The sequence below is a fragment of the Strongylocentrotus purpuratus genome, unplaced genomic scaffold (assembly GCF_000002235.5).
Source record: "Strongylocentrotus purpuratus isolate Spur 01 unplaced genomic scaffold, Spur_5.0 spur5_scaffold_5, whole genome shotgun sequence".
Taxonomy (NCBI): domain Eukaryota; kingdom Metazoa; phylum Echinodermata; class Echinoidea; order Camarodonta; family Strongylocentrotidae; genus Strongylocentrotus; species Strongylocentrotus purpuratus.
Window position 1 is genome coordinate 6,685,393 of NW_022145611.1, and position 72,089 is coordinate 6,757,481.

General features: G+C 36.7%; 2 protein-coding genes and 1 long non-coding RNA gene across 3 annotated transcripts in view; 1 reads left to right on the forward strand and 2 right to left on the reverse strand.

The window, feature by feature from the left end:
• Positions 1–2,032, reverse strand: part of LOC115929722 — a 2,951-nt gene extending 919 nt beyond the window's left edge. Inside the window, exons 1-2 of the long non-coding RNA XR_004066695.1 lie at positions 1,355–2,032; positions 1–623 (exon numbers count right to left, since the gene is read on the reverse strand). The exon at positions 1–623 is cut by the window's left edge and continues 919 nt beyond it. This is a non-coding gene — a long non-coding RNA (uncharacterized LOC115929722). The remainder of the gene's footprint in view (positions 624–1,354) is intronic.
• A 3,580-nt stretch (positions 2,033–5,612) lies between these two features.
• LOC592434 (alpha-(1,6)-fucosyltransferase) lies at positions 5,613–49,069 on the reverse strand. The gene is made up of 10 exons (XM_030998712.1): positions 48,919–49,069; positions 46,982–47,248; positions 45,681–45,829; positions 38,985–39,183; positions 30,904–31,018; positions 16,095–16,332; positions 11,193–11,439; positions 9,927–10,103; positions 9,173–9,323; positions 5,613–8,338 (listed from the first exon to the last, which is right to left on the reverse strand). The coding sequence occupies exons 2-10, from the start codon at positions 47,179–47,181 to the stop codon at positions 8,006–8,008; spliced, it is 1,809 nt and encodes a 602-aa protein (XP_030854572.1). The 5' UTR covers positions 47,182–47,248; positions 48,919–49,069; the 3' UTR covers positions 5,613–8,005.
• A 19,592-nt stretch (positions 49,070–68,661) lies between these two features.
• LOC105438538 (protein IQ-DOMAIN 14-like) lies at positions 68,662–70,707 on the forward strand. Its single transcript, XM_030998513.1, has 2 exons — positions 68,662–68,685; positions 70,306–70,707. The coding sequence occupies exons 1-2, from the start codon at positions 68,662–68,664 to the stop codon at positions 70,705–70,707; spliced, it is 426 nt and encodes a 141-aa protein (XP_030854373.1).
• The last annotated feature ends 1,382 nt before the right edge of the window (positions 70,708–72,089 follow it).

Below are 72,089 nucleotides of genomic sequence, written 5' to 3' on the forward strand. Positions count from 1 at the left end.
CAAAGGTTTTGAGGAAAACATCACTTGTCAAATTGTCACCATGAACAATCTGATAAATAGATGCCTCCATTTTGTCTTCTTAGTACAATCTGATCTTTATTTAAACGCTGTCAAGAGACAGTTGTAGTGTTGACTGAAGTATACAGTCATGTTCTATCACAGGCCATCTCTTCTCATCATGCACCATTTTCCTCCAATTGATGGGAACTGGGAAAAGAACACCCTGTGAGAACAGAGTCCTTGTGCCTCATGGAAGAGCAGATGGACTGCATCACCTATTCGAATCCGTTGATGATTTAGAACTATCATTTTTAGAGTCCACCTTAACTCCGCTGCTAGTATCGGCTTCCTCATTTGTAAACGTTCCAGCTCGATCTACGCTTCCAGTCTGTAGCATCTGAAGCTGTCTTTCCGCTCTCCTCATTACATATTCTATCCGCATTAAATCTGTCCGAGGCATCTTGGCTCCCTTCCTGAATTCATACTTGATCTGAGGCTTCACTCCTGGTTTGTTCTCTGCTACCCGCAGGAAAGCTTTATACAGGTGTAGGACTTGGAGCTGTAGCTTGCTGTGTCTCGCCATCATATAAGTCAATTCTCTCTTTCAAGTTTCAGCACCCATTCTGTATAAAAAAAAAATGTACGTACACATGTAATAACTGGCATTTGATTTTTTTTTTTGGTTAAATATCTACAGAGGATGAGTGCACATCTTTTTCTTTTAAATACCAAATTAATTCAATCCAATTTTTCTGAAGCCAAAGCCAAGGAAAATACTTGTAGGTTTAAAATGATTATGATAAACAAAATGCTAGACTTCAACTTTAATATAAGTGATACAAAGTTATAGTATGGGGTCATGAATTTGGTTCAAATGAACATATTGGAAGCATATGCGATCCTACAATATTCAATGATCATTGTCGCAGTTAAAATTGAGTCTAAAGTTTAGTCTGACTAACTCTTAAGTGATGAAATTGTGAATAATAAACTCGTTAAGTTGTCTATAGCTCCCTCTCAAGATTGATATTACTTTATCTTCAAAACAATGTTTCTGGACTAAAGTCGACCCATTTTCTATTCCTGCTTTGAAATCATATATATCAGAACAGCGTAAAACACACCAACAACTGCCAACACCAACCAACGACAACAGAGTACAAAGAAGTCAGCTCAGTTCATTCATATGGATGTCTATCCTTGTACCACACATAAATATAAACATATGGGGATACAATTAAAATTACAAAACAATTTTACATTAACAATCACAAACTACATGTGTATAAGTTTTGCTTGTAAAACATCTTTGACCTAAAATAACAATAAAGAAAGTCTTATTTTTACTACTCACCTAGACGGTACAAAAATCTGAGTTTGGATTTGGTAGCAGGTAGACTTCAAACGATTTCTTTTCACTTTCAAGTTTCAGGGTTTGTTGTTACATCAGAATTAGTCTTGACTCAAGACGCTAAATGGAGTACTAGACTCCCTACAAGAAGTTCTATTTATTTTGTTCAAACGCCAAATACAAAACTGATTCAATCGGTTGTAACAGCCATACATATTTATCATGTAATTTTAAACAATTAGATATTACACATATATGTCAGTTTTTGATACTAAAGGTTTAGTATGTTAAACATCTCGAGTCATTTTGTGGAAGTTATAGATCTAGAGCTTCTATTTCTCATAAGCTCGACCACGTTTCAAAATATTTTCACCTTTGTGGATTTAGTTCCTTAATTTTTTCTGAAATACTTATTTCACTCAGAGGTAGGGGCTGCACAGAGACATGGCAGGTATTGCTAGTTTATTTTTTCTTGGGATGGCGTAGACCCTACTTGAATTGTTGAAGCCGCATCAGCAAATTACTGCTATATTAGAAAACAAAATGAGGACTAGCTGTTCCCCAACTTGTGAGAAATCATTTTGCTAGAAAATGTGAATACCTGATGACACGTTTTTAATCACATCGTTAGTTTGTTTTCTCTTACAGGATATTATTCCCTAACTCAAATTAGTCTTCATGGTGCTCCCTTTATCAGCCGCCTTTAAAAAATGGAAGCAAGCAGCATCCATATACAGCGCTGTACCCTGTTATTTCTCACGATCATCCTCTATCTCTAGCCAAATAAGTAATACAATACACCTTGCTCTTTAATCATCCTTTTTTATTTATTCATTTTCTTTTATTACAGAATCAATACACACCCACACCCATGTGTACTTTATATATACTCCATCACAATTAACAGTACACCTTTATATGGGTCACATGACAAGATACAGGATATACATATAAATATGGTTTCCATGCATGGGAAAAGAAGCTACCATGGCAAATTAACAGCTAGTAATTGCTTCTGACATAATACAAACTGAACATTATTTCATCTATGATTTCCAAGTACCACAAAAAATTGAGATAATCATAATTGTACACATCATAGGATTTCTTTACATGATTTATAATGTCCTATAAAGCTAGGTAATCATTAGATATTAAGAGACCAAAAACTGATATGAAGACAAGAAAGAGATAAAGAAAGAGATAAAGAAAGTGAGGATTGACAAAAAAATAAAAACAAAAACAGTAACAAGGGAGGAGGAAAATATGGCAGAGAAATAAAAGGTATCTAATCTAAAAACAAGAAAATAAGTGCTGACAAAAAATAATAATAATTCAAAACTAATATCAATCTCATAAACTGAAGCACAGATTCTTTTTATCACTAGTCCTCAAATTTATTGAGTGGGAAGAAAAGCAGGATTTTACACAACATGATATAGCAACAACAATAAATTCTTCTTTTTTGTTAATAGCTGGTTGATATTGCACACTAAAATGTGCAACAATCGTGTACTTTTTTACTCTGCTCATAATTGCTAAAGGCAATAATATATGGTATCTAAAACACCAGTGGAAAATGAACAGAAACAAATGTGCAAATATGCTATTAAGATATTAATACATGATAGAAGAGGTGATCAAAAATGAATATAAATGTGAATGAAGCAGACCAGAAAGCGAAAGTTCGTGAATAAGGTTTATCTTAACCAAAGGTTAAAACCTCCATTAATGTAGTATATATACATCCCTATGATCAATGGGCCGCAGGCAATAAATATACCAGTACACTCAAAATTGTCCAATTGAAAAAGTAATAAATAATTTCGGACCAGGGAGGAAGTTAATAAATCATGGTGAATTTAAACCTCTTCAATGGAATTTGAGCTACTATGTCCCATGCACCAGTATAATCATAAGCTGAAATGGAGTAATAGATCAGGAAGCCATTTCAAATCAAATATGGTCGTGATTTTGCTCGAAAAGAACGTTGTTCTAGACTTCATGGTGGAGTTACATACACGTAACTTGTAAGTTTGTTATCTCCGATAGCATCATTTTGCCCTACAGCAAAGACATAACTGATGCTATAAATTCTTCAAGACAAAAAAATGTCTTCATTGTACAAAATATTTTATATACCGGTAGTTGTTTAAGTACACATAAACAATTACATGGAAATAAAATTGCAAAACCAGAAACTTTTGCAGATAAAAAAATGTTGTGATTCAAAATTATACTTTCGATTTCTGCAAAATTTGTGACAATTTAAAGCACACTTCAGTTTTCTGATTTCATGCTACATCAATATTCAAGAACTTCACGAAAGCATGACTTTAGAATTAAAGAAGTACATGATTTTTCCATTTGGGCCGACATATAGTTGATATTGTACATGAATAATATTTGTGACATCACAGCTACATCAAAATACATATAGATTGTGAGAATACAAGCCTGAATGGCCTTTGACCTTGTTATCTCCTCAATGTATAACCCTCCACCTACAAGTACACCCCCACCCCCTCCTAACCTAAACTATTTATTAAAAAACTTGCTTTTTGGAAAAAGTTGCATTGTAAACCTTTATTATCATAATCATACATGCATATCTTTGCATAATTTCTTTAAAGCATATACCTAAGATTTATTCTAGCCTGAAATCAAATAACCAAAAATCTGCTTGTTCAAAGAAGCAAAACAAAGCATTGAAAGAGAAATCCAAGACTATAGTTCCATTCACACATACAATGCCTCTATTTAAAAATGAACAGTGCACTGTTTGATATAATATTCTAATTTTTAACATGCACCATACTGAAGTCACTTAATTTTGCCACAGCGTTTTATCTCTTATTCTTTCTTTTGACCATTGAATGCGTCAGGTCTAAAGGAATCTTTACATGTTATTTAACCCCAATCTCCAACAGTGACAGCTATGAATGTCTGGCAAGTAGAGTCATATATTCATTTTAACAATATTTTTCACATTATAAAACATGTAGAATATATTACCAAATGTACCAAAACAAATCTTTGCTCTCTGACAGAAATCACAAACACATCACATACATGGGGCAATCAATTACAGTTATTCTGATCCTGAGGAAAAACAAAAGGATAAATCTGACATTGCAAATTGTACAATATTTTTGTCAAGACAACGGAATCAATATTAAGTAAAACATGTACGGAAAACTTTATCAGTGCATATTTTCATGATTCAACAAATAATTCTTTTATTTACATGTCTTTGCACAAAAATATGATATAAATATCATACTTTAATGATCATTTACAGTTATTCATATCAATCAATACAATGCACCTTCTCTGTCACTAAGGACAACAATAAACTTAATAGAGAGATGTGGATACACGTTATGTAGGGAAAAATGTCTAACAATACAAGTACCACATGTCAGCTCTGCATCAGCTTCATCTGAATTTTAAAAAAAAGATCTCAGTGAATGAGGAGAGAAAAGGGTTAACCTCATTCTAAGAAAAAGACTAAACAATAATATTAACTTTGTATGGGGCTTAGACACATTGAAAGTACAATACAAATTAACTGCTATTATTACATGTGTCCTTATTAATAGAAAATCTAAACAGTAGACTGTTGTAGCTATAAAAATGCAGGTTTTAATAGCAAACTTGCCAGTATATAATAACTAAAAAATGGACTGAAGTTCAAATTAGCACTCAATATTTTGATCTGCAGTTCATGGTAGTTAATTTATAGTAAAATATTTTCATCATTTATAATTATGTTTCTGAATTTCAGTTTTAACCACGATTAAGCAGCTGAAGCATATAAAAAGCGAAGAAAAATAGAGCTTTATTTCTACTGAAAGATATACATGTACATACACATATATATTAATATGACATCTCAAAAGTGATAATTACAGAGTTGATAAATGTTTTCATGGTGTACAATTTAAAAATTCATGATTAAAGATGCAATATTCATCAAAGGGAATTGTAACATTTAAATGATTTATACAAAATCATCTTTACATTAAGAAACAACAATAACGTCCTTTTTTTAACTCACTGATTAAAATCTTAAGATGAGTTGAGATGAGTGTATGCAAACAAAATTTCATCTCTCATATATGCATCTATAGCTAATATTCTCATCGACCTCTCCATTCTAAAAAAATTCCAGTAGCTCAGTAACAAATTCAATAGACAAAATTAATCCAGTCAAAAATGGAGAAAACAAATTTGACCTCATAATGATGTGATTGTTTTGTTTTCTTCACTGAGTTTAATAGCAACTTGCAGCAACTTTTGTGGCATAAAGAGGTCGACTTGGTGCTTCATAAATCCATAAACTCACTTGACATACTGAACCTTTTTTGGTTTGCTTTAATGAATACAGGTAATAGGGTGAAGAAGTGACAAAGAGAACCCAACTATAATCTTCATGCAAGAACTACAAGTTGTACCATTTATACATGTATAATTTGCAACAGATGAAATGAATTTCATTTGTTCACAATGATTAATTGGAATAAATTGTGTACAAACTTTGTAAAGCTCTAAACTCATTTCAATCCAGTCCCTGCATTAAAACTAATTCCCTCTGTATGTCTGCATCAAAATCAATGATATTTACAAAGCTATAGCAGACAACTCGTAAAATACTTTCTAAATACATCATCTGGCTCCAAAACAAGGAAATTTGGGACCACCACATAGTACATACACAGATCTACATGTACATATAATATTATTTTGTTAAAGATTCTCTACGATATACTTTTATAATGTAGTACAAAATTTGGTATTCACATAATCTCTTTCACAATGAAATTCAATTTACAATCTTACTTCACACTGTTCACAGTCATGATCAATAGAAAATTAGGCACTATCTGTTACATTAACACATGATTCCAAAACATAAATAATACTGAAAATTACTTCCTAATATTGATTTTCTATACAGTCTAAAACTACAAAATCTGATTTGAATCTAGGAAATGAATTCTCCGACTAATTTAGTGAAATAAAACACTTTTAATGAAATCGTTATTTTCAAAAAAATGTGTTGAAATTATGTGAGTACAAAGGTTTGTACATGAAAAAAAAAGCAATTTCTGCTTTATAAGTGCACTCAATGCAACAGCCTTTTCCGGGAGCTGTAAATCTTTTTGCCTAGTTATCATAATACATGAATGGGTGACAAAACGAGATGTTCCTTTTACAATGAGATGATCAATTTGAGATGTTTAAAGTTCGAGACAACATTGCGTTTCTTTTGGCAACAGAAATGCTCATGCAATAAAATGTATATAATCTCAGAATCAATTTCTGATTTCTTCAAAAGATACCAGAAAGTAATAAACTCATATGGTATTTGTATACCCTTATTAAGCTTTGAGTGTATTTCTATGCAAATTTGCACGATATTCTAATAATAGAAGTTGAAGAACAACAAGTATTGCTAAAGGGGAACAAGGTGGACTAAAGAAGAGCAGACTTCAGCCATGTTTTGGTATTTAATACCATACCACACCATGCCAACAGTAAAACCAATGGCATTGATCAAGAGAGTTTGGCCAAGCTGGTTTGAGTTCGGTACAATATGGCGAATACGGCATTGTAGGGAGAAGCACAGAATAAGAGAACATACATCCTGTGGTGACCAGCTGAACTCACAGCTGGCCAAACTCTGTGCATATATGGCTCTGAGTAAAACACCCTTATGATGCCCTCTTTGGCTTCAAACAATTTCAGCATGCTCCACATTACTGTTAAAAACATTGGTTGTTTCAGAATATTTACTTCCAATTTCACGCATTCCTTCACAAATCCAACCCATCACATCTTGTGTTTTATACCAAAAAGGATACAAATTTCCAAAGACATGCTGACACCACTGTGTTGATAATGATGTTTTTTTAAACAGATATATTGCGCCATACAAATGCTGTGAATCATCATCATCATCATCATCAATAGCAAATGACTCGATTTCATACACCATGTATGAATATAATATTCATCACAACACATTTTTAAGGAAATAACAAACCATTTAGAGGTGCACCTCAAATAGTTAAAATTACAAGTGACAAGATATGCAGTTTGGGGTATTCTTGTGAAAAAAAAAGGGTCGTTTTAAAGTAGAAGATCTCCTATCCTTCCACCACCAAACTGGTTGGGAAATGCTATCATAGTCAGCGTGAGTGTTCAGTGGTAAAGCAGGGTCCCGGGTTTGAAACCAAGTCGATGCGATCATGCCTTTTGGTCTGGCATTAATCCTCATTACTAATTCCCTTGGAGAGAACTTAAAGCCGTTGGTCCCCTTGTTGCTTTTTTACAAGCACACATGAGCCATAACGGTCGGGTAAAACAAACCATCAACCATCAACTGTCTCACGCATGATCTAACATATACAAATCATTTAGAACCACTTTCTCTTGGGTTTGAATCACATAATCAGATTGGATTTCCATCTAGATAATTCCCTTAAAACTGGCTTTCAAAAAGGAAGGGAAAAGTGCCAGATTGAAATACTACAGCCCATGTATACTACAGTCCTAGTTCTAATTGTCTATACTACATGTATGACTAAACAAATATAGACGAACACACAGACAAACAAACTTGCTGACAAACAGACAAGCGGCTTTGGGTTATAACTGGAAGTTCTCAGCCTCTGGATAAGTAGGCATCTTGGCAATGTTCGTTTTGTCTTCAACTTTATACGATGGATAAAGACCGGCTCGTCTTGGCGTCGACCTGAGGTTTGACCCTTTGGAGTAGCCGTCCCAGTGGTTGCCAGCCACGCCTATGGAGTCTCCGGGCCGCATCTCTATTTCATCGGAACCTTGCGGCTTGTGCTCGTACAGCACGGTCTGCTCGTGGGCGTTCTGCCCGCCGTAGTAGTAGATGTCGTCAAGGGAACGGAAGTTGGCAGCAGCATCCGGGTGGAGATCCTGCATCATCTCGTACGCTACCCTACATACCTGTTTTCAGACAGGATAGAGATAGACAGAGAGAGAGAGAGAGAGAGAGAGACAAAGAGAGATAGAGAAAGAGAGAAAGAGAGAGATAGAGAATAAGAGAGAGAGAGAGAGAGAGCGGGGGGTTATAAGAAATTCACTTACAACAGATTGGTACACGTAATTGGCTGAGCTTACTGCCCCAAACATGCAAGTAATTACTGTGCGCATTAATGCTAAAGGTATTACATGTTTTAAAATTAGTTGGCATATATTTCTTCCGAACATTGGAAGACTGATATTGGAAATTGTAATTTCAAATGATTATTTTGCACCAAAAGTGAGCCATATCTCCATTCTTTACAGTCAATTTTCTGCACCTAGTCAACCCTGAGAGTGGGATGTGATTATCTACAGGTTTTTCTTAATTTTATCTTGCTTCTCATTTCAAGTGTGAATGATATCATGCCATTTCTTAATTGCCAATGGTATCTTTAATGTCACCATCCCAAACTCCAAGAAGTTTTCTGCAGATAGAGTGACTTATTTGGTAGCATAGTAGTTATATCGAAAATAATAATCTCAAGTGACATTTGTTTGTCTCGCAATGCATGGTCAACAAGGGATATAAAAGATCACGACGTTTCGTGCGCCGCTGCAACACTTCGTCAGGTGACAAAATATATTGTAAATGTCTTGATTTTTTAGATCCCTTGTTGACCATACATTGCAAGACAAACTAATGTCACTAGCGATATTATTTTCGATACTATATCCGCAATGAGTAATATATTTAGCATAGTATTTGTTCACATATTGTGATGAATTCGGCAAGACGAGATGAACAAAGTTACGAACCTGTGATGAAAATGTGCACACAAGAAAATCAGAACGAGACAGGAAATAAATGTCAACGATGACACCACGTAAGGAATCCTCGGAGTACCTCGACGAAAGGCCAGCTGATTTTGATATTGCATTGTCGCTCACAAATGTATATTTGGGGTATCTGTAAAAGGAACAAAAATAAAAATAAGAGAGAAATTTAAACCAAAGTTTCTCTACTCTTTGAGAAGGCGCAATAGCTCAGTCGGTAGAGCAGTAGTCTCGTAATCCGGTGACCCGGGTTCGAAACCAAGGAGGTGCGCTAGTGCCCTTTGGTAAGGCATTAATCCTCATTACCAGGTCCCTTGGAGAGGACCTAAAGCCGTTGGCCATCTGGTTGCTTACCTACAAGCATTTATGCTTTCTTAGCAGTCAGGCAAAATAACCACCACCACCATATAGTTCTTGTCTATTCAAACTTCTAAAACGTACATCATTCCTGCAAATTGCAACAGACGACAAACAAATGACAAAGTCAACAAATTTTTTCAAAAACTAACAACAACAAAATGTCCAAGTTCTAAGCCATGTTTAGTCTCAAGATTATCTGGTATCTAGACTTTAACATCAAATGCATTTGCATCTCGGCACACTGTTTGGGTGAGACTTAACCTTTAATTTTCTTTCTGGTTTAATGGGGATACAAAATACCAAGCACAGTGGGGATTGATTGTTGGTACTGGGCATGGTCATCTGTGGGCAAATCAAGGGCTGTTCCCATACTCACTTTCTCTCTGCTTCTTTGAGAAGACTGGCATCATCCGTTGCTAGGTAAATTTTCCTAACAGGCACTTCTTGTCTCCTCTCCAGTCTCTGGTAAAATTCCTCGGCATGAAACATATATTCCTCTATCCCATGAAAGGCTGCTTCGGTCCCAACTTTGTCTGTCCGTCTTACGTGTAAGCTGTCATAAGGCGTAAGAAAAGAAAATGTTGTATTGCCCATTGCAACTGACCAAAAAATCTTGAAATCTACGGTCGGCTTTTAAAAAAAGTTTTTTTTCCCGGGCCGATTTTTAGAAGAAAAAAATGTTTAATGAATAAAAAAAAATGTATTAAAGCATTCAGAACTGAGAAATATCAGTCCACAGAGCAAGATTTGTTTAATGAATTCATAATTGAGAAATATCAGCCCTAAGAGGGAGGGAAAAAAAAGAAAAAGATTTCGACCAATTTTTTGGTACCTAAAGAGAACAAGTAAGATATCAATGACTGGATACAGAATTTCTTCTTCAAAATTAGCAAATTTCCCATTTTTAAATACATGTTTATTTTATATCCTTTTGACAAGTCTTCCTGTATTGAAAATTAAGATATATGAATGGATGTGCATATTACATCAAAAATTACAAATTTGTAGAAAACTACCTGGTACTTTATATTCTACTGCATAATACCTAGTGCAAGATTGTAAAACTGCAAAAAATAAGGCACAAATGATAATTTGTAAAGTTTTTAATCAAAAGAAAAGGTTACTGTATTGTATGGCACATAGTATGTAGGCCAAAAAGGATCTCAAGAATTAGGCAAAATATGGAGTTGCGTCTTTGTGTCACTGAACCCTCGACTTGTATAACAATATGACCACATACAGAAGTATGCTACGTGTGTCATATTCACTGAAAGGGTACTAATCATCTGAAAACTATCTGAGATGAACAAGTACGGCTATACAGGTGGGCAGGAACAGTCATGAAATGGGGAGATGTAATACAATTAATCCTGATGTAATTATAAGCATGATACATTACAAAAACAGGATTAGATGTATGTATAGATCAAGAAAAATAACTGTGTAATAAATGTGTACCAAACACCAAAATATTTTGGCCGACTGGTACACTAGACATATCCTTTTTGATTATACCTTTTCCCTTATATCACAGTGCCCATTTTATAATTTACAAGTAGATTGAAATGGATTAATGAAAATGCCTATCGCACCAAATCAAGCTTTTGGATAATCCCTGTAATATCACCCTCATTAAACTCACCCAACAATGGGATTAGTGAACCCCAGGGCTTGGCTCATCTTGTCGATGTCCTCCTGGAGGGCTGGCTGCGGTCTCTGGATGTACGTCATGATCTGCCCCATCCACCAGACGATCGGGTGTCCATGTATCCTCATCAGCCTCTGGGAGATATCCTCAGGGATCGCCAAGGGGAGAAACTCTGGGCGAGGGTGAAGGCCGTCTACGATGGGGAGCTCCACCACTTGGAGGTGTTCAATATTGCTAGGAGCTGCAGAGATTTAAAAAAGGAGTTGAAGAGATTTAAAAAAAGGAGTTGAAGAGATTTTAAAAAAGGAATTGAAGAGATTTTTAAAAAGGAGTTGAAGAGATATTTAAAAAAGAGTTGAAGAGATTTAAAAAAGGAGTTGAAGAGATTTCAAAAAGGAGTTGAAGAGATTTCAAAAAGGAGTTGAAGAGATTTAAAAAAGGAGTTGAAGAGATTTAAAAAAGGAGTTTGAATTAGAAGTTGGAAAGATTTCCCGTAACAAAACTGAGAGTGTGATGGAGATGTTATGTATGATCAACAGAAAAGGAAATGACTGTATGAGAAGGGAAGGAACTAAGGTTGAAGTTGTACAAATAAAAACAATGTACATCCAACTACCTGTCATTTGGAGATCGACAAAGGAGAAATCCCCATGCAACCAAATTTACAGGCCACACTGTTCCCAAGGTATGACTAATTAAAGTCTATAAACCACCACAAAACCCAGACAAAGAGGTGATTAGAAAAGGCAGACTATGACGAACATACCCCTCAAAAAATTACATTACGAAAAATAGATCCATGAATATGGATTCAATTTTGAACAGCTATAGGAGGAACATCCATTTATAGTTATTGAGATGTGATGTATCAAATACTGTATACTGCGTTCTATTTTACCAGTCAATCACTTATATTGCACAGTACTTTGCACATCACAATGCAGAAATAATTAGCAATAATTCATTCCTATTGTCCCGAATACCACATTATCATTAGAAAGGGCTTTGGCAGACCTATGGCTGAACATCTTTATTGTTTGCTGATAATTGAATTTCTCAGTGTGTTGTATAACATTGTCACCGGTGTCATGGCGGAGAGGGGGCAGGTTTTACTAGAAGGGTAATGAGAGCATGCAAACTAGACAACCAGTAGGGGAGGGTGTGGAATTAATTTGCATGATATTCTTTTCCTTTTTTGCCATTTACTTCTGCATTTCTTTCTCTCCCATTCTCTCTTTCTCTCCCTATTCTTTGCCATTCCATAGCCAGATACGGGTATATTTCAACAGAGTACATTATCATGACATAACTGCCATGTATCGTATCACGATGTATAGTTTTCTTGATTAAATGAGCAAGCTAAAGAAATACCTACCGGTATGTAAATTGAGAACAAGAATTTTCTAATACCACTCTCAATGAATTATTACTTGATCATTAAATAATTTGTATGAATTTAGATCGGGATAAAATATTCATTTTTTAAATATTTTTATTTATTTATTCTCCACTCATGGGATGAATTGCCCTTGTCAGCTATAAGCTGTTTTTCAAAGGGGTCCAAGGGGTCATAATAACATGAACATTGCCTGTAATGTAATAATGACACATTATCTTATCAACACACATCTTGTTTGTTAGTTTGTTTGTTTTACTGACTGCTAAGAAAGCAGTAAGTAAGTCCTCTCCGAGGGACATGGTAATGAGGATTAATGCCTTTAATACCAAAGAGCACTAGCGCATAGACTTGGTTTCGGACCTCCTGGTTAAGAGACCTCAGCTCTACCACTGAGTCATCATGCCTTGACTCTATGTCTCAGGAGGCGAGTTGGCTCAGTCGGTAAAGCGTCCGTCTGTCGAACCAAAGATCCCGGGTTCGACTCCCACCCAAGCGGATGACTGAAGCCTCCGTTGTGTGTTAACGTGCCCCTTCCCTTGTTCACAGACGCAGGTTATGTCAAGTGGAAAACACTCTGTCCCTCGGATAGGACGTTAAATGGAGGCCCCGTGTAGAGAGGAGTCACTACCTTTGCACTTTAAGAACCCACTGCACTATTCGTATAAGAGTAGGGGGAAACCCTGGTGTAGTGGTCCACCTGCACACACCCCCAGTATAGTACTCTGTAAAGAGGTCTGTACTCAAAAGGAAGAAGAAGAAGAAGATGTTTGTCCACTATTGATTAGCTAAAGTCCTCCCCAGAGTAACACATGTAATTGTTGTGTTCCCACTCATACATGTACAACAGGTTGAATACAATATTCTTGAAAATATGACTAATTGTGATCCTGAATGTATCACTAAATGAGTAACTAAGATACAGCTTGACTCTCTGCCCCAATACGTTTGTCCATTATTGATGAGCTAAAGTCCTCCTCATCCAAGTAATAAATTATTGTGGTCCCACAAGTCGAAAACCTACAATACTCCTGATAATATAGCGTCTGTTTGGAGACAGAAAGGTGTTAACTCACATACTCTAACGCAGAGTTAGATTCCTTCTGGCTCAAAACAGCGACATGATCTTGAATGTATTGATAAATTTCATTAATTACGATACGACTCGACTCTCTGCATCAATGTTATTTCTCTCCACTATCGATGAAAACAGGACTACTACTCATCAAAAGGAAAGAGGGTATTCTGAGAATGACTCTTCAATCACACTGTATTATTAATTTCACATGAATAGAATAGACTGGAAAAAATATTCATGATGTTTTTAATGGCAGTGATAATCACATCATCAATAATTCATTATTATTATTGTCCTTCAGACTCTCAACTGAGGTTAGTTAGTGAGATGCATCTTGCTGCCTCAAAATAATTCCCATCCATAATTGATCCGTTAGCTATAGTCGTGCTGTATCAATGCTCGGTTTACTTATCTACATTCAAGTGAACACAACAGTCCTGATAAATTGACATCCAAGAAAGCAATTTGTAATGTATTCTATCCTAAATATGAATTCAACATGGTCATTTTGTTTTCCCGGAGCAATGGGTGTGTGTGTGTGTGTGTGTGTGGGGGGGGGGGGGGGTTAAGTAAGCTCTCAAACTGTTGGCTTCCCGCAAAAAAAATGTTACTGCCAGTGACAATTAATACATACATGAAGCTCTGACGTCCTTCTTGCAGGCAGCCAACGAGATGTAATATTTCGTTTACAAATTGGCAGGTGCTTGTTTGCACTCTTCATGAGTTAGACATGCCTTCTCCCACCCAACTATGAGAGCACATATTGACTCTCTCTCTGGCCTCTGCAGGATACACCACTCAAGTTGTGTCACGTTTCTCTTCCTGACGCCTGGCAAACGGGCCACAGGCCTGTCCTCATCAGCTCGAGTTAAATGCCACATAACCCGCTATTTTAACTATCCCGATTTCAAATTAACCAGTTAATTTGCGACTTCATCAGTCCGCAGTTGCAATTGGCGGGATATTTGGTCGAGAGAATATCCCAAGAAATATTGGTCTTGTTTCCAAAATATCCTGCTATTTGAGAAATAGCTGGCCAATTTGCGCCCACCCGAGCTAGTATGTGATGAGCATATTGGTCTGGTGAAGATGCAATTTCGAGCTTCGGGATAACATCCCGAGTCTGAAAATAGCGGGTTATTTGGCAAACTCGAGCTGATGAGGACAAGCCTCATGAGTCTTCTAACTCAGGCCCTCGTAATCAATGCTGATCCGCCTAAACATAAGCTGTGACACCAATGGTGTCATGTGTCGGGAACTGATGTTCTAGCTCACATTGGGGAAAAGATACGGGTTCCACCTGGGTCAATAGGATGATCAGTGTCAAATTGAAAAACTGAACTCTGGAGATTGGATTTTTTTTGGAGGTTTAAACACCAGCTGAAACTCTGCTCACCAGCTGAAACTCTGCCAGTTTTGGCAGAGTGTGAATGGTCGCTCGCAAAAATCAGGTGACTTATTTGGGATTCTGCTCAGGTGATTCTCCTCATAATTGCACTACTAACCCGAATACCTGAATGCTTCTAGGGCATGCAAACACAGATGGTTTTATACAGGTTTTCCAGAAATGTACATGGTAGTTAAAAATAAGTAAATAAAAAAACAATTCATATCATGTTTTTTGCAGTGAAAATGGGCCTTAAATGTACTTACCGGTAAGATTAATTAACTACTAGGTGTACGACACTTCCTGAGAGTACACTTAAACAACACTCATATGCTGGCAGTCTGATGATAGTACCATATCCCTGACAGGTGTGCACACAGAATGTAATTAAAAGTGAGGTTTTGAGCTGTGAGCAGATCACTAAAATAGATGTCTGACATCCAATTAGGCTTGGTGACTTAAACACCAGGGAAGAATTCTAGTCAATGCCTCTGTATGTTCTCCCTAAAATGTTTTTTTTTCTCCTTTATTCTTGTTCATAAGATGTTTGCCAGAATAAGGAGAGGCTACAGTTCAAGTTCAAGAAAAAAATAGGAACAATCATAAAATTTGAGGACTCATGATTTCTGGTTCAAATTAGCGGATTTGAATACCTACTGCTTCAAAATAAAATGAGACAAAACTATTGAAGATCAAATCTTGAAAATATTAAAGCAAGTTTTTAATAATTTGAGTTTGTTCTTTTATCATTGCCATATTGAGTGTGGCTATAATCTTGTTACATTGTATTTATGTAGTGATCTCCCATGAGTACTGCAAGTCCGAATGGGGGACCTTCAGGGTTTCGGTGATTTAGTTTGCCTGCCCCATTCCTGGCAACTTGTAAATACTCATCGGAATCACTATAATGTTTTTTTTTAAATGATTTTCATCCTTTGTTTTGTACGATTTGTTCTTCTACATGTATGTAATTCTTTTGTATAAACTTTGTTTTGCCGAATAAACAATAATAATAATAATAATAAGGGTACCTACCTCCCCATCTGCCTGATGACTCCCCTTTCCGATCGAGACAGGTCTCGCTGAGGGGCAGAAAGAACTTCTCCCACCCCTCCCTGGCATACCTCCACCCTTTGGAGTCTAAGATGAGGGTCCTCTCTGTGGCATAGGCTACTATCATGCAGTAGGCCACATGGTGTACTTGGCATCCATAGCCGCACCCCTTGTTCAGGTTGCAGACGATCTTCTTTGCCTTGCTGCAGTCCTTCGGATTCTGAGGAGATAACAAGAATAATGCATACTATATTTCATATGGATAGACCAAAGTCATGGTATGGTTAGTAGGGTTGTTTCACCCGACTGGCTGGAATGCTCCCCAGGGAGTGGAAAATGTGCATACACTGTGTGCGGATAAGCCTGAATCCGATGATCAGGGTAATAATATATCTGTAAAGCGCTTAGGCACATCATTGTATATTGGGTGCTATATAAAAGCGGAATATTATTATTATTAAGCAACCAGGGGACCAATATTTCAGATCTACAATACAACAATGACACATATTCAGTAGAAATATGTTCAAATAAGCATCATCACTTTAATAGCTACATTCTTTATAGAAAAAGCTGTTAGGCCTTTCAGTAAAAAAAACAATGCCAACAATTCAGCAAGTCAACCCCAAAATTAAAGTCTTTTGTAAAAACATTTGTGTAATGGTCTAGATTGATTACAGTTTTATGGAAACAAAAAATGCACAGGTCATGGGCCCCTTTTACACCAAAGAGAAATAGTCTAAGAAGCAGTCTCTCTCTGTATATCTGATATGTTCATTTTCTCACTTGGCATATTTTTATACTGAGCTTTTCACATTTTCTTTTCATTTTTTTAAATGTTCCTCTTAGATCTGTGCTGTGAATTAACTTGTGATGATTCATCCTTTGTTTTTACCAACCCTCGTTTCCTCCATCTCTGCAGGGACAACCAACCCCCGTCTTCATGTTTGACCCTTCCCCCACCCTTTCTTTCTTTTTCTCTCTCTCTGTCTGGCTCTCAATCTCTCTTTCTGTCTCTCTGTCCGTCTCTATCTTTCTCTCTCTATGTGTCTCTGAATGTCCGTCTACCTCTCTTTCTCTCAATATCTTCCATGTGTCTCTCCCTCGGTATCTCATTGTCTTCCATTATTTCTTTCTTTCTAAATCTAACTGTCTTTCTCTGTCTCTTTTTCTCTATCTGCCTGTCTCTCCTTCCCAAGCTTGGGTACCTATGCGTACCTCCGTCTCAACCTCTCTCCCTGTCTCTGTATCTATTTTAAGTCTGCCTGTCTGTCTGTCTGTGTCTCTCTCTCCCTCTCTCTCTGTATTTATATCCCAGTAATTGTAAGACAAACAATTTCCAATCAAGATTCAGGACATGACTGTGTTTAAAAGCACATACATCCAGGCTAAATACGTGTCTGACATTTAAACAGAATGCTTCGCACATGTCGGCTAAAGTCGTTTTAATTTCCCTCGGGTCAGAGTCGGGTGAGCTCATAAGGGGCTATAGAAGTAATGAGATAACTTGAACCTCACGTTTCCCCTGCCTTGTACCCTTCTCATCCTATACTCTTTGTGAAGCCATGTTCAGACAAAAATTTGTAATAATTAAAGCTGCCAAATAGAAAAATGCTGAGATAAAATAAAGGGACAGAAGTGTAATTTGATTCACACATCTATAAATGTTAAACATACAGGTCATAGAATACATACATGTACAAAAGCCCTTGATAATTTACATTATCTCTTTAAAAGTCCACTTGCCATCTATTATGATGAAAGATGTTTTCTATTTTACCTCTGCGTTTTTTTAAGGGGTTTAGCGCATTAAATGTGAACAGGGCTTAACCTACTGGCCATTACAGCTCTCTTGTTGTGCATACTTGTATATGTACATGTATAGGGTCACAAATACCAGATGCCTCTATTTGTGACCATACATTATCTCTATGCATACAGCCGGTTCAAACCTGCGGCTTCAGACTTTCCAATGTGACCTTGCACTACAAAACCAGAAAGAAAGGGCCAGAAAGGGCCTTTTTAGTTTGGGCTTGATTCTGAAAGAGGAGATTCTCAGCGTTAAAATGATAAATTACTTATCACAAATGGATGTCTCTAACTCAATTTTAAAAAAAGAAGAAGAATGTCCAGCCCCTTAGAATGTTTAATACTTAAGAGGAAAAGGTGTTTAAAGATGAAGTTGAGTTCTGGTCATGTGATTGCATTGTGAAAGAAACGGTGTGAAATCGACCAGAAAAGGTTGATCATCTAGCATATAAGAATTTGTGTGTATTGCAAGGTTCTGGAATCATCAAAATGATAAGAAATTTGGCCAAGTCTTGGTAAAGTTACAAACACTGAACACAGAAAGATGTACTATGGGACTACACGAACATGTGGCGTAAAAAACCCACCCCCGAGTTTTACGAGTTACATGACATATTTAGAACATAAAGGCATTTAAAGAGCCATGCTTTTCAGGGAACATGTCTTATCTGATGTTCTTCCACACTTGCATAATAAGAATGATAACGCTCACAAATTATTTTTCACCTCTTCCCAGAACTCAACCTTCTCTTTAAAGGGATAGTTGAGTTCTGTTGCAATGGGCGGTACACAAAATAATTTTTTGGTGAGATAATGAAAAACTGAGCGTCAAATTTGAAAGAGCATACAATTTAAATGACAAAATCATCTTTGTTTGATCCAAATCGGTTCAGAGACGGCTGAAATATCGATAAATATAACGATTTCTAATACTTGTGTACCATCACAAATATTAGATAATTTGAAAAAAAACTTTAAAAAACGAAATAGCTCCTTTTACGTTGTATTTCAGCCAATGCCAATGTTTGCTTTTTTGTTGGCATTTTCGTGCTGGTTATATTACGCACAACCAGCCGGCCCTTGTATTGTTATTTTTAATTAAATAATTAATTAACAGTCACCATATTTTTTTTGAAAGTGGAGCTGAATTGGTATGTTCGTATTGGCTAAATTTCACACATTTGGGGGTCTAAAATTACCTTCATAGCTACTCTAGGTCCTAAAAGGGCACTAAAAATGTCTTAGATGAGAATAAGAGCAATAACAATGCACTATGAAGGCATTTGCGGTCTGAAAACAGAACTCAACTATCCCTTTAAAGTCTATTTAAGCACTCTGACTCCCAAGGTCTTGTGCAAGGTGACAAGAGGAGCATTAGAACTCTATAGAAATTCCTGTGAAATTATTCAGATTGTCCTAAAGCTTGGCACATCAAGTAAGCACATCATGTTCTTCATTTCTTTCAGGAATCTATGTAATGGCTTACTCTGTTTTAAGTTATCTGATATTACCAATATGAGACCAGTAGCAAGGGTCGTAAATAAATCAAAACTACTGAAACAAACTCAATCAAAAAACATAGATTACAAAATAATGCCCAAATTCCACTCTTAGATTGTTTTGTGCTTCAAAATTCTGAAATTACATAGAAAAAAAATTTAAATTCAAGAAATGCTGAAAAACTAAAATCCTGGCGAAATACACCTTTATTGAGCTCTCACTGAAAACAACACTACGCGACTTTTTGGGTGTTTTGTGGTCACATATGCTTCCAAGCCTTCCATACCCGATCTTTTAGATTTTAAATCCCATAGATTTAATCAAATGGGAAATAGCAAGTTTATTCTGTAATCTTACACCATCTCTTAAAGTATACCTAGTCTGGCAATACCGTGTAGACTGTTAGCCATCACATATACTGGTAGAAAGCAGACATCCCACTGCGGTATATCTGAGCAGAATATATTCATATTTTTCTGATGCATGATGCATGCCTGATTAAGTTTAACCACTCCGCAAGGACGATCAAATCAGCACTTCCGAGAGGGAATTATAATTTCATCCTTTTAATTGGATAGCTTTGGATCTTTGTTAGATGTGAAGTCAGGAAGTACAGGGTGTACTCAAAGGAAACCTCACCCTAAGAAATAGCGAGAGTTATTCTGAAAGGTTTATTGTACTCTTGCCCATCAATCGACAAGGTTTCCCATGATAGTGTACGAGAGAGGTATTAGCAAGATATTCTTAGCATAATGTACAGTTTTTCAGGATTTCAGCTTTACACGAGCATCACCGTTTTTTTGATAACGTGACGTATTATGCGAAGTCTTTTATCAAGTAAATGTTTTTTCGAACATATGTATATGGGTGCTTCCTTCCCACATGCGTGTGGTGATAAAGTGTTTTATTCACCTGCTATTTTATTTTGCACTATAATTGTCAGAACGCAAATTGCATGAAAAAGCTGTTGCTCTTCTGGGGGGAAGGTTTCGCAAAGATTATAGATTTGTCAACTGCTATATTTTAGTATTTTCAAATAAACGAGTTACAAAATTGTTCCCCTTTTATATATTTTTCACCAAATATACCTTCTCAGCTATGATTTTCCATCACTGAAAAGTAAAGGTTTTGTTATTGAACTAAAAATGTTTCCAACTAGAGCTTGGTGCATGGTATGCTACATGTATATATCAACATACATACTTATTGATACAACTTGGTTCTACCTCACGAACCCTCATATCAATAAACCAGCTGTATGTTAGCCTTGATTCAAGGCTGATCGAATGCCTCTTCCCTAGTTACCTCGACATGCATACAAATTCAAGTCAGGCTGAGATACAGACTACTATCCACATCTTTCTTTTCTTTCTCATACATACTGGTACATGCGTGAAATTGAAGCAGGGGACATCTAATGGCGTGGGCTTCTGTAAACCGAAGACATATCACATTTCCTACATAAAGTTTACATAAGAGAAAAACATAATTCTTAATGCACAGCTGTTACACACAAGTGTTTTGATCTACGCATGGATCTATGTGGTTTGCTTTTTTTGTTGCTGTATTTTTCTTCCAATGTTCATGCACAAAGGATTGATGGCCTTCCAGGAGTTCCAGCAACAAAGGGCTCCAACCGAAATGTCTTTATTATCGGGTTTTTTTTTTTCCACCACCCAAACATGTAAAGGAAGGCAGGGTTATTGAATTGGTTCCATTTGGTGATTTGATGCAAACCCTGAGAAAGGTTTTAATCCTATTCTGACTGGGGGGGGGGGGGGGCATTTTAAAGTAATAACATTATTATTATTCTATATCCAATAACTTTCTGAATTATAATTCAAGTCCACGTTGCCAATCAAAAATCTATTTTTTTAAATCTGAACTGCAATTTGAGACCACAATGCTAATTCAAAATTCAGAATTCAAATGTCATCTGAACTGCAATCCAAGATCACATTTCAAAATTTACTTCAAAAGCAACATGTTCTAGTTTGGGGTTTTTATGAATGTCATTGTATCAGTTCCTGAATTTTTATCTAATATTGTTGTCACTGTTACTTAAAAAACTCACACATATCTTTGAATAGCTTTAGCATTTACGTGGAGCCCCTGAAGGACGAAAAAAGAGTTCAGTTCGATGTAAACAACCTTTTAACAGCTAGTGTATCAAATAAAATAAAAATAAAAAAATGTTCCATTTTTGCATGCTTATTACAAGCTATTTTCTTAAATCATAACTTGTAAAATACAGTATCCATTTGTCTCACTTTACATTGTACATAAAATAAGACATTATCAGTTCAGCAGCTTCTTCTTTCTACCACACTACGTGATATACTACCAAAATGCAATGAACAATAATCCAACACTGCTTTAAAATATCACAAACCTTTCTTAAAAACACTTTACCAGTTACAAGGTAAGAGACCAAAGCCTTCAACAGTATTACCTTGGTTACAATCCTGTGTATGTTGCTGTTAATATCTATCATGCACATCGCACACTGTTCTCCTTAATAATCAATTCTGATTACTTTTTCTGGGTACATGTACAGGATATCAATTAAATGCCTAAATGCCTATCAGACAAGAGAAAAATCAAACAATTTGGCAATTAAATGTGTGCAAATAATAAAAAGTAAACAAACCAGTACCGTATGCACTTAAGCAAATATGTCAAAATCAATAGACGAAACGTGCACATCGCCAATCATTAGGATTATTTGCTTAGTCTGGATGCTAGTCCAAAATACCATTAGTACATGCATACCGGTACATAAAACTATATCAAATAAATGGAAACTGTTGGGGGGGGGTATGCCTGCAGCTATCTGATCAAATTCCATCAAATTCTGCATTGATGAACCTACAATATTAGCCTTCTTACTGTATCCAACTATCCAACTTCATAATCAATATTTTTGTTCAGTGTTTTACCAATTTGGGCTGTTGATTTATGGGTGGAATGTCTCAAAATGAGCATCATGAGTTAGCTACATTCTCTATAGAAAATGCTGTTAGGGCCTGCAAGTAAAAAAATAATGCCGACAATATAGCAAGTCAACACCAAAGCTAAGGTTTTTTTAAAACCAGTTGTGTAATGGTCTAGATTTATAACAGTTTTATGTCCCCCCCCCCCAAAAAAAAAAAAAAGAAAGAAAGAAAGAAATAAACAAATAAAATAAAAATAAATAAAATAAATAAATAAATAAAAATTGCATGGGTTAATGGGCAGGGCCCCTTTTACACAAAGAGAGAAGTTGTCTAAGAAGCAGAATTGTATGGGGAAAGGTCGACATCTAATGAAACATAAACGTTTACAAGCTAGGTTGGGACACGGCTGGAAGAGCACAGTTGTGAAAAGCATTCATTCTTCATATTTATTGTAACATTTAAATTGTAATCCATCGTAATATTGGACTGACATCGTAATATTCAGACAAAATGATGCTCGTCCCTCTTTTTCACCACACCGTGCTTCTTTTATTCAATCCTCAACATTCATACAAGGGAAATGTAATTACCTATTATGCAACTATGGGATTATCATACAAAACATTGTAAAGTATTCCGTGTCTAGGTGTGAAAGATGGTAATCAAACCAATTCAGCTGTTACAAAATCTATTGATTTAGTATCTAATATTGATTAGGACTAAAGTGTAGGCCTATCACTTTCCATTGGTAATTCAAAAATAAAAGTCTAAATTTTCATTTGAAGTATCAAATTAAACGCCCTAGCTTTTCTGAACAAACAAAATGATGTGCCATACCTTAACTGTGCGATTACAACGTGAAACACAGTCTCAAGATAAGACCAATAATGAATGATTGCCATCTGTGCTTTTATGCTAAGAGGCTTGTAAAATCAACTTGACCACACCAGACAAAAAACTTTCGGCACTTATCTATCAAATTGTCTGTTGAGAGCCAGAAGGCATTCACTTATAGCATTCTACAAAGAGTCCGCACCCTATATAATAATCTGGAATTACATAGCATCTAATATGAAATACCATCTCTAAGCACTTTACAGATATCATCACCCTAGTCGTCGGATTCATCGTTCATTCCCAAGCCAATGTGTACCATCTCCACTCCCTGGGGAGTATTCCTACCATATGGTCACTGTGAGGGCATATATGGCAATTACTAGCACAAAGGCTTTCATCATCCTCCCAGGTCTTTTTTTCTTTCCTGGGTATCGAGTGGCAAATGTAGATAAATGCCCTGCCATAGGACATTAGTACCATGTCAGGGATTGAACCCACGACCTTTGCATTTCAAGTCAAGTGCTTAAACCACTCAACTACAACGCCTCTACTACATTCTCTTCTACCTCTTATATGATAGGGCTAGAAGTGGCGTATCCTAAAAAGGTGTAGAGGTGTTGTGGTCCAGTGGACAAGTCACCCGACTGCAGATAACAAGGTACAGGGTTCAAGTCCGGCCGCGGCACTAATGTCCTTTGGCAAGTTGTTAATCTACATTTGCCACTCTCCACCCAGGTGTAAATGGGTATCTGATATGCTTGAGCACTAGATACTTTGGCAGCTTGGCTACGACCAGGGTAATATATGTAAAGCGCCATAAGCGTCAGAGCCTGACGGATCCCGGCGCTATATAAATAACCATGTTATTATTAAAAGGACTTGGGCTGTAATTACATCCTCGTCTAGCTGGAGAAGGTGGTTCACCTTAATGTATGCCTGGCAAATCAAGCTATCTATCATTACTGCTCTACCTGCCAGGCAGCAGTCTGCTGGCGCCAATAGATTAAGCCGAATAACCCCCCATTCACATGAGCAGAACCATGCTGTTTCATATTTGAAACTGTACAGCTGTACAATAGTGTTGTATGACGTTTTTTATATGTTTTACGTTTTTGCACATTATGTATCATCTATTCCATTACGATTAATATAAAGTAGTAGCCCTGCATTGATAATAATAAAACATGACCAGGGCCCCTGTTGCATAAAACTTACCATCGATGGTAATTTTGCCATCAATGGCAATTACCATGGTAACAGGGCTCAACAGCCAATCAAAATCATGGTTTCCATGGTAGTTACCATTGATGGCAAAGTTACCATCAATGGTAAGTTTTGTGCAACGGGCCTTGGGCTTGTTCTCAATACTACTTTTATTATGTTTTATACAATCTTTGTTGTAGTATCTAAATAAGTGTACAGTGTGTACTATACATTTCTTTGTTAATAATGATTATTTATAAAAGTGATATTGAAACAAACTTTTTTTAAAAATAAAATTGAAGAATAAGGCATCATTTTTGCCCATGAGAACATTGTACATTGTATTGTATGATAACCATATAAATGGGCAAGGCTTAATAGTACCAGCATATGCACTGTCACTAATATGAATGACCAGCTATAACGTTATGGACTAGAGCAATGCACATGGAGTACACGTTGTAGCTGAAATTTAATATATCGTCTGTTTGGAGCCAGATGGCCATTTTAACTTGGTGCAATGTGAGTTAGCACCATTTTGGCTTCAAAGTTCAAACAGACAAAATGTTGCTAAATAACCACCCCAAAACTAGTTTCTTTAGTCATGGAGGTACATGGATCCATGGGTAAATCAATGCATTACAAAAAAAATGATATAAGTTATACCCTTCACATTGCTGTATCTCCTAACACGGCACTCAGTGAATATGCATAGGTCGTAACAAAGGACCTCTGTTGAGGTTAGTTGCCATTCATTAACAGATTATGAGGAAAAAAATGACACGGATTCCCATTTCATAACAGAACAAGCCTTTATATCCTTTATATATATTCTTTACCCCATATGTACTTCCATTTTACTATATGGAGATGTTTCTTTAAACCACTTCCTCACAAATTTTCTCTTGTATGGAAGGGCTGTATTAAGAGAGATAACAGCCTAGACAGTTTTTTATTAAGGAGAGTTACCATGAATAATACATGTGTTAAAAGCTGCTTGGCTGAGCATGAGGGATTAGTTTTTGGAGTGAACCAACATTTCATCTCCCTGTATCTGAAGAATTTATAAAGTATACAGGCGATTCCATGCAATACAACTTTGTAGGCCTTTTCTTCTTCATTCAGAAACTGGAATAGTTCCCAACTCCCTATCAAGTTGCCCTGAATGAGCTATCGATTTTCACTTTAAAATATTTGTTATGCTTTTTCAAACTCTTATAATTCTTGCCAATTCATGACTTAATGGGTAGGGTTTTCTCTAGGGAATACATTGTGTCCCTTAGGATATCACGGTATAGAAAAATTGTCCCCTGAAAAGGATGGCTCTTCAAATATTCTCATATGAGACATGACAGGAAACAGCTGAAAGATCTGAATTAAACTTTCATGCCACATTTCTGTGTAAAGTACATGCGACTTTCAACAAGATTGAGTCATCTTCTTATCGTTTTGATGATTAAAAAAACCTCACAGTGAACATGAGTTTCTATGTGCTACATTAACATTATCAACCTATTCCCATAGCTTCCATGCCACTTCGATCACATTACAATACAGGAAAAATTTGTATAGCCAGAGAGTTTTTAATAAGTGGAACAAGCTGCCACAAACTGCCATTGATGCTCCCACACTCCTCAGCTTCAACTGACAATTATCCAATATGGGTTTTTAAATGGGTCCCATCAATCCATGGTACGTACCCCCTTAACCCTGCCACACCATACTATCTGCTCTATCTTCATCACTACGATGGCGAAGTGTGGCCTTCAAGATATATTCAAGGTATATTCAATAGCATCACCAGAACTCAATTTTATCATCTTTATCTTTTAGTTATTCATTGTACCTTGCCTGTCTTCTGAGAAAATGAAAGTCAAGAAAATTGTGACACATTCGAGTATGGTATGCAAGGCATTTTTAATACTGCTATTTCCTTTCCCTGCAGCAAGATCAGAATGTACCATAGCCGAACGAGCCATACAGCGATCTATAGAATCACAATATTAAACCCTCGTAACCTTTTCACTCTAACGATGGCAAACCCGCAGTATTAGCACCATGTTTGAAACCCGTAGTCCGATGAAGACTTCACATACAAGCCTTCCATGCGCTCTCCTAATGGAATCAATATCAAGCCTGCCTAATTAAATTTCTGGAACTCTTTGTATGGCAATATCAGGTGTTGTTAAAGGCTGTCAATTTTCACGGGAAATGTGTTTTTCTTGGTGCCTCTTGAGGGTGGTTGAGAGCAAACCGATAATTGATTTTCTTCAATTAGCTGTGAAACTTGAAAGCTATAAAAAGACATTGAGCGTGTTTCTGTCTGACTGAATATATTTCTATTAATATTACATTGAGTAGAAAAAATCATTTTAACCATGCCCCATAAAAGTATCTTTTCCTTTAAAGCTAAAGTTTAAGTTTGATCAAGAAATTGTACTTTTTTTATTACTGTTTTATTCTTAAGCTTCATATATGTAGACATGTATCTAACCTTCATCAGTTTCAATACATACATGTAGTCACACACACATAAGCGAAACTGTATACTTTGGGGTACATGTGAATTTCAAACTTGAGTATTACAGTCAAATCTGCTTTAGTGACCACCTGTCTACAGAAAGTACCTGTTTACAAAGACCACTTTTCGTGTTTCCCTTGGGCGGTCGCTATAGACAAGTAAGACTGTATAAGGATTCTCTTTGGCGGTCTTCATTGGACAATTATTTCTATCTCAGTACAATTCCAGTGAAGTTGATAATCAACAGTGCCTTCAAATTTATTTCTTTGCTGAAAGAGGAATGAATGTTCATACAGCAAAAAATTATATATGCCATTGACCAATCTCAATTTAAATAGGATACGTTCCTTTTTAATTCAATTGCCATTTCCAATTAACTGCATATGAACAATGCTCCAATCTATTGACAATGTCCATGAACAATCGTAGCTTCATGGCACTCACCGCCGCTCATATCAATCTTGTTAATGCTAATTGATTGGCACAATTAGAAATTTCATGTGAAATGAAAACAAGAGCTAGTTGGGTGAATGCAGCAATTCAATTTTCATAACCTTGGATTATCAAAGCACTGGAAAACAGAGGAAGCAGGACAAATCAATATCACGAAGTCAATAATTGGAGGTGGTTCGCTGGTGGGTTGAGAAGGAAATGATGTTACGAACAATAAGCGCTGCAATGCAATCCCATTCAGATTGTGTGTTCACTAATACTCTAATAGCTTTGTTAACCTAGCCGTTTCATTTTTATTCAAAACACAATTCCAACAGGGACTCCATCCTGGTTGTTTTTAGCTTTAGTATTTGAGAGGTTAACCTGTTTAATATGACTTGGTTTTGACTAACATGGATGTTCGTAGACTACAGCAGGCTCAGTATTCAATGGATTAAGGTATCGATTGCTGTCTCAGTTACCCTAATTATCTAGAATGAAAGCAAATCATTCCTGGCACTTTAATTCTTGCACTCATTACAAATGAGGAGTGTGTCAAAAGGCGTAGTTATACAATTTGTACCTGTTGTCGACAAACGGAGGCAGGAATTGCAAATTGGAGATGAAATCATGAATTTTGATGGAGTAATCCCCCTAATGGTGTAAATGGATTCGATATTCTCACCATTATCTGGAAAACTCGATTGAAAATTGAAATCGACTTGATAATATGTATTATCTCTTGGGAGCATTAATTTCCCATATCATTGTCAAAGTGCCACATGCTACCTTTTTTTTTTTTTTTTACTCCTATCCATCTATCTCCATCTCTTTTTTTTTGTCTCTCTCTGCCTCTCTATTTATGACTGTCCTTCTCTCTTGCTCTCTCTCTCTTGCTCCCTCTCTCGCTCTCTCTCTCTCTCTCTCGCCTCTCTCTCTCTCTCTCTCTCTCTCTCTCTCTCTCTCTCTCTCTTGCCCTCTCTCTCTCTCTCTCTCGCTCTCTCTCTCTCTCTCTCTCTCTCTCTCGCTCTCTCTCTCTTGCTCTCTCTCTCTCGCTCTCTCTCTCTCGCCCTCTCTCTCTCTCTCTCTCTCTCTCTCTCTCTCTCTCTCTTTATGCCTGTCCCCTTTCTCAATCACTTCCTTACTTGAACATATAATGTTATAGATGTAATTGCTTAGAAGAAAATCCTTTTCATTATAAAGTTGGAACGTGGTGCTTGGGCACACAATTAAATCATCTACTTGCCCATTGGGCAAGTGGAACAAACTCTCTTTGAGCATCCTGACTGGCTATTTAGATTTTCAGGCTAGTGAAAACAGACCTCTCTCCACACAACCACCACCTCAGTCATTTCTATCCATCTCTATTGTCTCTATCCCACTTCTGTTTCCTCTTCCCTTCCCCAACCCCCATCACTCTGTTGGCCTCCTGCCAGTTTGAAACAGAAAAATAGGAAATCATAATCTTGGCAAATGTCAGAGCATGTAGAAAGCATGTTCATGTACCTAGAATCAGTGGCAGAAGCAAATTAGAATGGGTGATGCTTTTGGGCAAGTGGAACAAACTCTCTTTGAGCATACTGACTGGCTATTTAGCTTTTCAGGCTAGTGAAAACAGACCTCTCTCCACACAACCACCACCTCAGTCATTTCTATCCATCTCTATTGTCACTATCCCACTTCTGTTTCCTTTTCCCTTCCCCAACCCCCATCACTCTGTTGGCCTCCTGCCAGTTTGAAACAGAAAAATAGGAAATCATAATCTTGGCAAATGTCAGAGCATGTAGAAAGCATGTTCATGTACCTGGCATGCAAACAGACAAATCTGGAATCAGTGGCAGAAGCAAATTAGAATAGGTGATGCTTTTTGCACAGAGATTGCAAATGTTCGGTCCGTGATATGAAATCATATTCCCATGGTTACTTTGGGGTCCAAATGAGATTAACTCATCAAATTATAGTCGCCTTCAAATACATTTTTTAAAAGGCATCCCGCTCACGGTTTGTGAGCAAGAAAGATTACTGAAACCGACAGAGGAAGTCCACCCAGATATTAAGTTGGTTTTAATAAAAGCAGAAACATGAGAGAAACAAATCAGTGAAATTCTGAGCAATATCCGATCAGAAATAGGAAATTTTAGAATTTTTGAAGGCGTCATCAGTGAAACACAAATCGGCAACACTACGACGGGTCCAAATGAGATTAACTCATCAAATTATAGTCGTCTTCAAATATAACAAAATGCATTCTGCTCATGGTTTGTGAGCAAGAGAGCTTACTGAAACCAACTATTTAAAGAGGAATTCCACCCAGTTATTAAGTTGGTTCTAATAAAAGCAGAAAAATGAGAGAAACAAATCAGTGGAATTCTGAGCAATATCCGATCAAAAATAGGAAGTTTTTGAATTTTTGAAGTCGTCGTCAGCGGCAACAATAGGATGCAACTTGCAACCTCCTCTCAAATTTGCTATGTACAGTACAAATGATTTCATAAACTTTCATTTTCTTAGTTATTGATTATGGAATAGAATTGTTTCATACAGGGTTGTATAAAATTCAAAAATTCCTCTAGGGAAAATGGGAGGGGATTTGAAAGATACACCAATGAGTTGCCAGTTTGTGTTTGATTGATCGCACAGGTCTTCAAAAATCCATAACTTTCTTATTTTTGATTGGTTTTTGCTCAAAAATTTCACTGACCTGTTTATCTCATTTTTCTGCTTCTATTAAAATCAACTTAATATCAGGGTGGGCTTCTCCTTTAATCTACATTTGTCACACTCTACCCAAGTACTTTTACAAGCAAGTACCTGGTAAAGTTTATTCCTTGGAAGCAGTGAGCGCGCTAGGGTTGCTAAAGCTGGGGTTATAATATCCAAAGTCTTTTGGAAGCGCATCGTGATGTTACATGGAAATCACAATGTGATATGCACTTTACAAGAACAGCATATATTTGTCTTAATATCATATTACATACTTGCATATTTTACATTATACAGTACATCCCAGAAAAAACGAAACAGAGAATTATTGATATTTTATCATAAATGAATCACAATTATAATTGATAAATGACACATATTTGGAAAGCTTAGATCCTCCTCTTTCATCTGATGCAACTCATATAATGCATACTTCACGCATGAGTGATTGAAATGAATTTGAAGAGAGGAAACCAAAAAGTCATTTGGCGGACGGTATCTGAATTTCAAAGAAAAAACCACATTTCTAGAAAGTTGAGTTTCTGCCCTTTCAAATGACACCTCAATCACAAAAAAATGAGCTAGGAATAACAAAGTTCTGTATGTTTACAGTAGTGCTTGCATTTTCATAATTTTATCAAACAAATTCGTTTTCACTAGCTGCCTGCCTTAGCAACAAACAGAGTTAAGTCTTTTGTCAATTTGTCACTAAATGTGACTAAGTTATTATAAAACATCGATAATTCTCGGTTTCATTTTTTCTGGGAGGCACTGTATATAACATCAATTGTCATTGTTGCCTTTGCATGATTGAGAAAACAAATGAATTGAACCCGGATTGGAAACTAACCTGTAGGTAGCGTAGCCTCTGTTGCACTAGTTTTGTTAGCTCCTTTGCCTCTTTCTGTCTCCATGACGAGAACCCATCCGCTCTGCTTAAATTGTAGATATCTGTCATAATAGACCTGCGTAAACAAACAATGGCAATATAAGCATTTAAAATATTTTAAAAAATATAAAAATTGATGCGATAAGCCCTATTTATACTGCTATGGATCCACTCAAAATAAAAGGACATAAAAATTGAATGATTATTCATTTCAAATAACTGTTATCATCATCTTAATGTGTAACATTTATTTAACAAACTTTGTATTGTTGCAAGTCAAAGTATCTTCAGATAAATCAACAAATGTGGATGTTCATTCATGATGTGTGGTAACTTCTTTTACGAATTAAAGACAAAGTCCATCATTTTGTGCTTCAAAAGGTCTTTGAATTTCTGCGCAGCTTTATTTGGAAACTTCCTACATTACCCCTTTTTGTGTGTCATTCTATTATTTTCATGTTTGTGTGTACAGTGGTGACTGTACACTCAACCAATCATGTGTAATCGTCCATGACCTAGCATCGTTTATCCATCTATGAATGAACCTGCATTCAATCAGCAGATGTATAAGTTTTATTGTATTAAAAGAAAGCCAACACTCCTTCTCTCCCCTTTCCTTTTCTTCTCTGCAAGTCACTTTTTTCTGTTTTTTATTTTTTATTGTTGTATCTAAGTTGAGGACTGCGGGCACGTCAAGCTACTTTGCTTACGGTATGCTGTAGCCATCCTGCATCTAATGTATGTTAATTATGCATTCAATATATTTGTTTAATTTCATACATTTTCTGTATATATTCAAATGAAATATTGTATCAAAACCATATTATGTTCATGAAAATGTATAATGAAAAAAGAAACTATTAAATCAAATTAAATCAAATAAATAACATTCATGAATATGAGCCATTATTTTGTAAAAATCTAAAGTGTACCAATCCCCTAATCACTTGATGCTCTGTAAGTTGAGGTTTTATAACACTGTACTATATACGGATGTGAGCTTCAATGTAACTGCTAAAGAGGTATTGCAAGTTTAATACACCACCTATTCACATACAGGCCACTTGTGAGTAGACGATTTGACACACCCTTACATGTTTGTGCTCAGGTAGATTAAGCAAGGTGTGCACTGAACCCAAGTTGTACTTTGGTTGAAGGGTTCCCTCATTCTGTAATGTTTTATGCCATTCTTTATTTTCTTCATACTCCAATAACCTTTAGACAATACAGTTGTCTTGAGGGGGGGGGGGGGCTGATTTTATATTGGTATCAAAATTCTATTTCTAGGTGATTGATATCCTTCACCTGTGAAAGAGTTATGATAAATAATGTCTTGTTACGAACATGTACAGTTGATCACCCTTATCATCGTTATCACAGTCATCATCATGATATGATCATCACCAACATCATCATCATTATCATTATCACCATCATCATATGTCGTCTCACATAAGGCTGGCTGCCAATAGTCTTCAATAGCCCTCAATCTATAAAGTGTGCAACTTGGGAACAAAAATAGTTTTCTTTTCCTACCTACATGTAGGCAACCCTTGAAATAAGCGTCCAGTAACCAGGGGCAATTTATTTTCATAAGTTGCCGCTGCTTCACGGGGATTTAACCAGAACCAGGGGCAATTTCTGAAGAACCAGGGGCATTTTTCCAAAAACAGATAATGACAACCAATTACACAAGTTAATTACCGGTCCCTTTCACCATGCTGTCTCCTACATTAGTCATTTTAACGTTCTCTTCCACAATTTGAATGGCGCTTTAAGTCAATATGTGCTACATACAAATTAAGAACGACTTCCATTTCGTGAAAAGAAAGATGCATTGAAAAAACAATGCAAGAGTCAATTGAGTGAGTGGAAAAGCTTGTTTTAATGACAAAGACAAGGACATAGAGCAGACGAGACAATACAAACAGCTAAAGCATCTTTCTAAAATATGGATTTTTGTGGTGGGTATTATCAGGATACCGAGTTCCCGGGGGATTCACTAATCACTATGCTAATATGATTGATTCCTTAACAAAAATGCAGTCATTGATCCATTGTGTTCTTACTTAATAGTGTTGAAGTAAATGATTATTACTTGCATTTTTGTTGATGAGGGATTGTAAATAGACTGGGAAACAAGAAAATAAAACATGGATGAACTGAAATGGAACAAGGCTGAGACTATTGAGAGAGGGAAGCTATAATATCATTCAAGATAAAAAAACAAAAAAACATTACATACTTAAAGGGCAATCCATGGTCCAACCTTTATAAGTTCATTATTATTAAAGCAGAAAAAGCTGAAAAGCAAAGAAACAGAATGGAAAAAGTTTGAAATAAATCGGACCAATTATAACAGAGTTATGAATGTTTGAAATATGAGATCACTACAGCTATGTGACTCAAATTGGCAATTTTGTCAGTGGATTATTATGTATTCACGGACAACTCTCACATTCCTCATGTACAAAATATCTCCTTTTTTTTTCTTTCCATAGTGCCTTCTCCCTTGGGGTACTACTCAGAATATAACATGAATAGCATATACATGTATTATTGTAGGTCCCTTATAAAGAAAAGACTCTCCCATGTCTTACATTTTGAAGAAGAAAAAACATTTAAGTGACTTTGTGTGTTGGAACAAATGGGAAAGTTCTCCGGCACCACATCACGGTATTATTAATACTGATTCACCCAATTTTAAGTGCCCATCCGTATAGTGATTACAACTTTCAAAAATACATTACTTTCTGATTTTCTAGTCCAATTCCATTCAAAGTTTTTCCAGTCTGCTTCTCTGAGTTTCCTGCTTTCTTTTAGAGTAAGGTTTTCTATTAAGGATGGCTTTTCCTATATCAACATTCCTTCTTTCTACGGTAGCTTTTGTCACATACGTTCACTGGTTTTTAGATATAACAGAACCATACTTTAATATACAGTGCTTTTGAAAATCAAGCAAGACACTATCACGACCTGGCAGAGTCACAGCCAATAAGCTATTTAACTGAGTACCACTTAGTACCACTTACATATAAGTCAGTGCAATAAAATTGAATCATAAAACCATCCTTTAATCATCTCTTGAAACCAAAGTGTCATAAATACAGGAAATATACAAAGGATGTGATACTCTCTCACACACTTAAAATATATTGAGTGATGATTATGGGCAGGCGAAGTATAGGTTTACCCAAAACTCTGTACAAAATTTTGACTACTGGTAGCATAATTTTTAATTTTTTGTTTTTGTAAACTTGTAGCTGGCCTGCATTTCTTTGCAAATTATTTCAAAATATTTATATAACATATTCACTAATACCATTACCATGCTTTGTATATAACAAGCCTGATTAAAAATCTGCAAATCAAAAATGATGTCTTTGATATTCCTTTCAATTTTGAACTGGACAGTAGTGTGTTTAGAGCCATAAGGATTACTGTAGGTCTGTGTTAAAGTAAATGTTAACATCCTTCTGGCTCCAAATAGAAAGACAAACAAAAAAATATGAGAAAAGATAGGAATAGTTTGTGATACTCAAGTTTGTCTTCTCTTCAGATTGATACCGGTACTCAAAATATATCTCATCCTTTCTCCATGTGATAAAATATCCCACAAAATTTATGATCATCTGCATGGAACTTGCCATTTTTATGTTCAGCAAATTCATTACCCATTAATCATCCAAATGGAGAGAAAGATTATTGAATATATTGACTATAAAACTGAAAGTGGCTTTATTTTCAGCTGTTTAATCACTCCCACACTTAGCACTCACATACATTATGCATACACGACTTGAAAATTATAACTTTATTTTAACCCTTGGAATTCAAGATTCAAGATTCAAGATTCAAGATTTTATTGTCCATAATATAATACAAAAATTTGTTTTCCATTGGTATCACAGAGAGTACAAACAAAACTCAATCACAACTACTCATCTGCATATTAAGGTCAACATGTCTTGTTTTAAATCCTGAAAGTCTTAGCTGCCTACACATCCTGTGACACATACTCCTTCATTGTCTACTCTTAATCTTCAATACTTCATATAATTTCCCTGGCTTTGCAAAGTTCAATGTTGGGATATTATTCAGACATCTGAGGACTTAGAAGTAACTTAAGAGAACCCTAGCAATTCAGAATGGAGGACCATTTCATTAAATTGCAATATTACCATCCCCCCTCCCCCTCGTCCCCCTATTAAAAGGTACATTTATAATACACCCTGTATGTTTGTATGGGGTTTAGAGTGATCTTCCACCTATTTTTTGATCAACCAACATAATTGTCTGACCAGCATAATTATTGATGTGACCTTTAAATCTGAAATGAAACATCTTTTTCTTTCAAGCTGCCTGTCATCTAGGGTCTCATGCACATGAAGGCTTAAACCCTAAGCAATAATTCCTAATCTTTGTATCTACCGCAGAATCAAAAAGTTCAGTGTCTAATCATTCTTCATTCAAACATGTGATACTTAGTTCATAAGTCATCAAAGACAAGGCTTACTGGAAAACAAGAAAGCAGGAATATTTCATCAAGATTCAGGCTAAATTCAAACTATACTATACTATACAGAGAGCAGAGTCTTAAAGGGATCCGGTAACTTTGTCTCAGATTCTGAAACAAAATTCTGGATTTAGCTCATGATGCAATGATAATTATAAACCTTTAGGTCAGTCAGGAAACCCATGACTTTTACAAGCCGATCGCCTGTCTGATTATCAAGATATTTATGATTGGAATTACAAATTTTGAAAACCGTTCGCCTGACGATTTTCATAACACTACAGTCTATTGGGGAAAATGAGTATGGTAAAACCGGTCACTCAAAGATTTTTACTTTTTTGAGGCACTTCTTGATCATTTTGGAGCGCAATTTTTTTAGGGCTTCAATATTACACCATATCACAGACACTGATAACACGTAGGGCCGTGTATCTCAGATTTAACATTGTTAAACGATCCCTTTAAATGAGATGTAAGAAATAAAGCGGTAATCTTCCTATCTATCGGAGGCTCAGCATAGTCCAGTGTCATATCATTCTTTATTCAAACATCTAATACATGTACATAAGTCATGAAAGACAAGGCCTACTGGAAACAAAAAAGCGGGATTCAAGCTATTCAAACTAAACTTTACAGAGAAATAAGTCGAAAATGAGACGTGAGAAATCAAGTGGTAATCTTCATATCTATCCAAGGCTCAGCATATAGCTCAGCATCAAATTATTCTTTGGCAGTCTGAGGACACACGAGTCACTCCTAAGGGATGATCTGGTATTCATGTATGTACAACGTTATGTAGTTAAGTTCACTCTTCATAACATGCTGAGGACTGGAGCTACCCCAAATGATGTATGCGGCGGTTTCAAATTTCATTTTAACTGTCATACCATCTATAATGATTGATATTTTTTTCAGATAGTGCCATTGAATTTAAGATATCATATGAAAAATTGAAGGGGGAAAATCAGAGGGAAAATATATCGTAGCTTATAGCTTAAAGATACTATGTCCCTTTTGCAGCCACCATCAGATTCTGTAGAACTTTGCAGGAATTATGAATATGTCATGTATGTCCTATCTGTGAAATTTAAACGTTAGCAGTGTCCTAATGTTCAAATTATGCAAGAAAACCTGTTTACTTGCTAGACTTCACTGTCAGACACTATTGAGTGACTGACTGGCTTTTTTCTTCTTCTTTGGTAATAACATACATACAATGAGCTGCAGGGCCTAAAGGGTACATGAGCATTTGTCTACATCAATAACCCACTTCTTGTAATGGCCAAAATTAAACTGATTGAATCTTTGCGCAGCATAAAACGTACAACCATTTGGTACAATGGTCTGAAAATCAGACTATTACTTACTGGCTCTATAGCTCTTAAGTCGATTCAACAATTAAAAGTCGTTTTTTCCCCACTTAAAGACCTTGTCAAACCCCACCATTTTTAGGGAAGTTCTGAATTAATGCCGTTTGAAATTTACCTTTTCATTTTTGGGGCCTGCAAATGGGACATACCGTAGTACCTTTAAAGGGATCGTTTAACAATGTTAAATCTGAGATACACGGTCCTATATGTTACCAGTGTCTGTGATATGGTGTAATATTGAAGCCCTAAAAAAACGCGCTTCAAAATGATCAAGAAGTGCTCAAAAAAGTAAAAATCTTTGAGTGACCGGTTTTGCCATACTCATTTTCCCCAATAGACTGTAGTGTTATGAAAACCATTCAGCGAACGGTTTTCAAAATTAGTAATTCCAATCATTAATATCTTGATAATCAGACAGGTGATCGGCTTGGAAAAGTCATGGAGTTCCTGACTGACCTAAAGGTTTATAATTATCATTGCAGCATGAGCTAAATCAAGGATTATTTCTAAAGGATCTACGACAAAGTTACCGGATCCCTTTAAATGAGCAGTATTCGAGGGTAAAATTTTGAAAATACCGGTAGTGGCCTCAGACTTTAAATTTACTGGTATCTTCAATGTCAATAGACAGACAAGGTTTTACATAGTTTCATAACCACGAGTACATCCACAATTAAGGGTCCCCTAGAAGATCAAACAAAGTTTATAACCACAACCTTAACTTCAAATAGACATACTGCTGTGTTAATCTCCCTATAGGCATGGATAATGAACATGGATCATTAACATGTGGCAAGAGCAGGGATAATCAATCACGCAGTTAAGAGTTAATAAATACTTGTGTATCAGCACATGGGTTAGGACAGGGGGAAGCCACATACCGTGAATGACTGTTAATTCATTTAACCTTCAACTTTTAGAGTTAGATATGGATACAAAGTCACTCTTGGGTAGTTACGTTACACACATATATGCCGAGCCCCATTTTGTATATGTTTATATTTTTAACTTGTTTTAATCTATCGATCGATCGATCGATCAAAAAAGGTTGATCATCTAGCATATAAGTATTGGTGTGTATACTGCAAGGTTCTGGAATCATCAAAAAGATAAAAAATATGGCCCAGTCTTCGTAAAGTTACAAGCACTGTACACAGAAAGATGTATATGGGACTGTACGCACACGTGCGCGACACATGCGTTTATCTCTCACAGACCATGTAGATAAACTAATTTACCAAATATATCAATTAGTAGGCGGTTTCCCGGCAAAATTTTTATCATCACGTATTAGTCAAAACATATTCTTTCACATGATTGGAAATAAGAGCTTTCATTTCATTTTTTGAAATTGGTGCGTTTCCAATACTGGTCTTTACCTTTAACATACATGTATGTCTCATTGGCTTGCTTGGCATACAGCTATAGTCAGCGTGATGGTTCAGTGGTAGAGCAGTGGTTTCGTAACCAGGAGGTCCCGAGTTAGAAACCAAATCGATTTGCTAGTGCAGTTTGGTAAGGCATTAATCCTCATTACCAAGTCCAGACTTGACAACATCTTGAGTTCAAAAACTCTCAAAAGTTGTATTTTACTGACAAAAATTGTATTAATAAAACAAACACTGATCAATGCCTCTTACAGTTCCTACATACAGGGAAAAAAAAATGTTATGGATCATTGGTTGAATATACATGATTTCGCTATGACTGGTGTGTTCGATGAACCAATGAACATTCCCAAATTGCCGATATGAGGTGCTTGTAGGATACTTTACATGACAGAATGGGCATTTTGCCATTGAAAATGGCAAACACACACACAAACTACAACTAAAAAAAAATAAAAAATAAAAAATAAAAAAATGACTTCTAAAATATGATTAAATCGTACTGGTAGGCGGCTCTGCAAGTCCCTCAGAGAGGGCCAAACAGAATGGGCAGAATGGGCATTTTGCCATTGAAAATGGCAAACACACACACAAAATACAACTAAAAAAAATAAATAAATAAAAAATAAAAAAATGACTTCTAAAATATGATTAAATCGTACTGGTTGGCAGCTCTGCAAGTCCCTCAGAGAGGACCAAACACTGTCAGGTCCCCTTGTTGCTTACTTACAGCAAAAACATGCAAACCAAACAAACAAACAAACTCACCTTTGCTGTTCTCCACCATTTTCTAAAATCTGATCAATTTTGACTTGGGTTTTCTGATCCCCGCTGGACTTCTTGAGTTGGTTGAGTTGTGACCTCATGTAGTACCAGATCTCTGTCACTCCATTATCCACTTTTCTTCTAATCTTCTCATAGGCGTTCGAGGGCTCCGACCCACAGTACTGTTGATTGGAATCCGAGTCTGAAAAAGAAGATTATTCATCTGTAATTAGTCATTATGAAACAATTACTGATTACTGGCCCTGTCTTACAAGGAGTTGATATCAATCACAATTTATTGGCGATTGAAATCAATCGCAACTACCTACAATTGAGATAGGAGACTGCAAACTTACACTTGATTGGAGGACTTACGATTAGTTTGGATTGATCGTAACTTTTTGTAAGAAGGGGCCCTGGTCTAACTAAATTAAATTTGTCACTACATTGTCAATATGATGTAATTAACGTTGTTGAATTATATTTAATTATATACCTCACTTAAGTAATCCAGCCATCTGATTGGTCGAAATTGCATTCATAAACTTCAACTGTTCCTGTAAAATTCCCGGTAACCATGCTTAAAACATTTAATATTTTTAATAACCATGGTTATTAAAAAAATAGGTCAGTCTCCATGGTTACCCCATAGGTTTACATGTTAAAAAATGGTTTGAGCGATGGAGGATACCGTATGTGTGCGAATAATTGGTCGGTAATTTCAATACAATTGAATCTCGATCGATCTTACCGACAATTTTATCTTGCATTGTTGACATGAAGACGAAAATAAACTTCCAAAAACAAAAAAACAACATCTGCCGATAGATCTTGATCTAAGTTCGCCAATATGCATTGCAAAAGTAAAAGAAGAGTCCGTATATGGAGCTTTTGCGAATCATTCACCACACGCAAAGCCGGTTTCAATCCATTTTAATGTATATATAGTACAAAACTGCCAAGCATGTTAATAACGCGCGATGGCCGAGAGGTCTGAGGCGCTAACTATAATTACATCACCTTTTGTACGCAAGAGTTCGAATCTCATCTTGGACCAAAAAAAAAAGTATTTTTTATTTTTTATTTTTTAGTCTATTTTTTTTCGGCATATAAAAGTATTAATGACTGCTTTAATATTCGAGAAATAGTTGTTTTTATACGCTCTCGGGAAGGTTACAATTGGGCTATTCCCCTCGGCACGCCTCGGGTAATAGCACAATTCTAACCTTCCCTTGAGCGTATAAAAACAACTATTTCTCTCAAAGCAGTCATTAATACTATATTATGTTAAATTATTTTTATTCAATGCCTTGAGCATCTCTTGGGGTGGATATGTGCGCATTATAAATGTTGTTATTATATTATTATTATTATTATTGTCAACATTCCTGTTCATTTTTTTATCTTTTAATTTTTAGTCTGGGGGGACTCAGACCCACTTTCCAACAAAAAGTGAATAAGAAATTAAGAATATCCTAAAAGAAATGAAGATTGTCATAAAGTTAACATGAAGAGAATATCATGTGTGACTGTAATGTATTCATGAATGTAAGACTGATTACAAGATGGAAGTTTTCTGATGGAAAATAATTACCTACCGGAAGTCTAAATTATCCATAACCCTATCTTATGATGGCGAACTTTACCTTAGTAAGTATCATTCTAAAAAATCGTAATGCAGCATGTGTGTTTTTTAATCCTTTTCTTTTTATTGTGTTTAATCTGCAAAATCAATTCTACAAAATATTGCTATCCAAAATAACACTTATGATTCGCTATTATAGGTTACAAACAGTAGTTGGTGTCTTTAATTTCAGTCTATTAGGCTCAAACATCTACAGCTATTTCTTGCTAATTGCTACAGTGTATTTGTATCAAAATAATGATATTTGTTATAAAATAACGAATTTCTAATTTACTACAAGTGACTATGAAGAAAAATACCATACACACGATAATTAGGCCCATGCCATGCCCAAGGGCTATTTAGGCTCCCCTTCTTTATCAAAAGGCCACTGTCCTTCATAACCATGATCATGACACATAGAGTTTTTATTATTTCTTGGACATAAATTATACATGTAAAGCACTTAGAGACATCATAGATGTATTAAGCACTATACAAAAAAGGAGAATTATTATTATTATTATTATTGCAGTCATTTAGAGTCATAAAGAGCTTCATTAGTCCATTCAATATCTATAAGTATTAAAACGTGTTAAAAACTACACAGATGTACTTGGAAACAATGCCTCCCAATCCATTACTTTTGGTTCATTAAATAAATCAATAATTTCACTCGCTACCTGCAAAAGAGATCAAAAATGCACAGATGATCATAGAATTAGACAAAACATTATTGATGGCTGGCCAGTTTGGAGCCTACTTAAATTGGCTTGAAAAACCAATTATACAGGCCTATTGATTAGCATTGTTATATGTATACTTTCTAAACTGTAGATGGTTGATCTATTTGACATTGCCAAAGCTAATACTTTTATTATTCACTTATTTGCACAATGAAGCTTCCATACTGTCTAATAGACAAAAAGGGTAGTTTTTCATTACACACACACCAAATTTGTTCATTTTTACTATTAAAAGCTTCAAGATGAGTAGACTTCATACTTTATTGTTTCTGCATATTCGTAGTGAATGATTAAAAGTAAAGACAAAGAGGAATAAAACCTTTTGAATAATGAACATGCTATGCTTGTTAAGCCAATTAGAATTTAATACGTAGGAATAAGCCTACTGTACAACTTGGTTGAATTATGCCTGTAACTTTACAGTAGCTAATGTAACCAATCAAACTGTTTACTGTGCAGTACCAGCACAAAATATTGTATGAAATTGTTTTTAATCAAATTACCTTGTACAATTAGTCAATTACCTGTACCGTATGTCTTTCTAGGACAATTTCTACTGTGACAAGTACCACTCAAGTGAATGATGTTCATAAATTGATAATTTTCTTTGGTTATAAAGAGAAGTTCATGTAATGGATATTGCATGTGATGTGTGTTTGATAAAGATACTTTGTTTATAATTTACAATACTGATAGGCCTCATTCATTTTTTTGTGTGTGGACCAATATCATATATTATAACTTGTAACAAGATTACAAATTTCAAATGAATTCCAAAAACGGTATGAATTTCTATATTCTTTAGTGTCATAACATGTGTAGTATTTGGACCAACTTTTAAGGAATTTCAGCATAATTAATCAGTGAAAAATGACATTTAACCCACGACCACTGAGTTCTCTCCTAGTCAATGGAGTAATAGTAGGAGGGCATTTGCTTTTGTTCCACATTAAATCATTATTGAGTATTCTTTTTTTTTTCTTTTTTTTTCAATTGATCTGATATAAAGCATACTTCTTCTGTTGAGACTTGAGAGAGTCAGGAAGGCATTAATTCTGTGCCAAATGATAGGAGTTAAAACCCTTCTAAATTAATAATAATAATGATAATTAAACTCCTTTTTGTAGCACATAATACATGTACATACATTGTATGCATGTCTCTATGCACTTTACAGAACAGTATACAGAAGGAGCGAAAATAATGGTGCACCGGATTCATAATTGTGAGATTATACAAAATGCTAAATAAGTATGTTCTCAAATTACTGCTGAACTTTTCGTATGGTTCTATATTTCTAAGGTATTCCGACAAGTTATTCCATAAAACAGTGGCTGCATGTGAAAATGACCTTTCCTGTAAGATTTTGTCATAGTATTTTGGACATATCAAAAAAAGACTTTTCACTGGAACGCAGCAAACAGTTTGTGCTATTAAAAACAGCCTACACCCCATTTTAATGTAGGGTATTTGTATGCATGATATATCAAATGACGGATATCAAATCCTCTGTTAGTGTTGCTCCAAAGCATTAATACCCCCAAATCATTACAGTAATGTTTGTAATGTGTCGCCAAGGAAACTGTGTTGGTAAGGGGATCAATAAATTACATTGCATCTGTATCTGTCATGGATTGATTGATGATATATTCCTAGCAAATTAGTTTCTCATCACATATCACATGCATACTGTATATAACTATATATAGTTCTCCAACACTAGGAAAACATCATTGAAAGTGCAATGAAAGGAGGAGGGAAAAGAAATGTCATTTAAAAATAGCATGAAACTAGACAACAGGTGAATAAATCAGATCAGGAAAGCTCCAATAGAGCACTGATAAAACTTAAAACTGAATAGATGTAAATTGACAAATTGATATAATGAAATCCCACTTACATAATAGAAAAGAAGCACATACTGTATGCAGTAAAAACAGCTCCCTCAACATGACTGCAAATACTTTCTAAGAAATCAACTTATGTGCAATTTTAATATCATATTGTATTACCTACAGAAATCATCAAATAATATGTAATTGTCATGTTTGTAAATCGATGTTGTATTCAAGGCCCAAACCCAGAAAGGCTAAGGCTTTAACAAGCAAGACCAGGCCAAGGCATAAATAAATAAATATAAAAAATATCAATTCATACAATGCATACAATACCCCCTATCTTTAGCTGATTTTCCTGTTGTGTGCCTGGAGTGATTTATCACATTTTGATAAAATTGTACAATATGGGACCATTCTCTTTTAACTTCATCCAAAAGTTTTGTTATTCTATAAATACAAATGATTAATGGTTGATCTTTGTAGTTGTGTACCCAACCTATTTCTATGGAGCTGCATATTCAGGTCAAGGCTATAAAACCCTGCATTAAAACACAATTTCTTTCAAATTGCTTTGGCAAGAGTTGGTTATTTGTACTGCTTATTTATTCACAATTGGTGTGAATTTGAATAGAAACTGTTTCAATGTTTGTTTTCACCATTACCAGAACTAGAGCGTATCTTTAACATTCAGGTTACAACAAGAAGATAAAAGGGTGAACAGCAATTCCCTTGAAAAGAAGGTCTCTTTACGAGTTGTACAAAACTACTGAACATGTCATACGGGTACCGGTATACAACAGAACTACAGCATCCAGTTTAATAGAAAATCTATAAATTCTATAAGTACATATACATTTCCATGAAAGAAATATCTCATCGTAAATAGCATTGACACCATTCAAATGTAATTTTTTTCTGTCCATCACCAATTCGCTTCATTTCACTATAACAAAAACCAGTCTACAAGTACATAATCCCTTGAGTAAAAGTTTTTGTCTTTCAAATCCAAAGATTTACACTCTTAATCACAATTTCATTTATTTCAATTACATTAATCTGAGATCTGATTCGACTGTGACGGATTACATACTGTACAAATCAACAATTGTATGTACATTAGTTGCACAGCAAAAAGGGTGACCCTACGCGTGCTGCAGCAAAATCGAAGCAGCGTGCGACTAATTATTTGGCACGAATCAAGGATGCACAGCCCCATTGTAAAACAGCTTAACAGCCGAACTGGGCTTTTACCAAATCAAATCAAATCAATTAAACTTTTACTGCCGAGGCTGAGTGCCACCTGTGTGGGCAAAGGATGTGCCCTTCCTTTGACCCTGATAAAAATGTACCCTGTGTGCCCTGTGCGCCCAAAATGGTAGCTTGGTATAAATAGTTTTGTCCCTGAGCAATATGTGATCACAGCAAATGAAACAGAAGTAGGGAAAGATTTGTTTCACGTTACTCTGGTGCAGTCCAAACTCTGTGCAGCACACAAACACAATACAAACCTACTGTATACATGCATTTCATCCAGTGATATCTTTAAAAATGTAAACAAAATGCAGAAATGAGATAACAATTTTTGAAGCTGGTCAAGTCAGTTTGTGTACAATGCATGTAGCCAGCTGCTCTGCCTGTTGAATTTACAGATTTTGAAAAAGGAATACATTGATTTTCACATTTTGTGGTCTGGATAAAGAGACCGGTTTACTAACATGTCGTCACCTTCTTAAAATAATGGCCCAAGTCATATTCTCCAGTTTTGAGAAAAACACAGAAAACTGAACCAAACATCTCTGGTTCTTGTCCTGGATAAATAATCCAAGTATTATACGATAATGCGGGATTCCGCATTGCGTCACTTTATTGGTCTCTCTCTCTTCTCTCTCTCTCTCTCTCTCTCTCTCTCTCTCTCTCTCTCTCTCTCTCTCTCTCTCTGCTGTCTGCCGGTCATTTTTATTTTGATCCTTTTCTTTTCATTTCATTCCATCTCACCTTGTCAGACAAGTTCAAAGTTGATAATAATCTGTCTTTGAGTACTTGTATCTGAACTCCGAAACCACAGCAAAAAATGATTAAATTGTGGTATGGAAAATCATCATGTCAAATGACACCTTGTAAGTGGTGCTATATATACATCATATCAACACCAAAAACAAACAGGAAGAATGAGCAAAGATTTGCATTTCCCTCACTCTACGACTTAGCCCGAATCCCATAAATTTGCATGCTTTCAGTACATGATGTACACTCGAGTTAACATTGTATGGTTATGAATCAATACATCCTGCTAATTGGGGCAAGAATACATACATACATATTGATTTGAATGAATGAAAATATGACAAATTTAATGACTGAACTCATGCAATCAATAGTATTCAATAGTATTTTTCATTTAAAAAATTCTTGCTCGATTAAGAAAGAAAGAAAAAAGACAAGTACACACAAAAATACAAAGATTAAATATTCACAATTCTGCAATACTGACCTGATCCCTGCTGCCTCGTATCCTGAATTTTTCCTTTACTTTCCTTTTCCATTCTCGATATAATTTCTTCGGCATCTTTTAATTTGTTTCTCATGTAATCTACTCCTCCATCATTAGCACCATTGTTAGATGAACTAGCTACAAGGTCTCTGAAAAATGAAGAAATAAATATATGATAAATGAAAATACTTAAAATGAATGTTATGATACTATCTAAAAAGACCAAACACTCCCAAAAGAACCAACAAAGATATCGTGACCGGTAATATTCAACGCATGCCTTATTACAAAAGGCAGTCTAATATTTCAAAAGTCTGCATTTTTCAATGGTAACATAGAGTACGACAAAGAGGGATGTACTCCAATGGAAGAAGAAGAAGAAATACTATGTCATTACCATGCTATTATGATTAATTTCATTGATATTCACAACGAGCATGATTAAGAGTTTGTTATGGTATTATTGACAGTATTTCTTATAAAATTTCTTCCAAAATGATTATAAGTGGAGGGAAGCGGGGGACCCGAATATTCCATCTTTCTCAATGAAAGGCTGGCCGCAAAGAAAAGGGTGACGAACGTGTGGGAACTCTTCGTTTTTATCAGAAGCTTTTGAAAATGAAGGAGTAAAATGGTCGGACAAGTGAAGTGAGGGGGAAAGGGGAGGGGGGGGGGGGGAGAGAAGAAATGGATGGATTATTTTTTTGGGGGGGGGAGAGAAGAAATGGATGGATTATTTTTTTTGGGGAGGGGAGAGAACAAATGGATAGATTTTTTTTTGGGGGGGGGGGAGATGGATGGGAAAGAAAGCAGGAAACAAGAAAGGAGGGATGAAAGGAGGGATGAAAGGAGAGATGAAAGGAGAGATGAAAGGAGGGATGAAAGGAGGGATGAAAGGAGAGATGAAAGGAGGTATGAAAGGAGGGATGAAAGGAGAGATGAAAGGAGAGATGAAAGAAGATATGAAAGGAGGGATGAAAGGAGAGATGAAAGGAGAGATGAAAGGAGAGATGAAAGGAGAGATGAAAGGAGAGATGAAAGGAGAGATGAAAGGAGAGATGAAAGGAGAGATGAAAGGAGGGATGAAAGGAGGGATGAAAGGAGAGATGAAAGGAGAGATGAAAGGAGAGATGAAAGGAGAGATGAAAGGAGAGATGAAAGGAGAGATGAAAGGAGGGATGAAAGGAGAGATGAAAGGAGAGATGAAAGGAGAGATGAAAGGAGAGATGAAAGGAGAGATGAAAGGAGAGATGAAAGAAGGGATGAAGGGGAGATGAAAGAAAGACAGGCAGATATCATACTTTAATTCTTGAGTATGTTTCTTCAGTTCTTGATATTGTTGCCTGACGTTGACGAGCTCCTTGGCAAGATTCTCCAGCTCGACAGACTTGATACGTCTTTCTTCAGACTCCATGGGAGGGAAGAAGGACGTGGTGAGGTAGATCAGACTAACCAGCCAGGCTAGCCCCATGACCAGCCCCACCTTATATGGGGTCCTCATGGTGAACACCTCTCGGCCTCTCACACTCCGTCAGCCAACCGGTCGACGCTAACTTTTGAATTCAAAGCTGTAGAGATTAAATGAGAAAATAATTCAATATTAGTACTTTTGTAGGGGTCCTATGTGCATCAGGTAAAGATCTAGGGTATGTAAGTTTTATTTGTTTTGAGAGAGATTATTAAGAACACAAAATCAAAGCTAGCATTCATTTGTAAACACATAGACACTTACCGGTACACGTGTCCAACATGTACAGAATATACACATCGCTTGTCAGTGTTAAAGATAAAGACCAGTTCTGGTCATGCGATTGCATTGTGAAAGAAACGTTATGGAATCGATCAGAAAAGGTTGATCATGTAGCATATAAGTATTGGGGTGTACTGCAAGGTTCTGGAATCATCAAAATGATAAAAAAAATTGGCCCAGTCTTGATAAAGTTACAAGCACTGTACACAGAAAGATGTACAGTATATGGGACTACCCCCACACATGCGCGACAAGTGCGTTATATCTATCAGGTCCAAATAGATATAATAATTTACCAAATATATCAATTAGTAGGCGGTTTCTCAGCAAAATTTGTATGATCACGTATAAATCAAAACATTCTTTCACATGATTGGTAATAAGAGCTTCCATTTCATTTTTTGAGAGGGGGGCGTTTCCAAAAACTGGTCTTTACCTTTAACAAGCTTATGAAGCTTGAACACCTGCTCAGCTGTACCTACTACTACTAGAATTGGCTTCAATAGCTTTTGTGTGTATTAGCAGGTGGGTACGGGGTAACCTGGCCAGACTTGCCGGCTTCAGCCGCCGAGTCTAGCTGCGGTTCTCATGAATCGGAACCGTACCACACCGAAAATCTCATCAATTTGCAGTAGGGGCGCTGGAAGTATCGTCCGCACAAACGAGGATCGTCTTCGTAAACACGGACAAACACATTTTCGCTGACGATTCTAAATTCCGATCCGCGCATTGGCGATGCAAAAAAAGGTTTCCCCTATGATTTTCTTGATGCATTTTACGTTGACTTTGTACAGAGACATTCACGTTATGGGCAATAAATTCTCGGGAAGACAGACAATTAAAAGCAGACAGTGAACTGGGGGTATTTTATTGCGCGTAATCTACTTTTGGCATCAAAATCCACAGAGCGCCGAAGAATTCTGTCTGCGTAGACTCTATACAAGGATATCCTCGTTTATGCGACAATCCTCTTTCTTGGACCAGCGCCACGCGCCCCTAAATAAAGAGAGAACTTAAACAAAATTAACTTAAATACTTCTGCGTTCATTCTTTGAACAATATAATGGAAGAAAATACGGTTGCCATCAAATTCTTTAAAAAGTTTGAGAACACTTGAACTTAACAAGTTCACCATACTGATTGATGATAGATCTGACTAGGCTCCTACTAGTCTAGAGAAGAGTCACTACCTTTGCACGTTAAGAACCCACTCCACTATTCATATACAAGAGTAGGGGAAAACCCCGGTGTAGTGGTCCACCTGCACACACCCCCAGTATAGTACGATAATACTCTGTCAAGCTCAAGAGGTAAGGGAGAAGAAGAAGAGTCTACGATTTGTACAATCACAGAAGTCAACACGTCGGACTAAAAATAAGACACTATCTCGGCCTTCCGGGATAACCATATGATGCACATATTCACGGAGCTCCAAGTCCATGCATTCAAGAATTTTCTAACAATAATAACATTGTCCACAATACTTACAGTCCAAGCGTGATCACCGAGATATGAACTTATCATAAAAATTCATAAAACGCCCACGGCCACGGTCGTTTCGCTCACAAACATGAAGGGGCCGGAGAGGGACGGACAGGAAGATACGGTACAGGAAGATGGTGAAATATTGTACATCAATCTATGCCACATGCACGTAGTACGTACCGGTACGGGGCCGGTTGTACGCTAGTATTAGTGCTTCGCATAGCGCTTCGCATCAATAGTTAGCGCTTCGCATCACTAACGCAATGTGATCCTAAATATAAAGCTTGCAAAAAAAATAAAAAATTAATGATAATCTACAATAATACAAAAACTTATTATATCGACCGACAGCTCGACATATCCATTTAGAAGTTTAGACTGTATCTGTAACAGAAGCGGCGCTCTTGCGTAAGTTGGGGGGGGGGGCACGATACCCCATTTACTTCAGATAACTTGTGCCCCTTTTCCTTTTGTAATAAGAGCCCCTTCCCATTTCTTATAATTACCATTTTTTATACCTTTGTTTAATGTTAAATGCCCCTTTCCCTTTTGTAACAAATGCCCATTTCCCCCCTTCTTAAAAGTGCCCATTCTTACCTCGTATTATGTTCCTATAATTTACTTTGAGTGCAGCTGATAATTACCCCTTTTACTTGACAGTTGCCCCTTTTCCTTTTAAATAATTGCCCTTTCCCTTCTGATAAGGGCCTCTTTTCCCTTTCTGATAAGTAAGCTACCCTGATCGATTTTCCGTTCTTACAATGCCCCGTTTCACCTTTGATAAGTAACCCTTTAAAATTCCCCTTGTTACGGTATTAACCATTTGATAAGGGCCCCTTTTTAACTACCTTCTTCCACTGTCGCTTATAAATTTTGCCCTTTTGTGGTCATCAAAAGAGGCCAATCTAGTTTCAAAGAATCGGAGGGATTCCATGTTATTTAGTATTCCCCTACTCATAAAAATGCTTTTAGGTCAGTTTCAATACGAAATATTTTAATTTTATCTCATTTATTCATGTATTTGACAAGCTCAAAACATTGTAAAAATGAATAATCTACGTAATTGTTTTTTTTTTGTAGTGTTACATGAATTACTTTATTCGAAAAAAATGAGGTAGGTCAAATCCAAGTGGTCAAAATAATATGACTTATGGTTTTGGAAAACTTTACATGTACTTATGCGATTACAAATTCACTGTTATAACCTTCTTTTATAATCAGAATGTCTCCATTTACACTCCTTTGATAGAGGACAAAGTTCCTCAGGTAGACAAAGGAACAGGTATCACATGCATATTCACCTGTTCTACTCATTTAGTGAAGGGATGTTCTACCACAGCAATTGTTGAGGGTAGATTTGTCCTCTTTCTTTGTCCGTCATGTTTATAGTGTCATTACACCTATTTTATTCCCTAATTAAACGTTCCTTTTGTTCAAAAAAAATGTGACCCCTATTTTTCTTTACTTTGTCAAAATTTCCGGTCATTCTTTTGTAGTGTATTTTAATGCCGTTATGTTGCTTGGGTTCACATGATGTCAAACCTCCATACTTTGTAAAGAGAGCATTAATTGTATACATATATTTCAACTTATGACAATGGTCATAGTGTCAAAGTGACGGAAAACTCGCTGACATAACTTCTCCGCTCAAATCTCTTTCAGATCCAGTTAGAAATAAACCCTTATAGTTTTAGTAGAGTGTTCAAAAGGAATTTAATACAAAAATATATGTCTACTACAGGTTAAACTTCTCACATCTCCCCTGTTTCTCTCTCTCTCTCTCTCTCTCTCTCTCTCTCTCTCTCTCTCTCTCTCTCTCTCTCTCTCTCTCTCTCTCTCTTTCTCTCTTTCTCCCTCCCTCCGTCTTCTTCTAACTTCTGTTGTGTGCAGCTTTGTTTTTTTTATCTTGTTTTGTCCTGTCATGTCCTTTTGTGTGTCTTGTCCCATCCTGTCCTGTTTATCTTGTCGTGTTATGACTTGTTTTTGCATGTCTTGTCTTATCCTTTTATGTAATTTTCCTGTCCTTTGTGTCCCGTTTTGTCATTCTTTTCTTCTTGTATTTTTTTTTTGTTGGGGGGGGGGGGATTATTTAGATACTTTAAAATGGTTTACGAAAATATGTTATTATATTATATCTATTTTACTGTGATTATTAAGACACTTTAAAATGATTTATGATAATAATGTTCATATTATTATTCTTTAGAACCTACAAAAACAAGCTATGCTTTACAGTAGGTTCCTGTTTCATTTCATAATTTTGATCTTACTTTGTCAACTATACTCTTTATTGTGCAAACAATTGTTATATGAAATGAAATAAAATCAATCAATTAATCAATCAATCAATGTCTAGGAGTGGAAATACAATTACTATAGGCATCTCTTCGTTTTGAAGTGACGTTAAAAATGGAATCCATTCTCAAAATAGTGCTCCAAGCTATTACTTTGAAGTGGAGTCAATTATATATTTAAGTGGAATTAAAAAGTGTCTCATAAGACTCCTAAATGAGTGGATATCCATCCACTCCTCATCAAGAGTCATTGAAAATTGTGGATCATAGAATCAATTGCTATATTTTCGGATGGAGAATAGCGCCATCTCTGTCCAATGTAAGATAACCTTTGACTTGACGTACAGTTCGGTAGAATGAATCTGACAATAAAGCAATGTCAAACAAACAAGAAGGCCACTACCCGAACGAAAACTTGTGTTCAACATGGATTTCATTGCAATCAGCCCTTCCAAAAAAAGGTGATGCTCCCTCTATGTTAGTCTTGGAACTCTCTGCAACTACACTGAATTTGATTTTGAAGATTTTCAAAGTTTTTCTCCCATTATAATGTTTATAGACCTCTTGTTTTAATTCAGAAGTGTACTTCGCCGCTATTTCTATATTTCATTTCCATTAATTTAAAAATATTAAACAACAGTGCTTAATTCAGATATTATTATTCGTCAATTTCGTAACCGTGAACAAGCTAACTAATATAAATATTGTTATTAACTCAGAGAAATGCTGATATAATCTTATAGCCACAATGCGTTGTATACAAATAGAATTAAAACAATCCCTTTTAGTAAAGGGACCAAAATGATAATAAGCTGCAATTGACAACACAAGAAATTAACTCCGGATCAAGTACTGTCTTCACATGATACATCTGAGCCCCCTCCCTTCCCCCACCAAGAATTTGTTTATATGAATGAGGATGATTTTGATTGCCAAAGGTCGTACGATCATGATTTTGATTGCCAAAGGTCGTACGATCATGATTTTGGTGTGCTAAGCATGAAAATTAAGCTAGAGTAATTTGTCAAAGAATCGACATTAAATTGGAGGTGGATAAAATCATGTCCATCAAGCTACATGGGAATGAAATTGATGATGATGATGATGATGATGATGATGATGGTGATGATGGTGCTGATGATGATGATGGTGATGATGGTGCTGATGATGATGATGATGATGGTGATGATGATGATGATGATGATGATGGTGATGATGATGATGATGATGATGATGATGATAATGGTGATGATGGTGCTGATGATGATGATGATGATGATGATGGTGATGATGATGATGATAAAGGTGATGATGGTGCTGATGATGATGGTGATGATGTTGATGATGATGATGATGATGATGATGGTGATGATGATGATGATGATGATGGTGATGATGATGATGATGATGATGGTGATGATGGTGATGATGATGATGATGATAATGATAATGACAATGATGATAATGATATTGAATACAATAATACTAGTATAGTAATCTATTTTCGCATCGGTATTCTACAGAAAAACACGTCATTAGAAACAAACAATTTTGACTGATGGCCTGTGTGACCTTTTAGGTGGGCGTTTATCAGGAACGTGATAATGATAATTGCTTATAATTCCATCCTCCGTCCTCCTCTTATCCTCCCTTCTCTCTCTCTCTCTCTCCCTCTCTCTCCCTCTCTCTCTCTCTCTCTCTCTCTCTCTCACTCTCTCTCTCTCTTTCTCTCTATATAATTTATCTGTCAATCTCCATCTCTTCTGTTTTCTTTACATCCACTTTGTTTATTAATTAAATAGATTTCTCTCATTTATTTTAACCCTCTTTTCCCACTTTGTCCCTGTCACTCTGTTCTCTCCACCCATCTCTCCTCTTCCCCTCTATATTTCTCAACCCCCCTCCCCCTCCCCCTCCCCTCTCTCTCTCTCTCTCTCTCTCTCTCTCTCTCTCTCATCATCATAAGATTTTCTCTATTTATCTCCCTCGATCACTCTGTCTCTCCCCTCCCCCTCTTTATCATCCGTTTCCTTTTTACTTCCGGATACTATAAATCACCACCCCTGCCTTTCTCCGACCACCCCTACTCTTTTTCTAGTCCACGATCTCCTTTCTGTTGGCTTTATTTGTTGTTGTCTCGTTATTTTTCCCTCCTTCTTTCTTTCTGTTCACATCCTTCTTTATGTTGCCGTGACTGTATACGTGAACAAGACAAGGTTACGAAGATGAGGTGATAATCCTTGAAATTATATTCTCTTCATATCATGGTAGTACATGTATTCATTGTTTTGATCTGTTGTATGATTATTATAATTATGATGGCGTCATTGACGACCATTCGTTATCCTCATTCATCTGGTGTTTGAAGCATTAAGGCTTCATTTCCGTACTCTTGCGTGCTGTCACCCATGTTCTCAATGTCAAAGATTCCATTTTCAACATTACGTTGATTATTGTCATGTGCGTCCTCGACAACCATGCAGATGCTGGTGAGTGTACGTCACGGACAGATACAGATACCGATATCAGTCATGAAGAAAATATCTAGTAAAATCTATTTTATTCCTGTATAAAACAGTAAGTGAATCTAACCAAATTAGTTACCATACAGATGAGCACGTCTTTATATCAAATTCTGTTATATAATATATGACGCCAATTAACTAATGTTTAATATTTTAACATTTTATTAACCATGTTGTCGAGGTTAATATTTTATTAACCACCATTCATTGATGATGTTCTTCAATTCATATTGGAGGAAAAACAGTTGTCCGATGCCTACATGTACATGAAAATCAATCATAACATAAGTTATGCATGCTGAACTAGTGCTGGAAGCCTTTTTTAAATAAATAATTTACTTACTTATTTTTTTATTATTATTATTTACATTTTATGCATTTATTCATTTAGTTTTGTGTTTGTGTGTGGTTTTTGTTGGGGGTCGATCTAGGATGTGTTAATGAGGGCACTAAGTAAGCCCCCTTCATTTGCTGAATGAAGTATGCATATATGCATTCCATCACGTTGATACTGGTTAAGAAATTGTGTAACGTTTTGCTCTCTCGCTCTCTTGAATAAAGATCAACGCCCCTGCCATTCACCCCCACCCCCCCCCCCCCCCCGCTCCATTCGGGGATCAGAGGCGCTATCAAGCAAGAACCGTAGAACTACGTCATTCAACAAACAATTGATTTGATAGGTAATGTACATGGAACACAAAGACCACATTCTCCGCTACTTGGTTCTAGGGTCCAGAAATAGCGTTCAAAGAAGGACCAACGTAATCAGGCGTTATACCTCGCATGATTAAGGTTTCTATAAGACCCTCAAAATAGAAACTATTCAGGGATTAACGTTTTTATTACATGATCAGGTTCCGAACAGATGGATTGCGTCTTGGCAAACATAATGGCAGCCTAGGCCCAAAATGTAGTCTATTCAGGGATTAAAGTTTTCATTGTAAAAGTTTGTTTAACATTGGCAATTTCTAAACAGCTCGAAAGAATACTGTTTTAAAGAGTAAGGACGGTTCTTTTATACGCAATCAAAGTCGAGTTTAAAGTCAGCCCAAAATAGTCCGTATATTATTCGTGGATTAGTGTTTTCTTTATACATGAGTTTTCAACAGGTTAAAAATAGATACATTGTGCCTCTGAAAACAATTGCAGTTTGAAAGAATAGTTTCATTACTTCTGCGCAATCAAGTTTTTAAGGCCCAAAATAGAAGGCTTTTACTATTAAGGATTAACTTTTGCGACTTTGTTTAGCATGGTCGGGCTCAGAATAGATGTTGGTGGGATTCAGTCGGAAGAGCAATGTTTTACGCAATCAAACTTTCAGGGATTTGACATGGGTTTGTTTAGCATAGCAGGTTTTGAGAAGATGCACGGATTGGACTCGGTAAAGACAATCCCAGTTTGGAAGGGTGGGGAGACAATCCGAAGTATTTTTGTGACGGTCCTGTCTCCTGTGGCCGACGAGGAAAAAAAAAAGCGATTTTCTATCGAGCGCCAAAGGGCAAATCTCATATTCAAAATGACTTTACATACAGATCTAAACAATATGCAATCTTTTTTTATGAATGAAAGAAGATGGACTCTCTCTCTCTCTCTCTCTCTCTCTCTCTCTCTCTCCCCCTCTCTCTCTTGTAGAGGATTAGTTAATTCTGCAACGCATTGAGATGTCCGAAGTGTAAATAATGACACATTCGTTTGGCTTCATCATTGCTTTAAGGTACTCCAAACGTTCAAATAAGATTAAGAAGCCCGACCGAGACACTCTAAAATCCGATTTGTATTTTGCACACACATCTATAGAATTTTTCTGACATCTATACGGAAGAAGTTTTGGATATTACCATTTCTCAGTATCAGTCTCTGCATTGAAAAATGGTAGCAAGTTTAAGATAATCCGTGGCACAAAATAATTATAACTCCTATATTAAATACTTTTAAAGATAAATATTGAAAAATGGATCAAGGTGCTAACGGTAAAGCAAGTTGACGTAAACATGGCAATTAATGGTATGGAGTTTCGTTTACATCATCCTTAGTTGCGATGAAATCTCAGATTTTAGGTGTATTGGTAACATCCTCTATAATCTAAATCTGCATTCAGAAACCGTTGATTAATCCCTCTCCAATTAACAGAAAAAGATAAGTAAGAACAGCTATCCCCGCCCGCTCCATGATTGAACTCTCGCTCTGCCACTGTATACATACATATTGATCAAATTACCATTCAATGGTTAAAGGATGGAATAGAATTGATTACAATGACCAGAGAATCGGACTATACAGACAAAAGTGCAAAATGTAGGCATAAAGTTGACCCCACGGAATTGTGTTGGCGCGTCGATCGATTTTCTCTTTTTTTCTCCACCCGGTCCAGCTCCGATCTGACGACTGTGCCCAATTATCATGATTAGTCTAAAGATGTCTTTAGAAATGACGCATTACTTTGAGTCACGGGGCTTTATTTCGAGTATGTTTATTGTTGGCGCATATCAATATTGCGCTTGGAAATTCAACATGTTGAATACGAGGAACTCATTAGATGCGAAGAGGGTAATAACTATTCCAAAAAACAATAACAGCTTACACATTGTGTCTTAATTAAGTAGCATAAATATTTTATTATTTACTCAATATTTTTGGGGGGTAATAGGCAATAATGTGTAATACATGTGGATATGACAATTAAAACACGTTGAAGAGTAATGTTTGAAGACTATTGCAAATAATGATAGTTGCAGTCTACGTTTACACCATAAAAGATCCCTTTATGATTATAGGCTGGCGCAAGGGACCAATCCATAGTACGCTACTACCGGCTGTTATCCGTCGAAAACTCCTCTTAATTTTTGTCGAGAAGTAATAGAAAAAAAACTGTTAGAACATTTCAATAAAAGGCTACCAAATCGTGTTACCGTAAACCGTCTTTTAGAAAAATGATGTCTTAGAAAGTGCCCTTATTCACCAATTCAGACACTCATGTTGCATGGATCATGAGTACATTTTACACAATTTCTTAGTTTTCTCATTCTAAAATTGCTTCTCGATGAACAATTTGTTGGTCAAAAGTAATGAAACGTGACATGATTGACACATGCTCCGTGACGTCGTCAAGGCTGTCGTGCGAAAAAGGATAATGACAAATTAATGGTTATGGCAGCGGCATTGACTCCAAGGAACATCTGATACAGCAATCTCATTACAAAAAAAAATAGAATTTAGTAACAACTATAATCGATCTAATCAAACTAATTGAGCTTCTTTTATGAACTTGAACTTTAACACTACCAAACCGTCATAATCATTTCTTTCCTTTCTGTTATAATTCGTTCGTTCATGCAGGAGCTCAGCGAAATTTCTTAGGTTAAAATACCAAACCGTCATATTATTTCTTTTTAGTTTATAATGATCTGACTGATGTTTCTTTTCTGAAAACATCACAGTATCAAGCCTTCATTGTTTCTTTTCTTTCTAATTTAATCAGGGGAGCATTCACTGATCAATGCTAATTAGATGGCAAAATCATCGTTTTCTAAGGTTTGTTACCAATATTACTGATGTAAATATTCGCGATTGAGTTTGAGGTAATATTGTTTACTTTCATTTATTACATTTTCAATGTTGGAAATAAACACCTTTTGTTTTTGTTTTCGGTGTTGGTGTTGTTGTTGTTGATATTGTTATTGTTTCGTTGTCGTTATCATTTCGATGTTGGTATTATTGTTGTCGTATTTTTCTGTTTCATTTATTTGTTATATCTTTTAGTGCAGTTCAAAAATTCATCAATTTTTTAAATTAAATGCGTAGCTGGGGTACCATTAATTTGGAATTCAATGCACCATGACATTAAAATGATTGGATGTTGTTTTTCTTTAAATCACATGCAGAAAAAAAATCATTGTAAAGTTGTTAAATTTTACTTCAAAGACAATCCTACTTCGTCCTTCTCTTCTGGAAAGTTTAAGTCCATTTTGTGTGGGTTTTGTTGTTGTTTGTGTGTCTGTTATTCTAATAATATCTATCTAAACAAAACATATTATCCATGAAATGGTTTAATGGTTTATTTTTATCTGACTGCTAAGATGAAATCAAGCATGATAAAGAATATTCATCGATCGATAAAAACAGTGACGGACACATCCTATAAAATCATCTTGAAAACACCTCATTTGTTCCAAAATGTAGGTGTTCCAGAGACAAATTTGTAGGGGTTATAATTATTAGCCCCTTATCAAAATAATTAGAAAGTTTTGTACACTCTTTCGAACTATTTTACGAACACTCCGCATATTGTGAATTCTATGTGTCATTTTCAGCAATTCGGTCAATTAACTGTTGTTGTATTTTTGACTGGGTTTGTTTCTATTCAAATAAACTGTTCAGTTCAATTAAATTATTTTGATTCAATTCAATTTTGTCTTTATAGTATTCGTAAAAGTCTATGCGCACACTTTTTAACCTGTATATAGGCCTATAAACAAAATAAGGACCCACTTATGACGGCACGAATAATTTTTTCACCACCCCCGTAAACTTGTCGTTAATATTAGGGACTTTTAGATTTGCATAACGAGAACGTGGACTGCTCGTGTGACATCCTTTAAAGGCAATGTGACGTCGCTGCCAGTCCCTTAAAAGGACGTCACATTGCCTTAAAAAGATGTCACAGTCCACAATCACGTCGTACTTTGCTTTCACAAAATACAATAAATTTCGCCTTTATCGCCCAACCTCGAAAAAGTCACTCTTGCCGGATGGATGAGAGAGGGTAACTTGTCGCGTCAGATTAGAGCGGCACACCCCCGTATGTCTTAATAATTATGTGAGTACCCCCCCCCCCCCCCCCCCGTGATGCATGCATCGGATCCGCCTAAGCACCCTCAGATAAAGGCTCTAGCATCTATTCATCCATTGTCCTGTATCGACCGTAGCGGCTTAGAATATTAATGAGAAGTTAGTACAATAGAGAGGCCCCCATCTTCACGGCCCCTCATCTACGATGCGTCTCAACTTGTGTAACGCCGTGAGTCACATCAATACAATATACATGTACCAAAGAATCAAAGCGTTCACCTTACGGTGAGATATAATCCTAAGATAATGTCCGTAATACACTCGGGATGCATTGCAAGGATTTGTTTGTGCAAGGGCCGAAAAGTTATTGGCCCCGTAGGAGAATAGTGAAAAGAGGGCCCCTTTCGCATTATTATTCCACCATTTAATTTGTTAATTGCAACGAAAGCAAATGTATGAATGAATAGTTCGAAAACAAGACAGTAACTGTTTGAACCTGTACTAGCTGTAGGCAACCTTCAAATATCCTGATGAGTATACGGTCCCAGTTTAGCTACCATAATGTAACATGTGGAAAGAATTAAAGATTGTCATTCTCAATTTTTTTTTGCAATTATGTATAAGTAACATGGGTATCCTGCACATCGAAGGTTACTACTCATAATTTGCGTGTTTGGAGCCAGGGGGGTGGGAGGGACTGCTGTCTAATCCCTTTCCTAAATTGTAAACTGTAGATGCTAAAGCTATCCACTTCCTTTGAATTCGATGAACGATGTAATCTTCCACCGCTAATCGGTATATAGCGTAAACTCTCAGCTTAAAAACACCTTTCTAAGATTTCCCACTCCTCTATAACAACAACAAAAAGTATTCCGGCAATAAACGTTGACTTGAAACTTTTGCCTTTCTGCACATTAATATTAAGAGAAAGCAAAAAAGGAGAGAGAGAGAGAGAGAGATAGTCGAGAAGGGGGGGGGGGGGGTTGGGAGGGTTAAAGAAAATAAATCACTTCATGAAGGTAAATTTCGGGGTTGGGGGGGGGGGTTGTATATCAATTATTTTTTTTTCATTTCATTTCATTTTAGATTTTTGTCAATGAGCTGAATCGTGTTTAGAAATCGGGGTGGGATTGGGTATACATCTTCTAGATGAAATATTCTCTCCTGAATATTATTTTAAATTATGCACAAAATGCAATTTTTAAATGTTACGTTAAGAAGATTGTTAATGGTTCTGTTTATTACCCACATACTTTGTTTTTTTAATTCAAGTCGTTTCTAAGATTATTTTTAAGATATGAATGCTTTAGCAAAGAAAACAATACTAAGCTGGAAGAATTGTTGAATATATTATAATTATTAGCCTGTTATATTTCACTCAATCATTGAGTAATTAATGTAAATATGTAATGAAATTATAGAAATAAAAACCTCGCTTAAGGATAAGAGAGAAAAGGGGAAAAAAATGTTCTACAACCCCTGGGCCCTTTTTCATAACACTTCGTCACCAATAACAAATCCTAAATTGTTGTGACAAATTTGCTCTCAGCCAATCAAATGCCACGATTTCAGTAGCTTAAAACAGTTATCGTAACCTGTTATTGAAATTAAAATTTATGAAAGAGGGCTCAGTTTCCACCAATGCCCCACGTACCTCCACCCACATCACATACACGCACGCACACCCACACACGCTTTTCGTTCCTCGCCTTCACCAGAGAATAATGACCTCAAATCAACAGTTCCATTGTTTGCCGACAATGTAAGCTGCAAAACATTGATCGGGTGTTTATGAAGTTTAGAAACAAAACACGCTATCCTTCGTGTTAGACAAAAGAAAATATCGTCTTGCTGTCACGAACTACATCAACTTCCACCTTCAAGGGTGTGGGCGCCATGTTTTGTTTTGTTTTTAAGAAAAGCTGACGTCAATGCATGAAAGCCGGTGCCAACCATGCAACACAACGCTTTTGTTTGTTATAATTACTGTTTGTTCAATTATGTCAACGCTATAATTTTGAGTATTATTGTTTTTATGTGTTATACATTTTTATATAATGAGTATGAACGTCTTTACTTATCGTTATCATAATATAAATATGTAGCGTTACTACGGTAAATTGTACGTATATTGTTTCTAAGCTACCATGTTTCCAAGTCAGGTCGTGGGTTCAGTCAAAAAGAGGGTGGGGATGGCTGTTCTTACTATCTTATATTGAGTCAAATATATTTAATTCTCTTTTAAATAGATCAGAGCCCTTTTAAGTCTCAATACACAATCTTCTATAGCAGACTTAGAGAATTTTACAGTAAAATAAATACTGAAAATGAATCCATACCAAATGGGTGCAAGATTGGTGCAAGTTCCTACGTGACATCATTTATGATGTCTCCCCTTCTTTATTACGTTCTTGATTTAATTTGAATGAATAATTAAATTACAAGAGATGGGCAGGATTGAAGGGATATGCACTTAGCAACTTTGTAATTTGTAATTTGTTTTGTAATTTTTCAAGTATGTGAAAAATGTATTCGTCCTGATTTGTGTTTCTTGATAATATGACATAATCAGCTTACATCTAAAGAGATAGAAAGTAGAGTGTGAGTGAGAGAAAAGGGCGAAAGAGAGTATGAGGGGAAGAGAGAGATAGATAGATCAGGGATAACTCACATATCCCTGGATAGAGAGAGAGAGAGATATAAAGAGATAGAGGATTGCAGTGAGAAGGGTATCAGAAAGTAACAGAGATGATAGATTTGGCGACATTATACATAATTGGTAAATAAAAATTCACCCATTCTATAATTTCAGGAACAAAAATGGGTGACACTCGATTTATTTAAGCTATATCACGTGACATCGGGATCAAGATTAAGAAATAAAAACAAAGTATGACGTCCTGAAATTTGATATTTACGTTCTTTATTTGACATACATTTCATAGTTATATACTAATAAATTGATTCTCTATTATGTATCGCTTTATCAATAGCAATACATTTCAATGATGAAATGACAATTCAACTCCAATTGTGACACAATCGATTTGGGGGGAATTAAAGCTGGAAATAAATAATTGATAGAACATAATGATATAAATGCAAATCATTCCAGCATACAAGATGGATCACATCATTGTACCGTTTATTGATTGACAATATTCGTTAAACAAACCTTTATTATGTATCAACTTAGGAGATAGACATTAATAACGATGTCCTACTTTATTTTTGTTACAGTTGACAATGAGTTATCAGATGGTGGGTATACGGTGACATTTTGAATTGACATTCGACAAAAATGAATCTCGTCTGTTATCACAATGACATTTTAATTGCACTCCAGCGGAGGGGGGTAATTGATAACCTTGGTAAAGAACATGAATTTAATTTCAACAGAATGATGAGGAGGATAAACAAGAGGGACATGTTTGTTATTTTAGATAAAGAATAGAAATAACGATAATGAATGACGTGAATGCAGAGAAGTAGACAGTCATGGAATGAGAGAGAGAGAGAGCGAGAGAGAGAGAGAGCGAGAGAGAGAGAGAGAGCGAGAGAGAGAGAGAGAGAGAGAGAGAGAGAGAGAGAGAGAGCTCGATGGCGGGTAAAGGGAGTGGACTTCACAATTCATCGTTTGTCGTACCTGGTACAAATATTTCTATAGAATGATATTGCATTTTCAGTTCCACTACGGTTGGCGCACTATAGCTCCGAAGCTATTTTTTTCGCTCATCGTATATGACAGACTAATAATAATACCAAAAAACAACAGCGGACACAAGTAGATGTTAATGAAACAATGATTAGCAGGTCATATTAATTAGCAAACACCAGCGTTCATCTGCGTAGTTACACAGACAGCTAATGAGCAATTATCAATTACCCCTAATAACACCCTCCTGCCTCCAAGCCTATATTGGCCCAGTTTCGTTAAGGTATGGCTAAATTGCGTAATCAACGTTACATAAATCATTAGTAATTAATGCCTATTCATTGTCAAAAATACTGGAGGAGAAAATATAAATGATAATTTTTGGTCAAAAACAAGATACATTTTAATACAGTGTGTGTCGAAAACAATTCGCCACAATAATCTTACACACGCTTGATTCCTATATTGCACATAGCCATTTAACATGTGTCATATAAGCATTTAAAGCAAACGAGTTGGGTCATTTACACTATGGTCAAAACGTCGAAAAGTTATAAGACAAGCCAACCCCTTTTAATACGATTTACTTTGCAGGTATTACAAAATAAAGTGATCATTTCTCTTCAATGGCAGTTGGATGTAACAGTAGAAGAAGAAGAAAGAAATGACGCAACGTCTGACATGCCATTGTGATAATAATAAGTAAAGTCGCGATTTTTGTAGACCATAATGTCAATGGGTTTATTGGAATGCCGGTCAAGAGACACGCTTTATATCTTCTGCTTTCACCGATTACATAATGAAATAAAGAATATGATGTGTGACGTATATATTAATGCCAAGTTGTTAAAACCATACAATGGCGTCAACAAGCTGCCAACCTTATCATACTATACGTATCAGCTTTTTCGATTTATACTCGGATCTCACTGAATTCGAATAAAAATAATAGAAGACTCCTCAGTTGTTCTAGATAACTGTATGAAAGTGTGCTAGGGAGCATTTATCATGAAATAATTCATTCAATTTCAATGCCGAGATATTTTCTCGTATTCCAAGATTATTGGAATATTAAAGATTCCCTCATAAATAATTTCTAACATAACTGATACAGAAAGGTGTAATCACCGGTATTTTGTGAGAAATGATGAAGTTTTCGTTTTAGGACGGAGCCAACCGGCACAGAAGACGTCAACTGAGAACAAAATTGGAAATAATCAAAGGGACCTGCCCATGCAGTTCTACATATTTGAACAAAGTTTAGAAGAAAGTATGCCTGCTTTGTATAAATGGAAACTAATAGAGAATAGTGCACACAATTTAAAGTTCACAAAGTATAGTCAGTGCCTTCCAAGAGCTTTTGCAGGATTGCAAGATCTTTAACAAATACAATATAGATCAATTGGCAGGTACTTGTCAAAATCCCCTCTCAGTCTTATAGCTCAAGAAGTATTCAACTTGGATGAACATTAGTTGTCCTTTGATCGTACTGTAGGTTTAAGCGAGCGAGGATTATAGGAGGGCGTTTAATCTAACCACGTTCAATATTAATAACTCATCAGTGTTAACAAGGCAAAGAAGATTTGTTTTAAAGCATAATTTACATACATGTATAGAACTATGTGAATATTAGCTAAAACATACTTTGTTTAAAAGAAATACCACTAAACCAAGCCCGCTAATATTTCTTCATGAGTCAATGCTGTGTGAATTCGACTGGATTATATTTCGTCTAACCTCGTGTCAACAATCAACGTCATATATTTTCAAACTTAAAGAAAACATAAAATCATAAATGTTTACCTTAAATTTGTTTTTGACTACTTACGAGGTTGTTCATCCCACGGTTTATAATTAGATATAAATAAGTTATGACGGTTTCAACGAATATGGGAAAATGCAAAGTTGTACAGGAGACAATGCAATTATAAAGGAAAAATCGGTTATATCACTATGGAGGGGTCTTACATGCGGTCCGTTCGCTATTGCCTTTTCCCAAGATATAATGCCGATACCATCGTACTATTTCTAATATAGAGATATTTAATTATGATGTCACACATGCACCTTTGGCGTCTAACATAATTACCCACATACCCCCCCCCCCCCCACCCTCCCCTAACTTCCAAACTAATACAGAAAACGTCACTCTAACTTAGCATGCTTGTAATATAAAGAGAATCCTTTAAAATGAGATGGGTCGTTACTCGCCCGAGCAGCTACACCCCACGAACACCAAATATTTGGTGTAATCTGACCACATGCTTACAAAACATGATCCGATTTAACATACCTCTTCCGAAACAGAATGTAACATAGTCGGGAAGTTGGATACAATTACTACCAACAAAATACTCTAAAATAGCAGCTGTTCTTGCAGGCTGCGATATATTATACTGTTCGATCTCTATCGGTTCTCGAATGCTTTAGTAGATTGTTTATTTTCTCTCCCCAACGTCATAATGAAGGGTATTATCCAGGATTATCTTTACCGAATATAGATCTTTTAAACTCACAAGGAAATCTGATCACGTTGAATAAATACAGTAGATGATGTGTAGAATGTGATACGTTTGTAAGGCGCCACAGCGGCCGAACCATTCTTGTGTCTGATGAGCTAACAAAATCTGCATTCTCTTCCAACAAACTGTGACTAACTTATTACGTAGTTTTTGAGAGATTACCCAAATGAAAAGCTTATGATTACTCCGTAACGTATGGTTAATTTTTCACACTAACATTTTCTATAAAATAATATACTTAAGTATTTAATACATTTTATGTACAACTTGATTGCCAGCAAACAAGAAAAGATATGATGCAGAATTTCAAAAATACTTATTTGTTCACTTAGAGATAGTATTATCATACTTAATTTGCATAAATACTTGATAAGTATATCAAAAGCACACATAATGTATATATAAAAATGCTCAGCATTTTGGACGGAGTCTCCTTCTTGATTTTAACTATGAAAACTAAATGCTTTGACAACTGCTACAAAATTTGCTAAATCATTACATTTGTTAAAGCATTTCTGATTCTCGAAGTAGTTATCGTCTTTGAGCAAGGACGGATTAGAAAAATGGCATGAAAACCTATATGGTTACTGTTAATGAAATCCATAATTGGAATATATTCACAATCTTGAACGATGGTCAAATATAACTTGTATAGAATTCGTTTACAGACATAGGACCCAATACCAAAATCGCAAGTCTTAAGGCACACAATAATGGAATATTCATGGTTGTCTTTCTTGTCAAAATAAAATTTAGTCATCAATGATGAGATTCTTGAAGCCACTCGATGCATTTACTTTCAGGGTTCTTCGATTTGATGGGGAGTTTATGACTACCAGCCTTCCTCTTCGATTTGAGATTACTCGTTTCATTATTACCTCCGTCCTCGCCGTCGACAACCATAGCGTCCTCCTTTGGGTTTTCATTCACTTGATTTGGATCTCCTCTCCACGGCGACACGTCCAATTCATATTCCATCTTCTGTCCCGATTTGACGACATCAGCCTTAGCCCTGCGCTCAATGTTTTCTTTACGAACCCGTCGTCGCTCTGCGGCGGCACCGTTGTTGTTGTCATCCCTAAGACCACGAACAGAACGATCATGATGATGAGAGAATATATCCGGTAATTTAGTTTCCCCGAGCGACGACGAGTTGGTGTTCGCGCCCTTGGAAGAACCTTTCACGGTCTTAGAGTACGTTTCAATCTTAGCCAGTCGGTTCTTCTCGACGTCGTTACGGTTGTTCTCATCGCGTTCCGACTGCATCATCACGTTGTACGACATCGAAAGGAAATCTCGCTCGAAGTCCTCATCGTCGTTGTCCTCTTCAGAGCTGTCCTTACCCCACTGGTAGCCGTTGCGGTTTTTTAGAATGGGACAGCTTTTCGACATGGGCATGCCTTCATGGGCACCATGACTCCAGTTCGACCCCGCCGTCCTCGACTTCCGAAACCCTTCCGGCAGCGCCATATTGGCGATGTTCGGCAACACAAAACTGTCCGACATCGATGATTTGTTGACCAGGAACCGGGCGGCCTTCGAGATCTTCTTATCACACTGTCTCCGCGACTGAACGGATGCCGCCCCCTGGTTGCCGCCCTCGGTGCTCTCAGCGTAACCGAGATCGTCGTGCTCGTCGCTCGTCGCGCTCCATCGAGAGTCTATTGGTGGGAGGAAGCTCTCCTCGACGTCGGCGGCGGTGGCCGCGCATTTCGGCATCGTTACATCCTCGGAATCGCCTCTCATCTTTCGTTGATTACCCATGGGATGGACACATGGAAACATAATGTCAAAATGGCGCGGTTTAATCTACCATCACGGTGCGATCACTGCACAGTAATGTTATGTTTCAGTTCATGATGAATCCACACAAGAATTGAACATGACGCTTCCGAATGTGTAAGCCGGTAGAAAGATTTTTGATACAACTGTTGTTTGCGCATTTAGATAACTACAGGGTGTCGATTACGTAAATACTTTGAAGAATGGCTCCACGACGTGTTATGTCAGAATAAATGTTGTAACATCAAAGTAAATATTTGAATGTTGTAATCGGTTGACTGGGTCCGTAATGCTCTCCAAATTAAAATCCTCAACAAATATGAATTTGCTCTTCCAGAACTAATGCGTACAAGAGACACAGTGCTTCCACTTGTTGAGGGGATAACGTGTTCCACAGTAATGTTGACGAATGTTGGAAAGAAAAACCTCCGATATAATCCACGTGTTAAGAGTGAAGAAGCATTATCAAAAGTCAACCTCAAGACCATATAGACTCCTGCTGCGTAGCCGTGAGTGAGATAAAGGAAACCATAGAAAAGAAAGACTGCGATATAAATCACCAATGTCGTTAGATAAGGAAGGCAGGCAAATAGCGTGCCTGACAACGGTACGAGCCGCAAGTCCGTGTGTGTGTGCACCCACAGGCGTCTCGGCTCAATGAATGCCGCTTTATCGTCTCCGTCCGTTCATAACATCTACCGGTCGAATGAGTCGAGAGGGGGGGGGGGGGAGGGGTAACGAAGGGGCGCTACGGATGTTTGAACACAAGCATTGGGCACCTGGCAAATTCGGGTCGATAAAGCGGAAAACACAAAACCGGTGTCTTGTTAGAGAAGGTAGCTGCTTGTATCGATTACATACTCAGGCCCAACAGACCAGCTCCCCGTCAAAAAGGGGCGGATCCAGAATTTTTGTTATTCTGTTGTGGGCATCAAACTATAGGGGAAGGGGGTATTTTTTGACAATTTTTGACTGATTTCGTTGAAATATAGGCTCATTATCACTGGCGTTACCAAAAGTTAGCGGCAGGGTAGTCTCCTCATAGTGAATACTTATAAATATAAGGGGCGGCTTTAGGAGTTTTTTTCATATAAATAAGGGGGGGGGGGTATTGCAGTTTTATCTGATGTAAATAACGATATAACTTCCTTCGACCATTGGTACGGCCAAAATTTATGGGCAAGGGAGGCAAGCGCCACATTCACTATTCTATTTTCGCCCATCTAAATTTTGTGGGCACCTACACTTGGGCCGCCCCCCCCCCCCACAGTTATGCTATTATTTTGCTCTTGATACAACCGTGAAGAAATTGAACGACGAAATGTCTAGCCTGTTAGGAAAATAATGTTCTATGTGTTTCTAAGGATAAGAGGTATGTGTTATATAGGGAGGGATCATCATGGGAGGGGGAGTAGAGATCTTTAGGCAACCCCCTTGGCAGGAGCCCCGCGCAATAGAGCATAGACTGGCAGTCTGTTGTGGGCATCAAATATGCATGGCCTACACAAGAAAGAATGCCAACGTATTGTACAAGAAGGAAAAGAGTGCATATCGATCGGGAGAGTTAAGAGAGATAGAGAATAATACTCAAAGGGGGGTCTATTACTATACCCTATCGGAGGACCCTATTGTCATGCCTTTTCAGTAGTTAGCATAAAATTATCCCATCACAAGCCGCCTTTTAAGGAAAAAGGACAAAGCAATGACAATGCAGATCAAAAGAGCTTTCAAACTGTTTATCTAATTTTCTGGTAAAGAATAAAAGGATAAAAGTCACTATGCCCTTCATACGCTCTCAGAAACATTACGACAAATTTACGATTGACATGAACATGATAACCCCTCTCCCCTCCTATTCTCTTTTATTTGTATTTCTCTTTTCCTTGTGAATCGGATGTCCGTTCCATGAGCTATATAAAGTTATTTTTGTTTGCCTTTAACCTTGATTTATCATTTGGGGATAATCTTCTTTTAGAGTAATTATTTAAAATCGTTAAGCTATGTTAAGCTATTATAAGGACACATTTATTTCACTTTTCAATTGTGTTCGCTGATTCAAGGAACGCCCCTGAACATAATTGTAAGACGGCTCATTCAAATCTATCAAAAACCGGTCACTAAGAGAGAAAGCAAAAGATAAATTTTAAATGTGTATACACTTGGTATATATGCTTATAAGTATGGCGTACAATATCAGAAAAGTTGTAAGTCCTAACAAATTTATCTCCAAATGTATCTGTAGCAGCAAGATGAGTTTATGAAAGTATGTGCACATGTCAGACCAAAAGTCTGTTGTTTTCTGAAGAGAAACAAAATTTTGTTCATACTCAACTTAATGATCTCTTAGTCATGTTTTGTTTTACTGTTCAATAATTTGTAAACAGGTAGAATAAATAAGATAAAGAAGAAATTCAAAGAGAAGTGCATAAAATGTATATTTTATTTGTTTACTTTATTGAATAAAGTAGTTTAATCGAAGTCGAAAATAAGCGAAGCTGGTGATTTGAGCAGCCACAATCATGTTTAACAAAATTCTTTTAAAGAGAGTTGCATTGTCTGAATATTCTTTTCAGGGAAATGTGACATTCATTGGTATAAGTATGCCGTTTAAATCTGTTTTCTTTCAGTCAAATAATGTATTGTGGCGGACACATATTCTGCCAGCTTGGCTTGACACGGAATATTTGTCAGGATGCCCCGTATCTGGCCAGGCGCTCTCCGTCCGTTTGGACAAAATATATGCCCGTAGCTTAATGGCTGGAGTTATTAACTGCTCACACGTATCTCAACAATCATTCGTCCATCGACTACAATCGGTCACCTAAACGTCTCGTTCACAGCATCAATCAATTGAGCATCCTTCGAACAATCAATTTCCCTTGTCAACACTTGTCACAGGTTCTCGTCCCTTGGTTTCACTGCTCCAAGAATTCAAACCAATCATGATGTGTGTAGGTTGAAAGTCTTTATTGCGATCCATTCAACAATCGGGTAACTCAGTACAAGTATAGTGCAAACTATGTGAGACTTAGCTTAGAGGCTTAGGCCAGGCCAACTATCAGGCCCCAACTATCAGGCAAACTATCAGGCCAACTATCAGGCCAACTATCAGGCCAACTATCAGGCCAACTATCAGGCCAACTATCAGGCCAACTATCAGGCCAACTATCAGGCCAACTATCAGGCCAACTATCAGGCCAGCCTCGGTGAGGCTGGCCTGTATCGGATACAGTGCAGTGGAAAGCCCTAGATGCACAACCCTGACCATCGTAATAATTTCCCTATACATAAACGTGTAAAAGAACAATTATGTCCTCGTTAGTAAAACAACACTTCAACACAATATTTCTGCTAATCCCATAAAATCTTCACATATAATCTTCAGTATAACCCCTTATTCCTGATTAGATCACTACTATACAAGTAATATCCCCAAAAGAAACATGATAATTGCACCAACATGATCAAAATATGTAATTTATGCTCATTTTCCTTCAGTTTGGTAATTGCTAAATCAACGATGCACCATATTGCTATAGCGCATGCTCGTACAACAGAAAATGCTTAACCTTCGTCCAATACTAAAACACTGATTTGTTACACGATTCCCTTCCCTCCCAAGCTTGGTCCCCAAGCTAACTTATCTATAACTTATGCAACAACAACAAAACAAATCAAAACTAAAATCCAAGTCTTTTCTGACAGTTCAAAATGGCTCTTTCCAAAAGTGTTCAACTGTTCAAGAGTTAGTTCGTTTCCTTTCCTTCTCAGCATCCCTGGGCTCATTGTTCTTTCTCTCCATTGTCGTTCCGCACATCCGTCAGCTCGACCAGTTGCAACACCGTCAATGCTACCTCCCGTCGTCCCCAAGCTCCGTCAGCTCGACCAGCTGTGACGCAGTCAGTCTTACTGCCCGTTGTCCCCAAGCTCCTTCAGCTCGACCAGCTGTGACGCGGCAGTCTCACTGCACGTCGCCCCCAAGCTTTATCAGCTCGACCAGCTGTGACGCCGTACGACCTACTGCCCTTCGTCGTCCCCCAGCTCCGTCAGCTCCACCAGCTTGTGACGCCGTCAGGCCTTCTGCCCGTCGTCCCCCAGCTCCGTCAGCTCTACCAGCTTGTGACACCGTCAGACCTACTGCCCGTCGTCCCCCAGCTCAACCAGCTGTGACGCCGTCAGCCTTACTGCCTGTCGTCCCCCAGATCTGTCAGCTATACCAGCTGTGACGCCGTCAGACTTACTGCCCATGGTCCCCCAGCTCCATCAGTGCTACTGCCGTCGTCCCCTAGCTCCATCAGCTCGACCACTCCACGCCATCAGCTATCCCACTTCTGACACCATGTGTGGCGGACACATATTCTGCCAGCTTGGCTTGACACGGAATATTTGTCAGGATGCCCCGTATCTGGCCAGGCGCTCTCCGTCCGTTTGGACAAAATATATGCCCGTAGCTTAATGGCTGGAGTTATTAACTGCTCACACGTATCTCAACAATCATTCGTCCATCGACTACAATCGGTCACCTAAACGTCTCGTTCACAGCATCAATCAATTGAGCATCCTTCGAACAATCAATTTCCCTTGTCAACACTTGTCACAGGTTCTCGTCCCTTGGTTTCACTGCTCCAAGAATTCAAACCAATCATGATGTGTGTAGGTTGAAAGTCTTTATTGCGATCCATTCAACAATCGGGTAACTCAGTACAAGTATAGTGCAAACTATGTGAGACTTAGCTTAGAGGCTTAGGCCAGGCCAACTATCAGGCCCCAACTATCAGGCAAACTATCAGGCCAACTATCAGGCCAACTATCAGGCCAACTATCAGGCCAACTATCAGGCCAACTATCAGGCCAACTATCAGGCCAACTATCAGGCCAACTATCAGGCCAACTATCAGGCCAACTATCAGGCCAACTATCAGGCCAGCCTCGGTGAGGCTGGCCTGTATCGGATACAGTGCAGTGGAAAGCCCTAGATGCACAACCCTGACCATCGTAATAATTTCCCTATACATAAACGTGTAAAAGAACAATTATGTCCTCGTTAGTAAAACAACACTTCAACACAATATTTCTGCTAATCCCATAAAATCTTCACATATAATCTTCAGTATAACCCCTTATTCCTGATTAGATCACTACTATACAAGTAATATCCCCAAAAGAAACATGATAATTGCACCAACATGATCAAAATATGTAATTTATGCTCATTTTCCTTCAGTTTGGTAATTGCTAAATCAACGATGCACCATATTGCTATAGCGCATGCTCGTACAACAGAAAATGCTTAACCTTCGTCCAATACTAAAACCCTGATTTGTTACAGTATTGATGTACAGTTTGGTGTACAACTATCTGAATAATGAGATTACGAATTGTACATTAACCTGTGAACTATTTTGGAAACTTTGAAATTTTTAAGTACAGAATTAATAGTTTTCTGTCAGGTATCTTACTGCCAATAATGATATATCCCTGCAAGTCCATTATACCACCAATGTCACTCATGCTTACCGCTATAAATGTCTATCATAAACTCCACATTTGTTTTTATAGAGAGTTCATATTGTTGCCTCTTGACATTTTCATTCGAACAGTAATAGAA

What these genes read in the sequence shown, in the direction of transcription:
- LOC592434 (XM_030998712.1), bottom strand. Translation starts at nt 47,181, where the DNA reads ATGAGGACCCCATATAAGGTGGGGCTGGTCATGGGGCTAGCCTGGCTG. An exon ending in AATGGTGGAGAACAGCAAAG is followed by an intron (nt 31,019 to 38,984) that starts GTGAGTTTGTTT and finishes TTGTTTACGCAG; the next exon opens with GTCTATTATGACAGATATCT. An exon ending in TGTGCACATTTTCATCACAG is followed by an intron (nt 8,339 to 9,172) that starts GTTCGTAACTTT and finishes GTCTGAAAACAG; the next exon opens with GTATGTAGGGTAGCGTACGA.
- LOC105438538 (XM_030998513.1), top strand. Translation starts at nt 68,662, where the DNA reads ATGGCGTACAATATCAGAAAAGTT. An exon ending in CGTACAATATCAGAAAAGTT is followed by an intron (nt 68,686 to 70,305) that starts GTAAGTCCTAAC and finishes CACATCCGTCAG; the next exon opens with CTCGACCAGTTGCAACACCG.